Source organism: Coenobita brevimanus, chromosome 63 (genome assembly GCF_032717465.1).
Source record: "Coenobita brevimanus isolate Jiangsu-jjx chromosome 63, ASM3271746v2, whole genome shotgun sequence".
In the NCBI taxonomy this organism is placed as follows: Eukaryota; Metazoa; Arthropoda; class Malacostraca; order Decapoda; family Coenobitidae; genus Coenobita; species Coenobita brevimanus.
Window position 1 is genome coordinate 410595 of NC_137016.1, and position 71485 is coordinate 482079.

A 71485-nucleotide genomic window follows, 5' to 3' on the forward strand; every position below is an offset into this window, starting at 1 on the left:
CTACTCAAAAACCCCACTGACCCACCCACAAAGCTTCACACCCCACCCACATGCCCAACCCACTGGACAATCCCACCCCTCCCTCCCTGCCCACCCATGCACCCAACTACCTGTTCATCCATCCTGCCCACTGACATAGCAGCCGTGGCAACAGAGGGCATCACACCCCCAGGAGGCGACAACGGAGGGATAGGTAGGGCGCACAGGACGTCCGTGCGATTCGGGCATACATCCCATACGGCCATGCGCCCCTATTTCACGGAGTGCACCCAGTGCAAACATCTCAGTACGGGTGCATTACCCTCCAGTCGATCCAGCCCTCGCCAGGATCAGGGTGAAGCTAATAAACTAGCTCCAGACAGCACCCCAGTGACAGCCGGCAGCTGCACAAATAAAGCAACAGCCTGTAGCCGTGCAACAGTGATGGCCTGTAGCTGTGCACCAGCAACGGCCTGTAGCTGTGCACCAGCAACGGCCTGTAGCGGTGCACCAGCAACGGCCTGTAGCTGTGCACCAGCAACGGCCTGTAGCTGTGCACCAGCAACGGCCTGTAGCTGTGCACCAGCAATGGCCTGTAGCCGTGCACAAGCAATGGCCTGTAGCCGTGCAACAGTGATGGCCTGTAGCTGTGCACCAGCAACGACCTGTAGCTGTGCACCAGCAACAGCCTGTAGCTGTGCACCAGCAACGGCCTGTAGCCATGCACAAGCAATGGCCTGTAGCCGTAAACTCCACCCCCAGTCCCATACACACATATACCCCCCCTCCACACACACACATACCTCCCCAACACACACACACACACACACACACACACACAAACATGCACAGAGGGACAGTTGCTTTAATAATACTGTATAAACAAAATGGATCCAAGAATACTCGGAAATGTGATATTGCCATTAGCATTTCAGCGGCCCAAATAACAGATAAATGCCAAACTAACTATGCCTGCAGCCTGTATAATATAATCTGTGAGGAATGGTCTTACGTATTATGATACTGAAATGTTTATTGTTGTAAATGCATAGAGCACATATACAGTACAACATAAAGTGGTGGTGAGTCTTGGCACACATCTCGTTACAACATAAAGCGGTGGTGGGTCTTGGCACACATCTCGTTCTGTCGTTCTGCAAATAGTTACTAATTCCGCATGGTCACGTAATTCTGGATGGCCCTTGACCCACAGTGAACCCATACATTTTGGAACTAGTGTAAAATTAATGAAGTGAATTGTTAGACCGCTCAAAAACACCGTTATGATAAATAACAGTAACTGATTATAGACCGAAACCACATTAATCAAACTTCAAGCTCCAAGAGGAGCGGGGTGTATTTTTGAACCTTTGCCGGAAATTCAATATTTACCCCAACGAAGGAGGTATACACTGGCATCACAGGAATTACTGTGCTGGTGGCGATATAATCCTCCTCCTGCTTCACAACAACGACCAGCTGACAGCTCTGTCGCAAACACCCCCCTGATGCCATTCTTCGCCATCTTTACACGCCTTAATAGGTTTGTCCAAAGCTTTCAGTGCCATATACAGTTTTTATATTTCTCTATCATATTTAACAGTGCATTAATAGATGGTGTCCTTTCAGAAATTCAGAATATTTTCTCTTCTACAGTATCATGGAAACCGGAATCATTCTGTTGGAACTCAAACAGCAATATGGCACCTAGGATGCTTCTGCTTAAGGAGATACCCCTTCAGTTATACTTTAGCCAGGCATTATTGATTTTCTGGAGTGTCATCTTTACGAACTACAAATGTGGTCAGAGGGCGCCGTCAGTGTACGGAACTCTTCTCTTTTCTCAGTCGTTTATCATAGAGCAGTTAATATTATCAACATATTGTCCAATTACTAACTATATATAATTGTATTGGCTGAAGAAGGTGTGTGGCACGACCCACCACCTTGTTTTGTTGTAATAGCACTCTGTACCTTTTACAACAATAAATATTTCAGTTCAATTCAGTCCTTCCGACATCGCCATATTCTGCATAAACAACGTACAAAGGGATATTGAATAAACACATCTATAATTATTAACTTCTCCCAAACCATGCAATTGCCCACTCCAAAATTTGCAATAATGTTAATCTGAAAGTACATGAAAATAATTATACGAGAGGCTGAGAGCATTTTTTCATTCCAGTTAACTCGCTAACTTTAACACTTACATAATATTCTAGTATTAGATTTATGATAATGAAACCACATGTGTTATTTTTGTACTGCTCATGGAACTCTGTGTAAATGCATTGCACATGTGTCCACAAAATTGAAGTTCTGATTTAAATCATAGTACATACACAGTACAACATAAATATTCCTTGTCCGGCGTCATGCGTCTTTAGGAAGAAACGATACAGTAAGAAGTTCAGTCTAATTAATATATTTCACTCTCATCTTAAATGTTCACTCTCATCTTAAATGTCAGGACCAACTTGCCTAGGCCTGGGCTCCTACGCTTCTCATGGGGCAACATAGGATTGGATGATGGATGGATATATACTGTATATGTGGATGGCGTATTCAATTTGAAAGTCAGGTATTTTTTGGTGGACTGCAGTAACCAAACCCTATGAGTCTTGAGTTAAAGCATTTCAAAAACTGTATGCTGCAATTAAGAATCAGACGATCAGCATCTGGTTCCCGTAAACAGGGTACTAACTGCTCAAGGTAGCGTGTTTATTGCAGGGAACACCACTCTGTATTTCCGTCAGAGCCAAGGATGATTTTGTGGATACTGGTTGTGTAAGGTGGTGCAGAGAAACAACGTCTAAAAGGAACTGGTGTTGGTTTTCATAAAGGCACTATATAACATGTATTCTGAAGTATTTAGATATAGATGCACTAATAAACAGTATTGCAGTGGAGGAAAGAAAGCAGACCAAAGCGCTAGAAAATTTGTTTACTTGCTAAAGAGGAGTTGGTGAGTTAAGCCTGAAACATTTCCGCAAACAAGGAGTAGATGGTGATTTTAAAGATCTAGGTGTCTCAGGAAAACTTTGAAAAACAAAACAAAAATAGAAAACAAACGACAGACTCCCTCTTTGTCTCGGTAAATCTGCGCCAATAATGTCACACAATTTTAGAATAAGAGGAAGGGATAAGAGAGGAAGAAGAAAGAGAAGCCGAGATTACCCAAAGCACTGCAGCTCGCCCGGAACTGTCATAGCAAAGAAAATGTACCACCAGTGCTGCATAACCAGAGGGACAAGATGCTTTTCTCACGTACTCGTGTTGCAGTGACACAACACGAGGCTGTGCTCTGCTCCTGCACTCCCTCCCCAGCACTTCTAATTTTAGCAACAGAAAGTGCTCATATATAAAAGGTAACTACGATAACAGTACAGTTAGTGATAACTTTCGTATGTATTTCTATGTGATTGGCAAGATATATAATTATGAACAATAAATACATGCTGAAATGAGTGGAGGTACGACTATAACAGAAAAAGGTAATATTACATGGCGTTTCATATGAATTAGTGATTGTTGTAGTAATATTATGCAGTTTTAGTGATAATAAACGACTACAGTGCACAATCTTGACTGAACAACTTTACCAAACTTGTCAGGAAATGCTAAATGTGCATCCACGCCTATGAGAAAGCCCACACAAGGTCTGTCTATCTATTGCCAGACGCCTTAATCCCGTAATGGGTGGCCACAAACAAATCGCCTCCATGTCGTCCTGTCCCCCGCCATTTCACCACACAAGGTAAGACACTGTTGTATTTTCTTGTTTTCTGCGATGTATCAGAAGAAGAATGCATTGTGAGGGAGCTGAGTTTTTGGCCAACCCTTCCCCAGGCCACACGTTTATCCTGCTTAGGTTTCTCCGTAGTTAAGGGATTCAATAAATTACTCTTCTTCTCAAACGCGGGGATTCACTGACACCCGCTCGTACCCCTGGCGAATGTTGGTGAGCGCCGAATTAACGCAGGGCAGCAACAACGGCAGCTTCAGGGCCACCGTCAGGAGAGGTATCACGATCAGGAACTGTGGGGTGGGTTAGGGTAGGTTAGCATGGTTTAGATTAGGTTAGATTTGACTAGGTTCTGCTGGGTAGGGTTGGGTTAGGATAGAAAAGGTTAGATTATTCTGGATTGGGTTAGGTTACTCTGGGTTAGCATATTTTAGGTTAGGTTAGATTTGACTAGGCTGTGCTGGGTTGCGCTGGGTTAGGACAGAAAAGGTTAGATTATTCTGGATTAGGTTATATTAGATTAGGTTGGGCTGGGTTAGGTTGTATCGAGGTTTAGGTTAAGTTAGGCTGGGTTGAATTGGGTTGGATTAGATTGGTTTGGGTTGGATTAGTTTTTTTGGGGGAATGGGTCAGACTGGGATTGCTTCTGAACTCACGAAACCATTTACCATGCTGTGTGGTAAACGTACAACCCCGCGTCCCCTTTGGCCATAAGCAAAAAGGAGGGGAATAGAATAGAATAGATGGACGGATGGATGGACAAAAAGGAGGGATTTTGGCCCGGGTTCGTGCCCCCCCCCCCCCAGACTTTTTTTAAAACTCCCGGGCAAATATTCAGGGAGCTTCGAAGGGACCAGTAAAAAAGACAGGTGCGTTTGGTAGCTTGAAATACGAGGTGTGAATGAGAAAAGCAAGCTGGTGGAAGTGGTGACTGTGTTTAACGGTGCTCTAGGTACGCTGTGAAAGCATTTTATGAGACGAGGATGAAAGGGTGTGAAGTGGAGGAGTGGAAGGGCGTGAAGTGCAGGAGTGGAAGGGTGTGAAGTGCAGGAGTGGAAGGGCGTGAAATGCAGGGGTGGAAGGGTGTGAAGTGGGGGAGTGGAAGGGCGTAAAATGCTTAAGATTAGATAGGAATACACGTGAAGGAGGCCAGGACGGAGGTGCGTGGTTGGTGAGTGAACGGATGGGAACGAAGGATTATCAATGTGTGAGCTCAGATGTATATGTGTCAAGTTGCATTTTGAGAAGGTGAAAGTGGCAGTGATCGTTGTGTATGTGCCTTGAGATAACAGGGATGATGCATAAAAGAACAGGTTTGGGGATCAGCTGGATGGAATGACAGGACAGACGTGCAGAAGTTTTGAAGTGTTCCTGATGACATGAAGGAGAGAGATGACGCCAGGAAAGGAGTCAATACATTCTAATTCATATTCTAAGCACAAAACACGCAAATAATATTGATTTAGTGTGGGGAGAGTGCTTAAGGAGCCTGATTGCATGACTGTAACATAGACGCTTGGGAATGTTGTTGTTACGAGGGCGGTGAGAGGTCGAGACGGAGCCTACCTGATCGTGTGATTGTGGTGTGCAAGACTAAGGTGAGAAGGACGGGGTGGATTAAGAGGCGGAGTAGAGTGAATGGCTAAGTGAAGAAGCCGAAAGACAAAGAAGAGACAGATGTATAAAAGGTTGAATTAGTGACTGAATTGGAGATATGATGATGATGATTTGTGGTGAAGATTATGATGATGATGCTGGTGATATTGATGATGATGAGAGTGGAAGTGATAATGATGATGATGATAAGAATGATGATGGTGGTGATGTTACCGTAATGATGGTGATGCTGATGATAGTGATGATGATGGTGATAATGATGAAAATGCTTATGACGACGATGATAAAGATGATGATGATAATAGTTATGATGACGGTGATTGTGATAATGATACAGATGATGATGATAATGATAAAGATGATGATGATGATGATGATGATGATGATAATGTGACAGTGATACTGCTAAAGATGATAAAGCTAATAATAATAATAATAATAATAATAACGGTGATAACGATGCGACCTTACCTGACCTATGGAGGGCAGGTAGCAGACAAAATCGCCCTCTATCAGGTCACCCCACTCGTTAAAGATGACGTGTAGGATAGCTAGTACGAGGGTCAACCAGCCGAGGCGACTCTGAACGAAGGTAAACTCTCGCCAGGTCATTGCGGAGGAGACAGAGGGTAGGGAGGCGAGGCCCAAGATGGCAGCGAAAACCAGGGTGAATATGCCTGTGTGGGAGAGAGTTTGATGCGGTGATATGGGATTTTTTTATGCTAGGAAGAAGGAACCAAAGACCACAAGAGAAAAACAAAATACAAGAGAGAGCCAAATTCTAGATCCGATCATTTCGAGATGCCTGGACACACTGCGTTTGAAAGGCTGGAGATCATAGCTAGCAGGAAATACAGACAGAGGGAGACAGTTCCAGAGCTGACCTGTTGCATAAATGAAGGATTGTGGTGTGGTTGTGTGAGGTGTGGCAGGGTGAGGTGTGGTAGTGTGAATGTGTGTGTGTGTGTGTGTGTGTGTGTGTGTGTGTGTGTGTGTGTGTGTGTGTGTGTGTGTTTGCTATGAAATGTGCGTATGCGTAAGGCATAGTTAGTAAGTGTAAGATGTGTATTAGGCGTTACGGTATAAAGCTTCTATAAATATACAGTGCTATGAGTCCGTTCACGAGGATAGAATTTTGTGGCAGTGTAGTGTTGCTGTGTGTTGGTGTAGTGTGGCGGGTTGTGTACGGGGGCGGCAGTGTGGAAAAAAAAGAAAGTTCCACAAAGTTCCCTGACACTACACTGGTGGCTGTGGCAATGGGGGTGGGGGGTTGCAGGAAAAAGCGTTACCCGATGGCAATATTTTGACGTGATACGAAATTGAACCACACAATATGGAGTACACACCAAAAGCCTATGGGAAGGAAGGATACTGGATCGTTAAGGGAAGAATGAGGACGTATAAATGGCAAGATGCAATGCTGGCAGAGGACTGTAAGCGAACTTTTGATTATGACTGCATGAAATGAACGTTGTCAACCAAACACTACATTACAAGGAATTTTTTTTTATGTTTATCCTTACTATTGTCAGATGTTATTATTATGTTTCAAAAAGATCCTTCACATCGAAGGGCCTAACACGATCATTAGTATGGCCTCTAGCTATCTGATTCATATATATATATATATATATATATATATATCATTACTCACCACAGGCATAGAAGATCGGGTGTCTCCATCCAGATCCCTCGCCAGAGCTTAAGGCCACTACGTAGGTTGTCTGCAAATTTATAGTTTTTAGTTTTATATATATATATATATATATTTATATATATATATATATATATATATATATATATATATATATATATATATATATATATATATATATTCACAGCACAGTATCTCTGTGTTGCTGTGCATGTTTGTCCTAAATGCACTGCCACTTTTTTTTTTTTTTTTTTTTTTTTTACCTAGGAAAACAAAATTCTGTTGTGGTAAACCTCCACCTGGATCAGATCTGAGGCAGGATGGTACTCCAAAGGGCTGGCCCCAGGGAGGGGGCAGGTTTCCAAGCAACGCCAGTATGATGAACCAAAGTATTTATTTTTTATCTTGAAAATGAAATTTGCACCGCCGTAGCCCCACACTTAAGCCACTTATTGGGCAGGGTGGGGCAGTGAAGGCCGCCCCCTTGGGAAGGTGGCTCCCGGGGTCCCGGGCAACACCGGTTACCACGACTATAGTTTGTGTTTCTTACCAAAACGAAGTTTGGACTGTGGTAGACGTCCACCTGGATCACGTCTTATGTACAGTGAGACCCCACAGGAACTCCTGTACATGATGTGACCGAATATGGCACCTCATGATGGCACTCTAGTTATTTTAAAATTTTTGCGGCTGTAGATTAGAAAAATTGGGTGACCTATTTTACACCAGGTTTAAAGTCATTTTCAGGCCTACCATAATCGACATTCGAATTCGAATAAAATCAGGAATTTGTCAAGGAAATTTTAATGCTTGGGAACCACCACAGCTGCGTCCTTTGAGCTCATAGCCAGTTGTTTACTCACTGCCTTGGGGTACAAGGCCATCACATCAGCCTGTTTACTGACACAACTTCTGACCCCCAATTGTACCCTTATATGACACAACATACGCCAACTGTATCTCCTTCAGACACAACTTTTGGCCACAGCTGTACGGCCTTCTTCATCTCTTCGATACATTTCTTCACTCTTACGTATCAACATGTACCTAACAAATTCACTCATATTACCTCCTAAGTCTGGTTCGTAAGACTTCATGGGGTACTACTTGTCTTTGTAACTTCCCCCTCTCTCTCTCCGTCTATCTATCTATCTATCTAACTTACGTGGATACAAGCGTTCAGCAGCATCAGTAATCCCAGCTGCTTCCTCCCTTTCAACCACCTGTCCAGCCAATTAGGGAACTCAGAATACTTGGTTCCTCTCCACAGCTGGATGTAACCCGCCAACACACCTGAAGCAAAAGTGAATAAACAAATAAATAAATAAATAGACAGACAGATAGATAGAAAGATAGATAGATAAATGTTAAATCTTGCCATCAACAAAGGATTTTATTTTTAAGAGAGGAAAGCCAACGGAAACATAATTTAAAACTTCATACCGTCTCTTTGTTGCAAAATTCGCCTGTTTGAAAGCCAGGATGAAAGATTTAAGCCGGAAATTAATACAGAGCGAGAAGAGCGATGGCAGTGTCGGCAGGAGAGGTGGAAATGTTGGCAGAGAGGTGGGAAAGGGAATAATATACTTCCTAACTCCTAAGCTGCCTAATTATAATCTCTTTGGTGCTTAGACTAACTCACCCGGCATGTAACAGAGCGAGGAGTGTTGGCAGAAGAGGTGGAAGAGTTGGAAATAGGAGTAGCGGAGATAAAATAGCCTCTAACTCTACGAATATAGCTGCTAACGCTACGAACATAGGTGCTAAGTCTACGAACATAGCTGCTAACTCTACGAATATAGCTTCTAACTCTGCGAATATAGCTTCTAACTACGAATATAGCTGCTAACTCTACGAATATAGCTGCTAACGCTACGAATATAGCTGCTAACTCTACGAATATAGCTTCTAGCTCTACGAATATAACTTCTAACTACGAATATAGCTGCTAACTCTACTAATATAGCTGCTGACTCTACGAATATAGCTTCTAACTCTACGGATATAGCTGCTAACTTTACGAATATAGCTGCTAACTCTACGAATATAGCTGCTAACTCTACGAACAGTCTCCTTGGTTACTAGACTGGCTCACCCGGTAGGTAGCACAGCGCAAGGAGGGTGATAGCAGTCGTAGCGCATGAGATAGACACGTTTCCAGTGGGTAGCGATTCCAGCACACTCCAGTCCGGGCTCGTACTCTTGTTTTGTATACCTCTCAGCGTCGGGCAAAGTTCCCATCTGTTGACGTCACAAAAGAATTACTGTTGGATCTCATACTGTCTTTATCTCTGTCTTTAATTTGAATCTTTACCGCCGCCGTTGTCTTTATTACTTGTACTCTTATTTGCGTTTTCTTCATATAAGGGTTGTTAAGGGATAATTAAGGTTGTAAAGGGATAATTAAGGTTGTTAAGGGGTAATTATGTTTGTTAAGGGATAATTAAGGTTGTTAAGGGATACTTAAGGTTGTTAAGGGATAATTAAGGTTGTTGATGGAGTAATTAAGGTTGTTAAGGGATAATTAAGGTTGTTAAGGGATAATTAAGGTTGTTAAGGGATAATTGAGGTTGTTAAGGGATAATTGAGGTTGTTAATGGATAATTGAGGTTGTTAAGGGATAATTATGGTTGTTGATGGAGTAATTAATGTTGTTAAGGGGATAATGATGGTTGTTAAGGGATAATTAAGGTTGTTGATGGAATAATTAAGGTTGTTAAGGGGATAATGAAGGTTGTTAAGGGATAATTAAGGTTGTTAAGGTGGTAATTAAGCTTGTTAAGGGGATTATCAAGGTTGTAATTAAGGGGACAATTAAGGCTGTAGTAAAAGAGAAGGAAGTGCTATTAAGAGGAGGATAAAGGTGGAGTGAACAACTAAGGCTTTTAGTCCATCCTCAGCTGACTAAGTTCGCCTGTAGATGGCATTAAGACATCCAAAATTACATTCTCATCCTCAAAAGTCTAAATCCCTCCCAAATACGCACTGGAAAAACGTCAAGAAGAAGCTGAAGACCCAGATGGCGATGGAGACCCAGAACGCGAACCCCCACTCCGGGAAGAATCTCAAGGGAATTAACTCCACTGCCCTGGCGTTGGTTAGGCGCCCTCCGTCCACTGCGTCCAGGCCCATATCACGCACCAGAGAGCAGACCAGGGCGCGTGCTGTATCGTCGTTGCTGCAGACTGGGACCTGGTGACGAGTGGTGGGGTGCTGTGGTGAGCTGTGGTGGTGGGGTGTGGTAGGGTACAGGGTTGGTGTGGTGGTGGGGTGTGGTAGGGAACAGGGTTGATGTGGTGGTGGGGTGTGGTAGGGCACAGGGTTGGTGTGGTGCTGGGGTGTGGTGGTGTGGTCTGGTAAGGTTATATGGTTGGTTGTGCTGGGTGGTGTGGTGTGGTGGAGGAATGTGGTGATCGGATGTGGGGTGGATTGGTGGTCAGGTAGGGTAATGTGGCAGGTTGTGGTGGGTGGTGTGAGTGGGCGGAATGGTGGTGGGGTGTGGTAGTGTGGTCTGGTAGGGGTAATATGGTTAGTTGTAGTGTGTGGTGTGATTAAGATACTAAAAAAACAATAGATAGATAGATAGAGAGAGAGAGACATAGATAGGATGGAAAAAGGGCAGAAACAAGAGATGAAAATGTCAAGAAACAAGAGAGCATTAGGGATGGGAGAGAATCAGAGTCCTATGCCCATTACAACACTCCACCAGCAGCGCAGGTTTTGTGAGGACAGGGTTAGGCTAGAAGTAGATTAGATAAGATTAGACCAGCAAAAATACAGTTGAGGGGGAGTAGAAGGAGTAGCAGTAGTAGTAGAGGTAGGAGGAGGAGGAGGAGAAGGTGAGGAAGAAGCGAGGAGTAGGCCTGAAAAAAAAAAAAAATCATGTTACCTTCCTCGCGCCAGTGCTGCCCCGGGACAGTGCATAGGCTGAGAGCACATTCAAGGCCTTCACCACCTTTGCCCCGGGTACGAGAGACTGTAGACCCTCCGCCTGACTCCTGCCTTCATGCCTCTTGTCCTTGGGGTTCCTGTCAGGGGGGAAGGAGGAACAAGTGGCTGACAAAAGTGCTACAAGGTGGATAAGGGAAGAAATAGCTGACAAATGACAAGGCGGAGTGGAGAAAGGAAGGAAAATAGGCTGACAAAAAGTGAAGAAGAGTGGAGAAAGGAAAACTGGCAAGCTAGCAGAGTGGAGAGAGGAGGAAACTGCCTTTCAAATAACAGTGACGAATGAAGAAAGAAGAAACAGGCTGACAAACTACTGGGAAGCATAGGGAAACGAAAAATTGGCTGACAAACGTTGGACCAGAGTGGAGAATGGAGTAAAAATGGCGAAGGTGATGATTTCGGTGTGGAGAGGGGAAGATAATGTCACTTCTCAAATAGGGTCACCTCTCCAAACACCTGACCATCACCTATCCTACCTGCTCTGTTCACCTGTTACTGACGTCAATAAGGATCTTGCCGTTGAGGAGGTTGAGTGGCAGGGAAGAGTGGTGTTGGGGAGGGACAGCGACTATGACCACTCCGGCGCTCCACGCCTCTCCCAGCGCCTCTGCCTGCGTCATCATGGTGCCTCCACACTGCATCACACGCCCTCTGGGGGAGGAAGCGGTAAAAGAAGACACCTATACCCCTTTCACTCTAACCTGGCCTAAAGCTGCCATCTCACCCCCTTGAACACAGTAACAAGACACTGACTGTAGAGTATAATGCTAGTCACGAAGACGTGCTATGAAAAAGATGTGTAGCCCAAGTAGATGACACATATACCCCCTTCTCTGACCTGGCCTAACATACCATCTCTCCACTAACCTAACTCACCAAAATCTAATCCATCCAGTCAAATTTAACCTCTCCTAACCTAGCCTAGCCTAACTCAACACCTGTAAATGAAGTTAAACCAAATGTAACCAAATCTAACCCAGCCTTACGTAAAACAAATAAAACCTTCCCTAACCCTACCTAACCTATCCTCTATCCCCCCTCCCCTACCCCAAGCCCTCCCCCCCCTCCTATTACCCCCTCCCCTGACCCAAGCCCTCCCCCCATCCTATCACCCCCTCCCCTGACCCAAGCCCCCCCCCTCCTACCTGGTCCTATTGGGGTTGCGGCTGGCCACGATGACCCTGTAGTTCGCTTGCGAGAGGCGGGCAGTGAGAGCCAGACCGAAATCTCCAGACCCCAGGACCACGACCCGCCTGCGACCATCTCTCTCTGGGCAGGAAGGCAGAGATTAGTAACACCTCCTCATGGTAGGGGCAACTCTAGCAGCCAGATCTAGCTAATCCCAGAAACTATTGCATACCTGAGAGTGTCAATGCTTACAAATCCATACTGTCACCATTAATACAGGCCTCATTAACCCCTTCATGCTCGGAGCAACTCTAGAAATCTGTTCCAGGTAATTCCAGGTGATAATTTTCAGCTGAGAGAGAGAGAGAGAGAGAAAGAGAGAGAGAGAGAGAGTTAGTACTGCCACCGTTAGCTCTCTTAAAACTGAAACTACTATAGTATTGTATTAAGCAAATGGCAAGAGATTTTACTCAAGGATCAGTCACCTGCGGATCAGTCACTCACGGATCAGTCACCCACGGATCAGTCACCCACGGATCAGTCACCCACGGATCAGTCACTCACGGATCAGTCACCCGAGGATCAGCCACCCATGGATCAGTCACCCACGGATCAGCCACCCACGGATCAGTCACCCACGGATCAGTCACCCACGGATCAGTCACTCACCTACAACGAAGCCAGGTGGAGCAGGAGAGGGAGTGCCAGGAGGAGTGCCAGCGGAAGAAGGAGTACCATAGGGCGGGAAAGCAGTGCCAAGACTCACCCCGGACTCTGGCCTCACCTCAACGTCGACCTCTGTGTGGTCCTTCGAGTTTCGGTCTCCAGAAACCTCAAATCGGTCACTGGAAACCTCAGATCGGTCTCCGGAAACCTCAGATTGGTCTCCGGAAACCTTAAATCGGTCTTCGGAAAACTCAAGTTGGTCTCCCGGCTCATCGTAGCGACCTCCAGTGGCCTTGCGTTGGTCTGCGGAGGCTTCAGTGTCATCTCCATCAACCTCATCTTGGTCCCTGGTCTCTTCTTGGTCTCCAGGAGCCTCGGTATGGTATCTGGTGGCCTTAAATTGGTCTCTGATAGCCTCTTCCAGCCCATCAGTAAGGTCGTCGGTGATTTGGTATATTGGTCTGGCATATAACACAGGAGCATGCCTTGGGGGTGGCACTGCAAGGAAGAGCACTTAGACATGACCTGGGGTGGAATACTCGAACAAATATACGATGCAGTCCCTGTCGTACGTGTGATCTGTTTTTTGCAGGAAGAACTGGAGTCATGAAATGTTTGTACTCTTCTTCCATTGTCCTTCCATCCAAAACAAATAACATCTATGACAGTTTTCACCTCGTAACCAGTATTTTTATATATTTATTTAGTTAGTTAGTTTTTTGGCGAAAGGACGCAAAACAAGGAAAGAGTCTAATGTCACTGACCATCCTACAAAAACCAGTCTAAGATACGATAGAGAACCAATCCTAAATACCTTTGAGAATCGCATCCGTGGAAAGCTTCTTCACTCATATGCTTTTTTCTTATTAATTTTATTTTAATCTGATGCTAAGGCTAAACAATTTTATTTAGCTGGGAAAATACCTGCTTGGTTACCATTATAATTATTATTATTGTTATTATTATCATTATTGTTATTATTATTATTATTATTATTATTATTGTTGTTGTTGTTGTTTTTATTATTTATATTATTCACAGATAATCCATGTGAAGCTAACGGGTAGAAATCTAGTCTTTTAAAATGACAACAAACTTCCATAATTAACATAATCAACATAACTCTCTCAAAAGCAAGGAAATAATTACTTCATCGTACTGAGAGGGTTAAGGCCTTACCTGGGTCTTCCGGGGCAGGTGGGGGGGTCCTGGGGGTCTTGCGGGAGGCCTTGGATTCTTCTTCTTTTTTCCTGCCGGCCCCCTTGTCCATTCTTACGTAACTCTATGGTCCTGTTTGTGGGTGAGATTCCTCCGCTTGCCTGTGGAGAGAGAGGGTGATTTTAGGTGTGTGTGTGTGTGTGTGTGTGTGAGAGAGAGAGAGAGAGAGAGAGAGAGAGAGAGAGAGAGAGAGAGAGAGAGAGAGAGAGAGAGAGCACGATTCTGTGAGGGTGAGTGAATATAACCCACCACAGGCTCAAAGGTCTAAGTTATGGAGATGGGCACCGAGGATGAGCGCCTCATGACGTATGCCTCCACCTTTACCATCTCTATTTCGAAGTTACCAGATTGAAACATGTCATCATTCTGTGGTAGTAGTAGTAGTAGTAGCAGTAGTAATGGTAGTAGTAGTAGTAGTAGTGGTAGTAGTAGTAGTAGTAGCAGTAGTAATGGTAGTAGTAGTAGTAGTAGCAGTAGTAACGGTAGTATTGGTGGTAGTAAATGTAATAGTAGTGGTTGTGGTAGTAAATGTAATAGTAGTAGTAGTAGTAGCAGTAGTAATGGTAGTAGTAGTAGTAGTAGTAGTAGTAATGGTAGTAGTAGTAGTAGTAACAGTAGTAGAAGTAATTTTAGTAGTAGCGGTATAAAATGTAATAGTAGTAGTAGTAAATGTAGTAGTAATCATGGATGCAGCAGAGTAGTAATAGCAGTGGTAGCAGTTGCAATCTCAGGCTCATTTGAACGTGAACCCAGTGGTCTGCAGGCTGAAGGAAGGTTTAAATGTAACAGCAAGGAACAGCAAAGAACAGCAAGGAACAGCAAAGAACAGCAAGGAACAGCAAGGAACAGCAAAGAACAGAAAAGAACAGCAAAGAACAGCAAGGAACAGCAAAGAACAGCAAGGAACAGCAAGGAACAGCAAGGAACAGCAAAGAACAGCAAGGAACAGCAAGGAACAGCAAAGAACAGCAAAGAACAGCAAGGAACAGCAAAGAACAGCAAGGAACAGCAAAGAACAGCAAGGAACAGCAAGGAACAGCAAAGAACAGCAAGGAACAGCAAAGAACAGAAAAGAATAGCAAGGAACAGCAAAGAACAGCAAGGAACAGCAAAGAACAGCAAGGAACAGCAAGGAACAGCAAGGAACAGCAAAGAACAGCAAGGAACAGCAAAGAACAGAAAAGAACAGCAAGGAACAGCAAAGAACAGCAAGGAACAGCAAAGAACAGCAAAGAACAGCAAGGAACAGCAAGGAACAGCAAAGAACAGCAAGGAACAGCAAGGAACAGCAAGGAGCATCACCATTGGGGTAAGTAGTTTGATGTGTGTGTGTCGCTACTTGTTCCGTAATTATTTCCACGTAGCATGACCATGATAGGAAGCTTTAGGAGAAACACACTGAGGTGGTGTGGCCATGTGGAGAGGATGGAGAGTGAGAGACTGACGAGGAGAGTGTGAGTGAGGTGGAGAGGGGGAGAGAGACACGAGGTGGTTTGGCCATGTGGAGAGGGTGGAGAGTGAGAGACTGACCCAGAAGTAGTCCAGTAGTAGTAGTTCTAGTAGTATGGGGAGGCAGCTGAGGGAGGTATGGGGGTAGGGGGAGTAAGGTAGGGAAGCCGTGGGATGATGCTGACTGTCTCTTCACTTCACACCGACAGACACTCATCTTTCACCTCTTCCTCGCCACCCGACTGCCTCCACCGACAGATCAGGCAGAAATGGTGGCCACCCGACTCCCTCCACCGACAGACACTCACCTTTCTACTCCTCTTCGCCACCTGACCCACCGACAGACACTCACCTTTCAACCCTTCCTCGCCACCCGACCCACCGACAGACACTCACCTTTCAACCCTTCCTCGCCACCCGACTCCCTCCACCGACAGATCAGGCAGAAATGTGACCCGCCGACTAAAAGCACCCCACCAAACCACTACCAGCTGCTATCCCAAATCAAATTCACGCACTGAGTAATTGTCAACAGGGACCAACACAGTGCCAAACCCATTATTGTCTTTTAGAGCGAAAGTCCCAGGTAAAAAAGGATGAATTTGGGACCTAACGTGTGTGTGGTGGGGTTGTGGTGGTTGTGGTAGTTGTGGTTAGGACTGGGGTGGTGTGGTGTGATAGGTATCGGGGAACAATGGCCATCCCGAGGCGGTTATATGGAGTAACGAAATGATCGGGTTTATCGCCGTAGAGATAAGAGTCACGATTCCCGTAGGTCAAGGAGGCTCCCTAACACCTCTTCCTTAGCGATTTATTTTTAGATACGGCTAGTTAATATCCTTTTGTATGTTATCGAAGCACAGTATGGCGATATTAGAATGATTTATGTAACACGGAGGACGGTAAGGTGTAATAAGGAAATTAAGTCGCTTAGGAAAAGGTGTTAGGGAACTCTTATATTTACCTTTACCTTAATTAGTCAGTAAGGTGAGTCACTCACTTTTTAATCAACTCTCATATCTTTATTTGTGTGTGTGTGTGTGTGTGTGTGTGTGTGTGTACGAAATAATATTGACTGACTGATTCACTGATATATATATTTGTGTGTGTGTGTGCTAAACTTGCTGCTTAGCTCAGTTTACTACTGGGCTCAATTTCCTACTGAGCTTAATTATCTACTGAGCTTAATTAACTACTGAGCTTAATTTACTGCTGAGCTTAATTTACTGCTGAGCTTAATTTACTACTGAGCTTAATTTACTGCTGAGCTTAATTTACTGCTGAGCTTAATTTACTACTGAGCTTAATTTACTGCTGAGCTTAATTAACTACTGAGCTTAATTTACTGCTGAGCTTAATTTACTACTGAGCTTAATTACTGAGCATAATTGACTACTGAGCGTAATTAATTACTGAGTTTAATTAACTACTGAGCTTAATTTACTGCTGAGCTTAATTTACTAGAGGTAATGAATTCCCCTTCTTTCTACTCTCTCTCTCTCTCTCGCCACGCTTGTACTTCCTTCCTTCTCTCTCCCTTATCAGACTGTCTCTCTTATCTTCCTCACACTGGCTGTGGTAGAGAGGGAGTTGTGAGGGTATAGGAGATAAGTACATTGTCACATCCTTATCTAATGTACAGTATATTTTTAACCATAGCACTGCTCTCTCTCTCTCTCTCTCTCTCCTTATATACTGTATACTCTGCATATCTATCTGTCCATCTGTCTCTATGTATGTGTGTATATGTGTGTGGGTATAAGTGTGTGCATTTTATTTACACTTCCTGGTTGGTGTATTTCTATCGATGAGCGAGATATGAGGCGATGTATTTGTAGTGGCGTATTTTGCAGAGAGAGAGAGAGAGAGAGAGGCTACACAGCAACATTTTCACACGTGCAGTAGGTCGTATAATTCAAACCCCACGCGTGCATGTTATCAGGTACGAGCCGAGGTCACTTTGAATATCACATAACATACTCCCCACTGACGGCCATGCTCTCAGTAACGCCCTCTCTCATAACATCAACTTCCTTCCTCACCCTGCAGGTTCGATGCCACCACAGGAAGGTCCGATGTGCCATGTGACGTCATCCAGAAGTCAGGCGCCGACATTTGCCACTGCCGAACTGGTCGAGAGAGAGAGAGAGAGAGAGAGAGAGAGAGAGAGAGAGATGTATGTTGTAAGTTGCCTGTGTTGTCGTAAGGGTGCGGCCATACTTGCTTCAGGCGTGTGATCGACAGGAGGAAACGAGGCTCAGGGGTCCGTCCAGCGTTCAGACTCGGATATTGTAGCTGCTCTAACCCGGTGCTTCGTTTCATCTTGTCAATCACAGGCCTGTCATAATGGTATAATACAGAGACACGAGGTGGTTTGGCCATGTGGAGAGGATGGAGAGCGAGAGACTGACGAGGTGAGTGTATGTGAGTGAGGTGGAGGGGGGTAGAGGGAGGGGGAAGCCAAGGATGAGATGGAGGGATGAAGTATATGAGGAAAGGGGGTGTGAGCTGTGAGCAGGGCAATGAAATGACGGGGAACAGGGCGACATGGAGGCTGTTTGTTTGTGGCCACTCCTTACGGGATTAATTAGGCGTCTGGCAATAGATAGAGAGATAGACCGAGTATCTTCCTGAACTTTGACGAATGCATAGCGGAAAAGACGAACCATCTGAAACACGCATTAGTTGAGATAGGGTTTTTCTTTTAATTTCGCCAGTCGCATTTTCTTCAGACAGAACTGCATGGGAGGGTGTAATATCTTTGACTGTACCTCTTTAGATCACTTACGCTACTTCAGACGTACATCATTTATTTTCTGCGTTACTGACAGTTCTCATACGTAAATATTTAATCATCTGAATGGCTGAGTACTGTTGTTTACCATTCCTGCGATGCACGAAAGGTATATTGTATCGGCGACTCATACTGTACCGCTGTGTGAGATCATCCTAAGTGTGTGTGTGTGTGTGTGTGTGTGTGTGTGTGTGTGTGAAAGTTTAATATACTGTCTCTCTCTCTGGCAGGTAGGCGAACTGTAGCAGGTGAGGCGATGGTGCGAGGGTGAGGGTGAGGATGATGGGGGTGAGGAAGATGAGGGTGATGGGGGTGAGTGAAGATAAGGGTGATGGGGGTGAGTGAAAGTGAGGGTGATGGGGGTGAATGAAGATGAGGGTGATGTGGGTTATTGAATTTGATGGTGTTGGAGGTGAGTGAAGATGAGGGTGATGGGGGTGAGTGAAGATGAGGGTGATGGGGGTGAGTGAAGATGAGGGTGATGGGGGTGAGTGAAGATGAGGGTGATGGGGGTGAGTGAAGATGAGGGTGATGGGGGTGAGTGAAGATGAGGGTGATGGGGGTGAGTGAAGATGAGGGTGATGGGGGTGAGTGAAGATGAGGGTGGTGGGGGTTAGTGAAGATGAGGGTGGTGGGGGTGAGTGAAAGTGAGGGTGATGGGGGTGGGTGAATATGAGGGTGATGGGGGTATATCCATTAATATTTCTCTTCTCTTAGGGGTTAATGTATTGTTTATTTGTTCCTATGTTATACTGCCTTGAGAGAGAGAGAGAGAGAGAGAGAGAGAGAGAGAGAGAGAGAGAGAGTACAGATAAACACGAGAGCTACATCCGGGTTTCAAGGTCGGTCAAGGTCTAAGTGCAACCTCGTATGACCACTTATGAGTTCCGCTGGGAGGAACGAGGTCACATCTCTTTCGATTTTCCTATATGTGGTACTGTAGGCTCCATAGCACCTTTTACTCTGCGATTTGACCAGCACCTTACACCTCAGCATCCTGTTGTGTGTCACTGATGCAAAATATATCGATAAAACAAACGTGAAAGCAGCCCAGAGGAAAGAGTTCAGGTGTAAGATGTAATATGAATAATACATCGCTCAGGAACAGTTGTCACGAAGCTTCCTATACGACCCTGCAGCCGACCTGTTGCATCAGACCTTCCCAGACGCCCGCCCTCCGATCTCCATTCTGTGTACCTTTTTTACATATTTTCTTATCCAGGAAAGTCTGGGTTAGGTTAGGTTTGTTGTCATAGTATCAAGTTCGGCTCATCTGCTAACTTGCGTAAGGTTAGGATAGGTTAAGACGGGTTAGAGTAAAATAATAAAAATAATAACAATAATAATAATAATAATAATAAATGGGAAGGCGATCTTAACTCGAAGTGCACTAAGAAAATTGGCCCCCCCGCCCCCGCCCAAAACATATACGTCACAGCTCTTAAGGGACAATCTTAAGTACGCCTGTAGTGTAATTTTAAATGAGCCCTACCTGTAAATTTCTCCTCCCGCCACATTTTCCTTTATAATCTTGCAAGTAACGCTGACTGCTGCAACCCTGATATTCACTAACAAAATTAATTAGAACCAGTTTTGCTTGCTGGTAGAACGTGAGGGAAGACTGTGCTGTGTCCTCTCCTTGTTCGTCCCACCAAACAGGATCCAAGTTTCTTCAGTCATTTGATAGTAAGTTTAAGGTAGACGTGAGGTATTTGAAAGAGAGAGAGAGAGAGAGAGAGACTGTCAATTCAGTTTGACATTCTAATCTCGAGAACGGATATGGCTGGTAAACTTCTTATCTTTCGGAGCAACAACAAAGGCAGGGGGAGGGGGGTCTACCAATCACCTCCTTTAGAAAAAATATGTAGTGCTCACCCTTGTTTGAACTCCTTTAGAAAAAATATATAGTGCTCACCCTTATCTTGTTTGAAATATTGAGTGTCGTAAACCTTATCTTGCTGAAACTGATAAACCTTGTAGCCACTGTCAAACGATCGACGGCCTAGAAAGCTAACGTATCACGAATTTTCATAGAATTTGTGATGGATCATTATTTTCTGGTGCCGAGATGAATGGTTATAATTTTTTGCCTGGGGACATTATACTGCACATACTCTAACCTGACCTAAACTTGTCATCTCTCCATCTTGAATGCTGTGGTGTAATATTAGCTTAACACCAGAATATGATGCTAGTCACGAAGAAGTGCTGTGGATAGGATGTAGAGCCGATGCATTGTCATTTTCTCTCTGACAAGGAGAGTATGTTTTCACCCTTGTTTGTTTGTTAGCAGGATTATTAAAAAAACTAAGATTTAGACCAAATCTGGTGGGTAGATAAGATAGGCATAGTCCCAGGGAACAATCGATTAACTATTGGGACCCATCCGGATTAAATTACAGCTTCTGGATCCGTAAACCACTTTTTGCTAAACTCTGATCAACTAGAAGGGCACTCAGTAGAGCGCATGTCTCCGACGAGGGCAACGTAATTTCCAAACCACTCTTCATAATGGGTTGGGCTTTCTCATCACTGATTAGGATTTTGCCAAAAGTGTTTTCCGGATCCAGAATCTTTAATACGACGCTGATCGGTGCCAAAAGTAAAATGATTGTTTCCTTGGAACATGGGCTATCTACCCACCAAATTTGGCTCAAATCTCTCTTTTAGTTTTTGAGTAATCCTGCCAACAAACAAACAAACAGGAGTGAAAACATACTCTCCTTGTCGGAGTGAGAAAATCTAACCCATTATGAAGGTGGTTTGGATTTTTTTGTTTTTATGCAAGGAAGAAGGAACCAAAGGCTGAGCCCGCATTAACAGTTCCTTCCAAGAAAAAAGACAAAAACAGTACAAACGTAAGCCAAATTCAAGATCCGTTCATTACATTGCCCCTGTCGGAGAGATGCGCTCCACTGAGTGCCCCTCTAGTTCTCCAGTGATTTCCGTGATGTATGCTGGAAAAGGTCGAAAATCTGGGCCAAGTTAAGGTGAAGCAGCTATAGTAACGTACAGGAATTATTTACCTAATAAAAAATCCAAAGGAATTAGTGTAGCAAGTGTAGTAGCCAAATAGTAGTAGCAGTAGTAAAAGGAGTAGCAGTAGTAGAAATAGTGCTAGTAATGATAGTAGTAATAGTAATAGTAGAATTAGTGTTAGTACAGTAGTATTAGTAGCAGCAGTAGTAAAAGTTGTAGTAATAGTAGTAGTAGAATTAGTTTTAGTAGTATTAGTAGCAGTAGTAGGAAAAGTATACCGTAAAGAAGTAGTAGTAGTAGTAGAAGTACAAGGTGTAGTAATAGTAGTAGTAGAATTACTGTTAGTAGTATTAGTATTAGTAGCAGTAGTAGGAAAAGTATACTGTATAGCAGTAGTAGCAGCAGCAGCAGTAGTAGTAGTAGTAGCAGTAGTAGTAGTAGTAGCAGTAGTAGTAGTAGTAGCAGTTGGTGTAGCTGTTGTAGCCCCAGGTTCATCTGAAACGTGAACCTGGTGGACTGCAGACTTATTGGATGATATGTAGCTCATCGTCCTCCTTTTGGGGGATAGGGAAGTAGCTGAGGGACGTTTGTTTAGCCAGGCAGTTGAGGGACCTGGTTATATCCGTGCCACCACGTGAAGGCGTCCCTCGCCAGCCATCAGAGTGCACTTTTTTTTTTTTTTTTTTTTAATAATCACTCCAGTTTGATTATAACGAAACTCCATCCATTCATCCATCATCCAATCCTATGTCGCCCCATGAGGAGCGTAGGAACCCGGGGCTTGGCAATTTGGTCTCGACATGTAAGACGAGAGTGACCAGCCTCACTCATCCCTGAGTGGCATTACGTGAGCAATAAACCCCTACCACCCCATGGATATAAACCTACACAGGCTCAATCCGATTGGAGCGCCTTAATTACCCATTAACCACCAGGCGCCATAATTTGGTTATATGGTTACCACCCAGCGTAGTAAATGGTTTCGTGGTGTATAAAAAACCATTTAACTTGTCACTCAGTGTAGAGTTACCCATAAGGAGAAGGAAGAGGAAAGGATGAAGGAAAGAAAGAAGAGGGAGTGTAAAGTCATCCACAGGCAGAAGAAAGACGAGAGTGAAGAAAAGAAAGACAGAAGAGGGGGGATGGAGGAGAGGAAAGGGCAGACACCCAAAGCAGCACGTACACATCGAATGAAAGGATGGTGAGCACCCCTACCTTCTAACGCCCCCACCTCTATTAGCATTATAACATGGTAAGTGAGTATAAACAAGCTATCTCTTTCCAAAAGCTGAATAAAATCGTCTGGTCCTGGAAAAAATAATGTAAGTCGTCGGAGTAAAGTCAAGAGTGGTTAAGGCAGAGAAAGTTTGTAAGCTTCAAGGATGTGTGTAGTTTCCTCCATATGGCAATCCTCTTAAATGGCGACCGTCGGCAGCTATCAAAACAAACGCCAGTGTTACCAAGTTAGCGTTTTATTTTTTCATTCATTAATTTTTCATGTGTGGTAGCAATTTTCGTTTCGGTGTTCAGCCTTTTTTTTTTTTTCGTCAGGCGGCAAAAATCTACCGATATTCTAGATAACTCCAGTAAAAGATTTCAATATTTGTCAAAAATTCACAAATCTTTCTTAATTTGCCCTTGATTAATGTTTAAAGTCGCTAAATACAAGGTATTCTTTAAATTCAATAGGAAATATGCAAAAAAAATCCTAGAATATTGTTAAAACTGTGCATAAGTCTTAAGGCTACGCGTTGGAAATTGTTGCTAAGTGGATGCGATTTTTAACTCGATGATAAAATCCAGTAGTATGTTAGATATTGCCTAGGAACAAGATTAAGCAATGGTATAGAAGGAAGGTTGAGGTAGTTGGGTTCCTTACCAGTTAACAGGTGAACAGTGGGAGAGAGCTTGACTCGCGCCAGGTTAAAACCACGGTGGGACTCGCGATGGCCAACCCCATGGTGGGGAGGAGCCCCCAGTTGTCACGGCAAAACCATTATGCCCGACCATAGTTTTAAGTCTAGGAACATGAAATTTTGCATAACTGATAAGCATTTACCCCCATCACATTTTAGATAGGGTGAGACCCCCGATAACCACTCCCACGGGAGGATGGGCGCCCTCCCCCACCCTCCCTGGGGGAAGAGAACAGTGCCACAGTTTTTTCTCTAAGAACGTGAAATTTTGCACACTGGTGGATCATTCCAGAGATCGCGTTTTAAGCAGTGAGACCCCCAGAGAGACTGACGAAGAGAGTGTATGCGAGTGTGGTGGAGTGGGAGAGAGGGAGGGGGAGGCCAAGGATGAGATGGAAGGATGGATTGGAGAGGTATATAGGAGAGAGGGGTGTGAGTTGGGAGTAGGGCAATGAAGTGGCGGGGGACAGGGCGACACGGAGGCGATTTGTCTGCGGCCACCCCTTACGGGATTAAGGCGTCTCGCAAGACAGAGATAGATAGATAGACCCCCAGAAACTAACCTCTATGGAGGAGCGACTCCCGGAAGTCGTGGCCTGTTGCTTTATGTACGATCGTGGTTTGTAGCCAAGAAACACGAAATTTTGCATATGCTAGACGTTCACCCTGGCGACGCAGTTTAAGCAGGATAGGACCCCCATTGGCCACCCACCACGGGGGGACTACTCCCAATGTAAACACCACATTTTTTTACGTAGGTACACGAAATTTTGTACAGTAGCAGACCATCACCCTGAGCAGAGTTTATCGATGGTGGAACCCTCTTGGTTAGCACTGCCTCCCCCGTAGTAATAATGCTTTCTTTCCCCTTACGATATTGCAGGGGTGGTTGTGGCTATCAAAGGTGTCGTTTGTGTCTTTCATTTAACGAACTTTAATTTCTTAGGGCAAGTTTAGCATTGTAAGGGACCTGAAAGTATATTAGACCTTTGCAGGTCGTGTTCTACAGGTAGATTGGGATTCGGCAAGCCGTGCAAGCGATAGACAAAAACCAAAGCCGTCCCTTATAACTACGGGCATGTTCCACACTACTCACACCTGTAAAGGGTTCAAGTAGAACCCAAACTATTGTATCTTCTGATTATATAACTTCTCCACATTCGTTCCACATTCGAAATTGATGCTACAAGGGAAGCGCCAAAAAAACGCTAACTTAGCAACTCTGATGAAATGTTATGATCAACGCGGCCAGACGTACGATATCGTCAAGGCCCTCTTTCCTCTCCCACAGCGGACACGGTAAGGTTTGAAGCTTGCTTTCACTTCAGCTTGCGACTACAGACTTTAACATATGGTCACGTTCTAGGGGAAGACTGGGATTGAGCATAAAATTGATATCTGGCGGCACTAACAAGAGTGTTCATGATTTAGTGTCTTTAATTATAGAAATGTTCTTATACGTCATCCTGTGGGCTCGGGCAATTTCGTGCTGTGGCGAAAGTTCGAGGAATTGAAATATTGTAAAAGGTACAGAGTGCTCTAACCGCTTTAAAACGATGATGCATTTTTTTTTTTTAATTCTTGCCACACCCAGACGATTGTATTCAGTTTGGGAAGATTCCTCCGGTACTGAAATAGTGAAAACAGACCTTTCTGTTTTCCTCATAGATTTTCCCGAAGTTGAATCTGATCATAGGAATACAGTGAAATAGGCTACATTACCAGATTGAATAAATTAACGATGTGATAGACATTAATTGAAGGTTTCTGTGAATTTTTTTTTTTCCTAATTGTTTATACTTAGAACAATAACATCGGGTAAAGTGATGGTCAAGGGTGATGGTAGCTTACATTCCCATAAAACCCATTCTATCTATCTATCTATTGCCAGACACCAAAATCTTGTAAGGGATGGCCATTTGACTTATTCGATTTACAGTAAAGCCTTGCAGCAGTTAGACGATTTGTGTGTGCATACGAGGCAGTTTGATTATCAGAGCTTATACTTTTGTTCATAAAGAATGGGACGTAGCCAAAACATTCTGTGCTTTCATCATACTTGTTCAGTCGATGGTAATTACAAACAGTATAAACCACTCAAGTATAGCAGCGTATTTTTACAGGATATTTTTCCTACTTCCCACCTTAGGAAAACTCTCGTACTGCAATGGACCGGCATATACAACCTTGCTGAATTGAACTGAGTGTACAGAGTGCTTATACGACAAAAGAAGGTGGTGGGTCTTGCCACACACCTTCAGCCAGTAGTTACATACAGTTAGTGATGGACATTCGTGGGTGTGGCCACATCGTGCATATTTTACATTTGGGTGTAGCCACGCGCCCTTTGATAAAAATAAGCAATAATATTAAGAAGAAAAAAACACCAAAAAACAATATTAATAATAATAAGTAGAATGAGTGGGAGGGGGGGAGGGAGAGAATAACAGTAAAATTAATAATAATTAGAATGAGAGAGAGAGAGAGAGAGAGAGAGAGAGAGAGAAATCAACCCCTTCGACCCGTCTCATCTGCATTTTTTTTTTTGAGGGGGGGGGCATTCTGTTCAGCTTACGTCAAAATTTTCACTTTGGATTTTTCCTTCATTAAGTTATTCACGATTATACAAACTAGTGGGTGAGAGAGAGTATTCATTAATTATTTCGCTGTTGGAAGGTTTGCATAATTTGAATAACTGCCTCTCGTGGGCATGTAGGATGAAAAGATGTTGTTGTTGATGATGATGATGGTGATGAATGGAGGTGATGGTGAGGTATATTAATGGGAATCGGGGTGGTGATGATTGTGAGGTATTAGTGGAAATTACAATGGCGATGAAAATGATGATGATAATAATGATGATGATGATAATGCTGTTGATGATGATTATGAGATGTCAGCGGGAAGTAGGGTGATGATGATGAAGTAGGGTGACGATGACGATCATGATGATGGTGATAATGAAGATTGAGATAGTGGAGTTACGGTAGTGGTGATAATGCATGGTGATGATGTTGATGAGCGATGATGGTGGTGGTGATGATGATGTGATGATGATAAGATATCAGTGGGAACAACGGTGTGATGGTGATGATGACAGTGATGATTATGATAATGATTATGTTAATGATGATGATGATAGTAATGATGATGATGATCATGATGATAGTTATGATGATAGTAATGATGATGATGATTATGATAATGATGATGATGGTAATGATGATGATGACGACAATAATGATGATGCTTGTGGGATGGTAGTAGGAAGTGGGTGATGATGATGATGATGATGATGAGGTATTAGTGGGAATTGGGGTGATGATGATGATGATGAACAGGATGTCTTTGTTGATACAGAACTCATTATCATCGCTGTCAACCCGGGTGATAGCAAGCCTAGCCTCTGATACGCTATCGGATCTTTATATTCCAGCAGTCAAGCTCACAGACCAGCTTACGGTATCAGGGGCGCGTTACAGGTCTTCTTTAGCGATTTATTTTGTGCGTTATATCTCGGTAACCGCTTCTAGTACGGGCAGTTATTGAAAATCTCTCTCTCTCTCTCTCTCTCTCTCTCTCTCTCTGGATCTATTTCTCTTTGTTTGTGTATCTGTCTACCTATAGCCAGACACCTTAACCCCGTAAGAGGTGCCCACAAACATAATATGCCCTATACTCCTCAAAAACACACACACACACACACACACACACACACACACACACACACACACACACACGGCGCGCGCGCAATAACAGACTATCTCCGGCTGACCACATCAGTGAAAAGGTACGGAACATGTATACATTGCATGCAAATATGAGAATAGCATTCACATTCATAAATCTAGACATGCTGAGAATGACAATAACATTATTCATCTGACCAACCCTGGAGTATGCATCAGTAGTCTGGAATCCTCATCTCAAGAAACAGATAAGACTGGAAGAGTTCAAAGGGTCGCTACAAGATGGGTACCAAGCTTAAGGGATCTAAGTTACGAAGAAAGACTAGAAAAATTTAATCTGCCAACACTACAGGAGAGAAGGAAAAGAGGGGACATGATTATGCTATATAAATGCATCTCAGGGAATGAGAAAATAGACATAAGTGAATATATAATCTATGGAGAAGCATCAGCAAGGGGACCCTGCAAAAAAACTGAATAAAAGGAGAGGTGATAAAGACGTAAGGAAATTCATTTTCCCAAATAGGGCAGTTGATCAGTGGAATGCACTTCCGAATCAAATAGTGTGCCAAAACAATTCATAAATTTAAGGATATGTATGATAAAAATGGTTTATTACACAGGACAGTACGAGCTTGACTCATTCTTGTAAAGATACAGTTAGGTAAGAACACACACACACACACACACACACACACACACACACACACACACACACAAATCCTTCCAAAAACCACACATGTAACTTCAAATCCATCCCAAAACACACACACAAATACTCTCTCAACACACACACACACACACACACACACACACACACACACATAAATACTTCCAAAAACCACACACGTAACCTCAAATCCATCCCAAACCCCACATAAATACTCTGCACACACACACACACACACACACACACACACACACACACACACGTTTCCGGTCAGTTTTCACTAATGAAAGTGAGTTTGTGGAAGGGGAGGGAGTGACTAGAAATGTAGTGATGAGATATAAAAGTGGAAGTACAGGAAGTGTATAAATTACTGGAAACTCAAGATGTAAGGAAAGCCCCAGGACCAGATGGAATCTCTAATTGAGTACTGAGGGAATGCAGAGAACAACTGGCGGATAAGATTCACGGTTTAATTGTGTGTTCTCTGGAAGAGGGGAAAGTGCCTCAAGGATGGAAAAGGGCAAATGTGGTACCAATATATAAGGAAGGAAACAAGGAAGAACCCCTGAATTATAGACCAGTGTCCCTAACTAGCATGGTTGCAAAATTGTGCGAGAGAATCCTGAAAGATAAAATGGATGAAATATCTGGAAGAGATTAATATTTTGGCTGAAAGTCAGTTTGGATTCAGAAGTGGAAGGTCATGCATTTCCAACTTGTTGAGTTTTTACTCAAGAGCAATTGACGTGCTACAGGAGAGACGGTTGGGTGGATTGTGTGTATTTAGAATTGGAAAAGGCCTTTGACAAGGTGCCCCATAAGAGGCTATTGTGGAAACTAGAGCATACAGGAGGACTGAAGGGAAACCTCCTGGAATGGATGAGAGACTTTCTGAGAGACAGACAAATGAGGACAGTAATAAAGGACAGGATGTCTGGATGAAGAGAAGTAACAAGTGGAGTCCCTCAGGGCTCTGTTTTGGCGCCAGTAATGTTCCTGATTTACGTTAATGATATGGTAGATGGAGTGAACAGTTATGCAAGTCTGTTTGCTGATGATGCGAAGATCCTGAGGAAGGTAGAGGCAGAGGTGGACTGTAACTTGCTGCAGGAGGATCTGGATAAGATACATGATTGGAGCCAGAAGTGGGAAATGAAATTCAATGCAAAGAAATGTAAAATATTGGAAATGGGTAAAAATACCAAGAGCCATCACTGAATTATTTGATGGGTAATGAACCTGTCACAAAAGCGAGAGAAGAGAAAGATTTGGGTGTGTTGGTCCAGGATAGTTTGTTTCCAGAAAAACATATTAACAAGATAGTTAGAGAGATGTATAAACTCTTGACTAACATAAGAGTAGCATTTCATTACGTGGATGAAAAGATGATGAAAAAATTGATAATGGCTAAGAACTGCCCCACGTAAGAATATCCAGCAGTAGTGTGGTCCCCACACAAAAAGTAAGATATAAACAAGATTGAGAGAATACAAAGAACAGCAACTAAGATGGTCCCCAGTCTGGCAGATCTGTCGTACAGAGAGGCTGGAAAAGCTGGATTTGCCTACCTTAGAGGAAAGGAGAGAGAGGGGTAACATGATTGCAGTGTTCAGGACCATGGTGGGAGGAGATAAAATTGACAGAGAAGATCTGTTTTTATGGGATGAGAGAGTAACAAGAGGACATGGAATGAAACTGCAGAAGCCAAGCTGCTTGAAGGATATCAAGAAATATAGTTTTCCTTATAGATGTATAGACCTGTGGAATAACTTGGACAAAGAGATCGTCCAGTCTAAAAACTTAAACGAGTTTAAAGCAAAATTTGACTTACTGAGAAACAGAGACGGGACCCCACGAGCGTAGCTCATTTCTTGTATATCACAAATAGGTAAATACACACACACACACACACACACACACACACACACACACACACACACACACACACACACACACACACACACACACACACACACTGCCTCAGTGGTAACACTTTCACCTAGCATCTGCTAAGTCAGGGGTTCGTGCCTTGCTCGGGATGCGAAATTTACATTGACGAAGCGGGTGGGTACTCTCCTCCTTCACCAAGAGGATGGGTGTGTGCGTGTGTGAAGGTCAAAGCTTTGCCCGTAGATCGGACTATATGAGGTCTCAGCTGCCCTCTGGGAGGGTAAAATACTGATGATCACAACCATCATGTGATCCTGACCAACCCAGTGAATTACACACACACACACACACACACACACACACACACACAGACCACACAGAAAACTCCATCTGTTCTTGCAGGATGCAGGATGAAGACGCCTCGCTCAGGGAAAGACATCACAGGGCCGTGGCTGGAGTACATACTGGGAGAACACCTGGACAAGCCACCTGCCTCACTCAAGGTTGTCAACTTCACTGTAGGCCCAGGTTAGTTCTTCTAGGTCATATTTATCCACCTGAGTATGATGAGTTGTATTGTTACTGCTGCTACTACCAGCACTGTGATTACTACTACTACTAGTAGTAGTAGTACTACTACTACTACTGTCATTCGTACTGTTTTAGTATTAGTGTCTGAAAGCTGTGTCAAAGCCTAATGAGATTTTTCTAAGCAAACCAGTAATACTAAAATGAATTATAACATCGATAACCTCGCTTTATTGCTTCTAAAATCCAGTTGTTCAAAGGATTACTGACTGCAACTTAAATGTCTTTGCCTTTCAGGAGCGGGCCCGGGTGATGGATTCAACTCTGAGCTGGTGAAGGTGACTGCAGAAATGACGGAGGGAGAGGACGACAAATCAATTGTCCCTCAGCGGACCACGACCTTCAGCATGATAGCCAAGTTTGAGAGTCTCGAACCCATGAGCCGTGAGATAAACCGGAAGATGCGGACAAACCAGCGGGAATACGTGGTCTATAAGGAGCTCATGGGGAACCTTAATACGCTTCTGATCTCCAAGATTCCCGAAGAACCAAAAGTCCCCATACCGAAGTTGATCTATGGGAAGCTTTCGGCACAGGAGTATGTATTAGTTATGGAGAACATTAAGACTAAAGGATATGAAACTAATGATAAGCGTAAAGGTCTGGACTGGCCTCATCTTCTCACAGCCATTGACAGTGTTGCAAGGCTCCATGCATTGTCCTATGTGTATGACAAATCCCATGACATAAAAAAGGAACATTCATGTATTGCAACAACATCGAAAACCCTAAGCACCCTTATACCTGCCATAATGGCAATGCTACACAATCTAGTAAGTTTTCTCAAAAGTTCTAAGGAGACTGAAGCCCTGGGTCAAAAAATCGAAGATGTTAAATCATCTCTGTTGCAGAAGTGCTTAAGTATTTTAACGAGTGAGTCTCCTGTCACTTGCTTAATTCACGGAGACTTGTGGAATAACAACCTGATGTACAAACACAAGGACACTGAAGATGGGACTGTGGGTGAGATAGAAGATATGATGTTGATAGACTGGGGACAGTGTTCATTTGGCAGCCCCATCTATGACCTGCAGTACATTGTCTACACCTCCACCACTAGGCAGGTCAGACAGGCGCATTTGGATGAGCTCTTACGTCACTACCACTCCACGTTCATGAGACTCGTTACCTTAATTGATGCCCCTCCAAGTAACTGGGATTATGACCAATTTATAGTCAAGTGGAAGGAGTTTAGAGCTGTGGGGTTCCTGTTTCCGTTTGCGCTTATTCTAGGAACACTGAGCACAACTAACCCAGCCAACAAGAAGCCAGAACCCTCTGTGCTGGACAAACCCTACCTGGCCCCAGTCAAGGCCTTGGTGAATGGCATGAAAAGTGGATTGGCCAAAGTGATGGCGCCCATATTCTTCTCGTCAGTGGGAAGGTCCATGGTCGAGGGTACGTTCAAGCGAGTCATGAAGCCAGTCGTTGATGAGCTGATGTCTGGGAAGAACGAAGTGCTGAACATGAGACTTCTTGACCTGGTGTATGAAGCGGATGAGGATAGGGTGTTTGTTGCGTAACCCCTTCACCAAGTGATTCTTCCCTTGATTTGTACAAAAATTATAAGATAGGAGCAACCCTAGGCTCATCTGAATGTAAACCCAGTGGACTTCAGGCTAAGTTCTCCTGCTGACCACCATCTTTGTTTCAGAGGGTAGGGAAGTAACTGAGACTTTTATATACCCAGGTAGTTAAGCTCCCTGGCTATATCAGTGCCACCACGTGAAGGCGTACCTCTCTGCACTCATATAGTCAAGCAGCAACGTAGATTAAGTAAAGGTTATTGTAAGATCATGAAACCGATCATCACTGAGCTGAAAAAAAAAAAAAAGTACTATTAATTTTGAAATATGTGCAGTGTTCATGAAATGTGACGACGAGTTTGCTAATATGCCATATGTTAAGCAACTGAAATTAAGACGTAGACCTAGAGAGGAAAAAATCATGATGTGAATCCGTGTGGAGAGAGAGAGAGAGAGAGAGAGAGAGGAAAATAAAAATACAACAAAAAATTCATACACCACACAACTGATGTCCATGTTGTTTGTGCTGAAAAGGTTGCAACTCTCTCTCTCTCTCTCTCTCTCTCTCTCTCTCTCTGTTCCTACCTAATTGTTCTTACCTAATTGTATCTTTACAGGAATGAGTCAAGCTCATACTGTCCTGTGTTTTAAACAATTTTTATCATACATACCCTTAAATTTATTAATTGTTTTGTCACACACTGTTTCACTCACTAGTGCATTCCACTGATCATTTGCCCATGTTAAGCAGGATTTGCCAGGTAGGTAGTCGAGAAGTTTCTCACTTATTCCCGATGTTTACTGTAGGCTAGTTCTGATACGAGTCAGAGTTGCCAGTTTGCTTGCTGTTTGTGAGCGTAGTTATTTCGTAAGTTTGTACATTAATTTTTTTGCTCTTTTTCTCAGTATTTTATGTGATTGTTAAATTATGCAATTCAAGTTAAGTTTGTATGCTAAATAATTTACAGTATTATGTAAAGTAAGAAAACTCTGGCATGTTTTGGATATCTCCGAGTTGGCAACTGTTGTTCTCGCAGACTGTAGAAAACTCTAGATAGTGGGAAGCTTATATAAGGTTGGGGAAGAGACTAGAGCAAGTTCAGTCAGTTTTCAGTTCATTTTGAGTGTAGCGCACAGGCGGTTTCCAGTTGAGTTTGAGTGTAGTGCAGTGTCAGTGTAGTTTGTATATATTCAGTACTTGTGAAAACAGTGAGGTGTTAATGGCAAACAGTGAAGTGTTGTTGAAGTTTGTATATCATCGGTACTTGTGAAAATAGTGAAGTGTTGTCAAGAATTAAGTGTAATAGCAGTTAGTAAAGTTTGTGTAGCTCCAGTGCTTGTGGTAATAGTGAATTGAAGTTGGAAAGCATTCAGTGTAATTATTTGGAAAATAAAAACAGTGAACTTAAGAAACCAGTGTTTATTTACGACGCCTGAGCTGATCCTGTGTACTGTACACCTAAAGGCTGATCATAGGTAGAACAATGCACTGGGCAACGTCCTTACTATACTGGACTACTGTTGTTGAAGCCTATGGCAGTGTGGGTTGGGGATGTATTCCCTGTTTGGGAAACTGAATTTCCTTATGTCTTTATCGCTTCTCTTTTTATGTAGTTTTTTGCAGTGTCCTCTTGCTGATGCCTCCCCATAGGTTATATATTCATTTATGTCTGTTTTCTGTTTCCCTGAATGCATTTATATTGCATAATCATGTCTCTTCTTTCTTTCCTACAGTGTTGGTAGATTCAGTTTTTCTAGGCTTTCTTCGTAGCTTAGATCCATTAAACCTGGTACCCATCTTGTAGCCACCTTTTGTACTTTTTCAATCTTATCTATATGTTTTTTGAGATGATTCCAGACTACTGATGCATACTCCAGGGTTGGTCTGATGAATGATGTTATTATCTTTCTCAGTATGTCTTCATGTATATATATGTGAATGCTATTTTCATATTAGCAGGCAGTGTATAATTGTTCCGTACTTCTCATTGATGTGGTCAGCCGGAGATAGTCTGTTACTGATAATCACTCCTAGGTCCTTCTCCCTTTCTGATGTGTAGGGTTGAACATCCTTACTTATAATCCCAGTCTAGTCTTCACTTTTACCAAACTTAACTACATGACACTTGTCCACAGTAAATTCCATTTGTCATTTATTGCTCCGTTCATGAAGTTTATTTAATTCTTCATGTAGCTGTCTGCAAGAATCTGTTAGTAATTTTCCTTTGTGTTTTTGCATCATCAGCAAACATATTTAGGTTGCTTCCATTTCCAGTGTTAATGTCTATGTCATTTATATATACTAAAAACATATTTGGTGCCAGCACTGACCCCTGTGGAACTCTACTATACTGTAGGCTTTCTATTTTATGAAGGCGGTTTGGGTGGGGCCTCCTAAGACCTCACACTGCTTGCTCCGTTGCCACATCGTCGCCACACACGTGCTCCTCTCTCTCTCTCTCTCTCTATCTATCTATCTCTCTCTGTCTCTCTCTCTTTATGTATATCTGTCTATCTATAGCCAAACACCTTAATCCCGTAAGAGGTGCCCACAAACATGTGGTCCCTGTACTTTTCAAAACACACACACACACACACACACACATGCCGGCTCAGTGGTAACACTTTCGCCTAGCATCTGCTAAGACTGGGGTTTGCGTCTTTCTCGGGATGTGAGAAGTTTCATTGACGAAACGGGTGGGTACTGTCCTCCTTCAGCAAGAGGATGGGTGTGTGCATGTGTGGAAGTCAAGGCTTTGCCCTTAGATTGGACTATATGAGCTCTCAGTTCTCCTCCGGGAGGGTAAAATGCTGATGATCACAACCATCACGTGATCATGACCGACCCAGTGAATTACACACACACACACACACACACACACACACACACACACACACACACACACACAGAAAACTCCATCTGTTCTTGCAGGATGCAGGATGAAGACGCCTCGCTCAGGGAAAGACATCACAGGGCCGTGGCTGGAGTACATACTGGGAGAACACCTGGACAAGCCACCTGCCTCACTCAAAGTTGTCAACTTCACTGTGGGCCCAGGTTAGTTCTTCTAGGTCATTTTTATCCACTTGAATACGCTGAGTTGTACTGTTACTACTGCTACTACCAGCACTACTACTACTACTACTACTACTACTACTACTATCATTAGTAGGCTACCATATTAGTATTGGTGTCTCAAAGTTGTGTCAAAGCCTAATGAGATTTTCCTAAGCAAACCAGTAATACTTAAATGAATTATAAGATCCATAACCTTGCGTCATTGCTTCTAAAACTCAGTCCTGCAAAGGATTACTGACTGCAACTTAAAAGTCTTTGCCTTTCAGGAGCAGACCCGGGTGATGGATTCAACTCTGAGCTGGTGAAGGTGACTGCAGAAGTGGCTGAGGGAGAGGACGACAACTCCCCTGTCCCTCAGCAGACCACGACCTTCAGTATGGTAGCCAAGTTCCTGAGTCTTGACCCCATGAACCGTGAGATGAACCGTAAAATGCAAACGAACCAGCGGGAGTACCTGCTCTATAAAGAACTCATGGGGAACCTTAATATGCTTCTAGTCTCCAAGATTTCCGAAGAGCCAAAGGTCTCTATACCGAAGCTGATCTATGGGAAGCTCACGGCAAAGGAGTATATATTGGTGCTGGAGAACTTAAAGACTAAAGGATATGAAACTAATGATAAGCGTAAAGGTCTGGACTGGCCCCATCTTCTCGCAGCCGTTGACAGCATCGCAAGGGTCCACGCAATGTCTTATGTGTACAACAAATCCCATGACATAAAAAAGGAACATTCGTGTATTGTAACAACGTCGAAATCCCTAAGCGCCTTTGCACCTGTCATGACGGCAATGCTGCACGGATTAATAAGTTTTCTCAAAAGTTCTAAGGAGACTGAAGCCCTGGGTCAAAAAATTGCTGATGTCAAATCTACTCTGATACAAAAATGTTTCAGTTTCTTTATGAGTGAATCTCCTGTCTCTTGCTTAATCCACGGAGACTTGTGGAATAATAACCTCATGTACAAACACAAGGGCACTGAAGATGGGACTGAGGGCGAGATAGAAGAAGTGATGCTGATAGACTGGGGTGTGTGTTCTTTTGGCAGCCCCCTCTATGACCTGCACTACATCGTGTACACCTCCACCACTAGGCAGGTCAGACAGGTGCATTTGGATGAGCTCTTACGCCACTACCACGCCACGTTCGTGAGACTCGTTACCTTAACTGATGCCCCTCCAAGTAACTGGGATTATGACCAATTTATAGCCAAGTGGAAGGAGTCTAGAGCTGTGGGGTTCCTGTTTGGGTGTGCACTTACTCAAGGAACACTGAGCACTACTAACCCAATCAACAAGAAGCCAGAACCCTCTGTGCTGGACAAACCCTACCTGGCCCCAGCCAAGGCCTTGGTGAATGGCATGAAAAGTGGATTGGCCAAAGTGATGGTGCCCATAACCTTCTCCTCAGTGGGAAGGTCCATGGTCGAGGATATGTTCAAGCAGATCATGAAGCCAGTCCTTGATGAGCTGAAGTCTGGGAAGAACCAAGTACTGAACACGAGACTTCTTGACCTGGTGTATGAAGCAGATGAGGATGGGTTGTTTGTTGCGTAACCCCTTCACCAAGAGATGCCCCGCTTGTACAAAAATTATCAGGTAGCAGCAGCAACCCCAGGCTCATCTGAATGTAAACCCAGAGGACTGCAGTCTGAGTTCTGCAGACCACCACCTTCGTTTCGGAGGATAGGAAAGTAACTGAGAGACATTTATATACCCAGGTAGTTAAGCTCCCTGGCTAGATCAATGCCACCACGTGAAGGCGTCCGTCTCCGCATTCATATCGTCAGCTAGTAACATAAATTAAGTAAAAGGTTATTGTAAGATCGTGAAACCGATCGTCATTGAGCTGAAGTCCCCCAAAAAGGTACCGTTAATTTTGAAATATGTGCAGTGGTCATGAAATATGCCAATAAATTTGCTAATTTGCCAGATGTTAAGCAACTAAAATAAGAAAAGACCAGGAGAGGAAAAAAATCATGATGTGAGTCTGTGTGAAGAAAGAGAGGGGGGGGGGGAATAAATACAGCAAAAAATTCACACACCACACTACTGACGTCCATGTTGTGTCTGCTGAAAAGGTTGCAACGCTGTGTGTGTGTGTGTGTGTGTGTGTGTGTTAGCAAGGCTTTATACGAAATGTAACTTAACTATGGTTTATCAGTAATTAAATGTTTGAGTTCTTTACTACATTTCCATACCCACGTATGTCCTTCCTTTGGCTTTTGTCATATGCATTTTACTATGGCATGGCACTGAAAAGGGACGCCTTCATGCGGTGGTACCTATATAACTAGGTGGTTCTACCGTCCATTATAAAAACGTCCCTCAGTCCTCCCTAACCCGCAAAAGGAGGACGATGGACTGCAGAGGGGCAATTTAAGCCTGTAGTCCACTGGGTTCACATTTCAGATGAACATGAGGCTTATACTACTACTACTGCATACATCTTTCTATTAGCAATTAACACTGACAAAGGAGATTGGTAGGGATGGGGTAACGGGTAAGAGGGGGGAGTGTGTAGAATGGGATGGAAGCAGGGATAGAAAGGAAGACCCCTATCATTGTTTTTCTGCTCATCTCAATAACCCTCCCAGTGGGTGTGTGTGTGTTCTTACCTAATTGTATCAGTACAGGAATGAGTCAAGCTCGTACTGTCCCGTGTTTTAAGCCATTTTTATCATACTTATCCTTAAATTTATGAATTGTTTTGGCACACACTATTTCATTCAGTAGTGCATTCCACTGATCAGTTGCCCTGGTTAAGAAACGGGATTTGCCATTGAGGTAGTCGAGAAGTTTCTCATTGATTCCCGATGTTTACCGTAGGCTAGTTCTGGTACGAGTCAGAGTTGCCAGTTTGCCTGCTGTTTGTGAGCGTAGTTATTTCGTAAGTTGTACATTAATTTTTGTGGTCTTTTTCTCAATAATGTGTATGTGATTTGCTTGTTAATTATGTAAATGAATTTAAGTTTGTATGCTAAATAATGTACAGTGTTATGTAATGAAAGAAAACTCTGGCATGTTTTGGATATCTCTGGGTTGGCAACTGTTATTCTCGTAGAAAGTAGAAAACTCTAGAATATAGGAAGCTTATATAAGGATGGGGAAGAGACTAGAGCAAGTTCAGTCGGTTTTCAGTTCAGTTTGAGTGTAGTGCAGTGTCAGTGTAGTTTGTATGTTTTCGGTACTTGTGAAAGCAGAGAGATGTTGGTGGCAAACAGTGAAGTGTTATTTAAGTTTGTATATCATCGGTACTTGTGAAAATAGTGAAGTGTTGTCAAGCATTAAGTGAATTAAGTGAAATTGCAGTTAGTAAAGTTTGCATAGCTCTAGTGCTTGTGAGAATAGCGAAGTGAAGTTGGAAAGCATTCAGTGTAATTATTTGGAAAATAAAGACAGTGAACTTAAGAAGCCAGTGTTTATTTACGACGCCTGTGCTGATCCTGTGTACTGTACACCTAAAGATTGATCATTGGTAGAACAACTCACTGGGCAACGTCCTTCCTATACTGGATTACTGCTGTTGAAGCCTGTGGCAGTGGGGTGGGGATGTAATACCCTGTTTGGGAAACTGAATTTCCTTATGTCTTTAGCGCTTCTCTTTTTATGTAGTTTTTTGCAGTGTCCTCCTGCTGATGCCTCCCCATAGGTTATATATTCATTTATGTCTGTTTTCTGTTTCCTTGAGATGCATTTATATCGCATAATTATGTCTCCTATTTTCCTTCTCCCCTACAGTGTTGGCATATTCAGTATTTCTAGTCTTTCTTCGTAGCTTAGATCCCTTAAGCCTGGTACCCATCTTGTAGCTGCCTTTTATACTTTTTCAATCTTATCTATGTGTTTTTTTTATATGAGGATTCCAGACAATTTCCTGTACACCTGGAAACAATCTATCTGTCTATATCTGTTTATGTATATCTATCTATAGCCAGACACCCGTAAGAGGTGCCCACAAACATATAGGCCTGTACTTCTCAAAACACACACACACACACACACACACACACACACACACACACACACACACACACACACACACACACACACACACACACACACACACAAAACTCCATCTGTTCTTGCAGGATGAAGGATGAAGACGCCTCGCTCAGGGAAAGACATCACAGGGCCGTGGCTGGAGTACATACTGGGAGAACACCTTGACAAGCCACCTGCCTCACTCAAGGTTGTCAACTTCACTGTGGGCCCAGGTTAGTTCTTCTAGGTCATTTTTATCCACCTGAGTATGATGAGTTGTACTGTTACTACTGCTACTACCAGTACTGTGATTACTACTACTACTACTACTGCTACTACTACCGCTACTACTGTCATTAGTACTGTTTTAGTATTAGTGTCTCAAAGTTGTGTCAAAGCCTAATGAGATTTTTCTAAGCAAATCAGTAATACTTAAATGAATTATAAGATCCATAACCTTGCATCATTGCTTCTAAAACTCAGTCCTGCAAAGGATTACTGACTGCAACTTAAAAGTCTTTGCCTTTCAGGAGCCGGCCCAGGTGATGGATTCAACTCTGAGCTGGCGAAGGTGACTGCAGAAGTGGCTGAGGGAGAGGACGACAACTCCCCTGTCCCTCAGCAGACCACGACCTTCAGCATGATAGCCAAGTTCCCGAGTCTTGAACCCATGATCCACGAGATTAACCGTAAGTTTTTGACGTACGAGCGAGAGTACGTGATCTATGAGGAGCTCATAGGGAACCTTAATATGCTTCTGGTCTCCAAGATTCCCGAAGAGCCAAAGGTCCCCATACCGAAGTTGATCTATGGGAAGTTCTCGGCAAAGGAGTTTGTATTAGTTTTGGAGAACTTAAAGACTAAAGGATATGAAACTAATGATAAGCGTAAAGGTCTGGACTGGCCCCAACTTCTCACAGCCATTGACAGCGTCGCAAGGCTCCACGCATTGTCCTATGTGTATAACAAGGCCAATGACATAAAAAAGGAACATCCATGTATTCTAACTACATCGAAAATGCTAAGCACCCTTATGCCTGCCGTAATGCCAATGCTACACAATCTAGTAATTTTTCTCAAAAGTTCTAAGGAGACTGAAGCCCTGGGTCAAAAAATCGAAGATGTTAAATCATCTCTGTTGCAGAAGTGCTTAAGTATTTTAACGAGTGAGTCTCCTGTCACTTGCTTAATCCACGGAGACTTGTGGAATAACAATCTGATGTACAAACACAAGGACACTGAAGATGGGACTGCGGGTGAGATAGAAGATATGATGTTGATAGACTGGGGACAGTGTTCATTTGGCAGCCCCATCTATGACCTGCAGTACATTGTCTACACCTCCATCACTAGGCAGGTCAGACAGGCGCATTTGGATGAGCTCTTACATCACTACCACTCCACGTTCATGAGACTCGTTACCTTAATTGATGCCCCTCCAAGTAACTGGGATTATGACCAATTTATAGCCAAGTGGAAGGAGTCTAGAGCTGCGGGGTTCCTGTTTCCGTTTGCGCTTATTCTAGGAACAATGAGCACTACTAACCCAGCCAACAAGAAGCCAGAACCCTCTGTGCTGGACAAACCCTACCTGGCCCCAGTCAAGGCCTTGGTGAATGGCATGAAAAGTGGATTGGCCAAAGTGATGGCGCCCATAATCTTCTCGTCAGTGGGAAGGTCCATGGTCGAGGGTATGTTCAAGCGGATCATGAAGCCAGTCGTTGATGAGCTGAAGTCTGGGAAGAACGAAGTGCTGAACACGAGACTTCTTGACCTGGTGTATGAAGCGGATGAGGATGGGGTGTTTGTTGAGTAACCTCTTCACCCTCCCTTGATCTGTACAAAAATTATCAGATAGTAGTAGGCATTCACCATTCACACACTTGATGTTGCGCTGCTCTCTGGTGCCTGCGCTTTACTCTCTTCCTTCTTTATCTGTCTTTCCTTCATTCTTTCCTATTCCTTCTGTCCACGGGTGACTCTACACTGAGTGATAAGCCAAACAATTTCCTGTACACCTGGAAACAGTTTACCACGCTGGGTGGTAACCATATAACCAAATGATGTTGCCTGGTGGTTTCGTGGGTATTTAAAGCGCTCCAGTCGGATTGAGCCGGTGAAGGTTTATATCCAAGGAGTGGTTGGGGTTTATTGTTCTCGTAATGCCACTCAGGGAAAAGTGTGGCTGTTCACTCATCTTCCATGTCGGGACCAACTTGCTTGGCCCCGGGCTCCAACGCTCCTCATGGGACAACACTGGATCCGATTAGATGATGAATGAATGAATGAGTAGTAGTAGTAGTAGAGGACGATGTAGTTGTAGTAGAGGACGATGTAGTTGTAGCAGAAGTAGTAGCAACCCCAGGGTCATCTGATTGTAAACCCAGTGGACTGCGGGCTTAGTTCTTCTCCCGCAGACTATCACTTCCTTTCAGAGGATAGGGAAATAGCTGAGAGACGTTCATATACCCTGGTAGTTAAGCTTCCTAGCTATATATCAGTGTCACCACGTGAAGGCGTCCCTCTCCGCACTCATATCGTTAGCCAGTAATATAAATTAAGTAAAAGGCTATTGTAAATGTGCGTCCACACGTGTGCTCAAACAAGTGTTGGCAACATGTAAGCAACACAGTAACGAACACGCTGCAAACATGTTGGGAACAGCAGCGTCCAGATCATGTTGGCAACATCATGATCAAGTCTCAGCTGCCTCGTATGGATACTCTTATCCCATCGCCTCTGCTGCCAGTGTTCGAAGCTGCACTGAAACATGTTTGCATACATCTGTCCAAATACTGCTGCAAACATGTTCCCGAACATGTTGCCAGCTGTGTTGCTAACATATGTTCGACAGCAAGTGTGGACGCGCACTAAGATATGAAACCGATCGTCATTGAGCTGATGTAAAAAAAATAAATAAATAAATAAATAAAAATAATAATAATAATAATAGTAATAATAATAATTTTGAAATATGAGCAGTAGTCATAAAATATGCCAACGAATTTGCTAATTTACCATATATTAACTATAATTAAGATATAGACCAGGAGAGGAAAAAATCATGATGTGAATCCGTGTGAAGGAGGGAGAGAGAGAGAGAGAAATACAACAAATAATTCGTACACCACACAACTGACGTCCATGTTCTCTCTCCTGAAAAGGCTGCAACTCTCTCTCTCTCTCTCTCTCTCTCTCTCTCTCTCTCTGTTCTTACCTTTGTATCTTTACAGGAATGAGTCAAGCTCGTAGGATACTGTCCCGTATCTTAAACCATTTTTATCATACATATCCTTAAATTTACGAATAATTTTGGCACACACTATTTCATTCGGTAGTGCATTCCACTGATCAATTGCCCTATTTGGGAAACTGAATTTCCTTACGTCTTTATCACCTCTCCTTTTATTCAGTTTTTTGCAGTGTCCCCTTGCTGATGCTTCTCCATAGATTATATATTCATTTATGTCTATTTTCTCATTCCCTGAGATGCATTTATATAGCATAATCATGTCCCCTCTTTTCCTTCTCTCCTGTAGTGTTGGCAGATTAAATTTTTCTAGTCTTTCTTCGTAGGTTAGATCCTTTGAGCTTGGTACCCATCTTGTAGCTGCCCTTTGTACTTTTTCAGTCTTATCTACCGGTATGTGTTTTTTGAGATGAGGATTCCAGACTACTGATGCATATTCCAGGGTTGGTCTGATGAATGATGTTATTATCTTTCTTACCATGTCTTCATTTATGTATGCTGTTATTGATAATCACTCCTAGGTCCTTAATTCTCTCTGATATGTGTAGTGTGTGTGTGTGTGTGTGTGTGTGTGTGTGTGTGTGTGTGTGTGTGTGTGTGTGTGTGTGTTTAACAAAGCTTTATATGAAATGTAACATAACCATTAATAATTAAATGTTTGAGTACTTCACTACGTTTTCATATTACCCTCCTTTGTCTTTTCTTCTGCTTTTGTCCTATATGCATTTTACTACGGCATGGCGTTGAAACGGGGCGCCTTCACGCGGTGGCACTTATATAACTTGGTGGTTCCACTGTCCGGTTATACAAACGTCCCTCAGGCCCCGCGAAAGGAGGATGGTGGTCTGCAAAAGGGAAATTTAAGCCTGCAGTCCACTGGGTTCACATTTCACATGAACCTGAGGCTTATACTACTACTACTACTGCTACTACTACTACTACTACCACTACTTCTACTAGTACTACTATTACTGCTACTACTACTATTAGACTACTGCATATGGATTTCTATCAGCAAGTCACACTGAGACAGGAGAATGATAGGAATGGGGTAAAGGTCTTAGGAGGGGAGGTGGGAGTGTGTGGAATGGGATGGAAGCAGGGATCGATAGGAAGGGGGACCCCTATTCTTGCTCTCTGCACCTCTCAGTAACGCTAACGGCGTGTGTGTGTGTGTGTGTGTGTGTGTGAGTGTGTGTTTTCCAAAAAGCCCCCCCCCCCCGCTTATTCGTCTGTGTGTGTTTTTTTTCTTGTAACAACTGCAGTGTTTCAGTATTCCTTATGGTGTTAATCTGGTCCTATCGCTGAAAGTTTGTATACTCTTTTCATTCTAACTTGGCCTAAAATTGCCATCTCTCCATCATGAAGTCTGAGTTATAAGAAGACATTAGTTCTAAAATGTGATGCCAGTCATGAAGAAGTGCTATGGAGAGGGTATGTATACAGTATGTTCTAATGTCTTTATGCAACTGAGCTACGTGAAATAAGCTGCAAAAGGATGAAAATCTGGGCCAAGTTAGAGAAAAACGTACAGGATATGGCATTAAAATCACAATCGATGGCGCATTTTTTAAACGGAAGATTGATAAGCATAATTGTAATCGGTGGTTAGTAAAAATAAGGTAATTACCCCCCAAACACACACACTATCAAACGCTGCATCCACCCCTAAGGAAAATGGACTGCTGGAAAAGAGCCACTTCGCGCTCAATGGAGGCTATAACAACAGCAATAGCGATAACTGCTGCCTGGTTATACACCTTTGATTCTCAGCATCACACACACTTCATCTGTCTATCTATTTATCTATTGCCAGACACCTCAATCCCGTAAGGGGTGGCCACAAACAAAAACAAATCGCCTCCATGTCGACCTGTCCCCCACCATTTCATTGCCCTGCTCCCAGCTCACACCCCCCTCTCTCATATACCTCTCCACTCATCTACCAAGCCTTGCAGCTCCCCTTCGTCTTAACAACACAGTGTCATCTGCAAACAACAGTACAGGGAGTTTCCAAACACTGCCCTCCCTCATTAGGACTTCTCCAACATCTACTGCCCTACCTTGTATCTCTTTTATAGCCCCATCCATATACAGATTTAACAACCATGGAGACATGACACATCCCTGTTTCAGTCCAACCTTCAAACAAAAATTCACTCAGGTCGCTGTCCACACGCACTGCAGCCTTAGCTCATACGTACTCTTCACGGCATTCAGCAACTTCCCATCTATTATGTTCTTAATACTTTCCACAATCCTTGCCTATCCACCCTGTCATATGCTTTCTCCACTTTCACACACTTTCACTGGGTATAACAGCACGTTATACCTCCCAGCCCCAAGCCTTGTTTATTTGTTAATCACTTTTACATATTAAAATGGTTCTTAGTACTGGACTAGGATAATTATACAAATAATATGGAGATAAAGGGGAGTGAGAATGATTAACTACGTAAGTGAAGGGAAAGGGTGAGGTCGAGAGTCAGAGAAAGAGGTTGATGAATGGGTTAGCAGTTGGACTATTGGAGAAGTATATTAGCGAGGGAGATACGGCAACCTTTTGCCTGATGACTTGGGCGCAGTTCGTGTATGGCCATCTCTAGGTTTATTTTTTGTTAAGGTGTCAGGCTCGAGAAAGATAAACAGGTGAACAAGAAATGTAAGGGATGGGGCAATTTCTTGACGGGGAACGCCTTTGTTTATAGACGCAGAGGAGGATAGAATCAATCATAGAACTGCACAAGAAAGACGGAAGCATACAGGTGAACACAACTGTCTGCAGTATATTACAAAAATAGGTATGTTTTATGTACTGTAGATTTGGTAGAAGAGGTAAAATTGCAAACCCAACGCCATAGTATTGAATGTCAGTCGTAAGTCCTTAATTTTTTTTTACATATATGTATATATACGCAACTGCGACGTGATTCCCTCGCATCCCACATTTCCAAATAGTGACAAGTCAAAGTCAAGTGGCCACCCGTTTGGGATTGTGGCGTCTGGCAGTAGATAGATAGATAGTCAAGGGTCTCGTCTATTGATCATGGAGCAGATGATGAACTCTAGTTCGGATTTGAAATCAGATTTTGGTCCCCCCGGTTCATGATAAAAGAATGATGTAATACATTTACCGTAGGATCATGACATTAGCAGGTCGTAAGTTAAAGCAGACGTTGGGTCTGGTTAGTACTTGGATGGGTGACCGCCTGGGAACACCAGATGCTGTTGGCATCCCTACGTCTAGTGGGGTTGGTGGAGGATTAGTGCCCCTCCCTGTAAAACAATTAACTCTAAGCCCTTGGCCACCCTGTCTGGGATACATGGCGTCTGGCAATGAATGAATGAATGAAGTTAAAGCAGATCTTACCTGTGATGATTTTCCACAGTTCTGCTAGGCCCTGCTTGCCATGGTTAATGATGATGATTGAATAATGCGACTAGCATTTATGATATGGCTAATTTCTTAATATGAGGTACCATATACATAGGCCTACGTGGAAGACCAGAGGGGTAATCTTTTTTTAATCATAGTCCTTCATTTTATTTTTCTTGTAGTACATCTGTAAGTTTCTTATGGGCCAAAGACAAGTGGATAAGTTTCTTATGGGCCAAAGACAAGTGGATTTGTAAGTTTCTTATGGGCCAAAGACAAGCTGATTTGTATGTTAAGTTTCTTATGGGCCAGAGACCCCAATTGATCATAACATAGCCTCAGTTATTCTAGCCTACCTGTACCTAACCTAATTAACCGTAATGTAACCTTACCTAATTTATCCTGACCTAACAATTTTTCCAAACCTGACATTATCTACCTAACCTGATTTATCCCTGGAGAGGAGAAGTGGGGTCAAAATCCTCTCAGGCAACTGCACAAAATGTCATTTTTCGTGGTCATGCAGTCAGGTGGGCCGATACCTAACCTAACTTTAACCCTACAGAACCAAATTATTCCCAGTCTAGCCAGATTTTCCCTTATTTGACCTAACTTAACCCTAATCTGCTGCCATTACAGGAGGGTCCCTTTATACCAGTGGTTTCCAACCTGTGGGGCACGCCCCCCTAGGGGGGCACGAAGGGCTGCCTAGGGGGGCGGGAAGGCTTGATAAAGAGGGTAATTATATTTGAAAACTATGAATTATGATATGGAGAAAATATTTCAGATATGAATAAGAAATCTAGTTATATGAATATACAGTATAAACAATTTCAAAGATTAAGAATTGATATATATTGACATGTGCCAACTATGCCAGTAAAATACAGTATTTGAGGAAGGGGGATGCAGGGAACGTGTCATTCAGTGAGGGGGGGTGAGAATTAGAAAAGGTTGGAAACCACCGCTTTGTATGATAAAAATCGTATTTCTGTATTACCGGTAATTGACAGAATCGCTTCGTACTCGAAAGTGTACTTTTGTTTATTCACAAAGTGAATGGTTCCACATCCCTGAAGTATTGTATACCATCAAAGGGAAATGTTTATGCATAACTTTCAGCAGTAATATGTGGATGACACATCCTGAATTGTGAATTAGGTTAGGTTGCTGCATTTTAACATAGATGCAATAAAAGGTGGAGACAGGAGTTGGAGAACCTCCCCACCCCCACCTTATTTACTATGGATGTTGAAAAGCATTTGTGATGGATGCTTTTAAATAAGAAAGCATTTAGGATTGCTTAAGTTCAGTAATGAGTTTATTAATTTCAGTGGCCTATAGTTTGGTGCAGTTCTGAAAATTTAACCTTTATTTATTTATTTATTTATTGGCAGTTCCACACAGGTGTACAGTATTTGCCTGACCACATGATCATGTTTCACAGTCTCCACACCGTTATCCATCATCCACTGATCATATTTGATTACTTGCAGTACATCTGCACCTGATGTAATTTTATAAATGTAAGGAGGTCATAGTGGCTAGTGAAATAAACTAAAATAAGAAAAATGCAGGAGCAGGGAGAATGATTATTTACGATCCAACTCAACCCTCCTTGAGAGGTGGGTTCACAGCAGATCATGGATTCTGCTGAGTTGTGGCCAACAGATCCTACAGTCTGAATTCATTGGCCCAAGTAGAACATCATCTGACTGAGGATCTGTGGTGTGATAGCTATATGATGTGAAATGGATCTTCGCAAATAGAAGAGACTCCAAGTTTCATTTCATCATAAGGTACAGTTATTATTTTTTATTATTATTATTATTTTTTTACATTGTCTAACTGTGCCGGAGTGTCTTCTTTAATACTTTTTTGCCACAAATGTTTCCTTTGTGTGTGGTAAATGAGAGGAGGATTGTCTGTGCCAGAAATCAGGTAGCCTAATCTAACAATTTTTACATAAATTGAATAGTGGGCATTGCTCTGCCTTCCTTCCCTTCTGTGTCATAGAGAAAACCCTTTCTTTCTGATAAACTTAGAGCTTGTTAGAAGAAATCACATGCACATGCAAATTTTTTTTATTATTGACAAACTTGACAATATCCAGGATTGATAGGTCACTTATAACCCTCATCACATGCTTCAAAAATTGTCATAAACTTTAGGCTTTCCACACTTGCACTCTAGGTTTTAATACTAAGCCATGACCCTAAGTCACAGGATGCCTGAGTCCAAGAATATGATGCAGTGTTATTGTGATGTTAAAGTACCAGGTATCCAAGTTATGTCCAGAGTTTAGTACCATTTTAGCCCATCCAGTTTGATAACCTAGCTGTTTTGATGGTTTTGAATGGGAGGGTTTAGATATGACCAACACTAACTCCATGAATCGAGTGTTGTCCTTATTATTTTATGTATGCTCTTACTAGACAGATTTATTCAAGATAGGAAAAGCCTCACATTTAGTTGGTATAGGAAAGCAGTATATAACCCTTCCATTTCAAAAAGTGAATCCTAAGCAAAATAAAATGCCCAGGAAATGTCAAACTTGTAATGAATAGACATCCCCACACTCGGAGGGCTAAAGTCTTTACTGCAAGAGAGTTTGTAAATACATAGAGTCCTTCCTGCAGATTAAACACAACCACTTCCAGGATGGGTCGCAGCTCCAAGGACAAGCGTGATGTGTATTACCGGCTGGCCAAGGAGGAGGGGTGGCGAGCCAGGAGTGCCTTCAAGCTTATACAGATCAACGAAGAATTCAACATTTTTAAAGGTGAGGGGAAAAAAAGAAGAAAAGAAAAAAATGGTCAAATAAAATGAGCAGATGGTCATGCTTGTGATCAGGGTTACAAGTGTTTCATTGGTGAGTGAGTGTGTAGCCCATTACACTAGGCATGCTGTTGATTACTGTAGTTCACCTTCCATTGTGTTTTCCTTCTTTTCCTAATCTTTCAGCCCTACTTACTTTGCTCCAACCAAGGCTGCAAAAAAAGGTTGGGATGAGGGTGATGATAGACTAACATAGCATGTACAGTACCAGTAGTGGTCCAGTGGCCAGAATACCCCAGATGGAGTGACACCTTTGCAGTGCACATGGGTTCAATCCTCAGGAGGTGACTAGATTTCTTTTTTCTTACTTTTTAAATTCTGTTGATCAACCCAACTCGGTCAAGTCAAGCAGACCTATCAACTGCAAGCAAGCAACCGCCCCTGTAGGATTGTCCCATGCAGGAAGGTGAGTAGATTACCTCGAGCATGTACATCCCTGTAACTCCCAGTCCCAGATTTGCCAGTTTCAGATTTCAGGACCTAAGGCTAGACTACCACATTCCAGAATACGTAAACTGAACTGTAGAATAGCATTAAACCCTCGCATTACAATACCCCACTAGACTGGATATCAGATTTAAATGACACGTTGAAGGTCCTGGACAAACCATTGGACTCACCGTATACCATCCATTAAATGGGAAAAACCACACAAACCTACCGGACAGCTCTGGGCCCACCGAACACTTTTTTTCATTTAACATACCAGTATACTGTCCATTACATGGGCGTATGATGCAGTCCTACCGGATCCTCACCACATGCCAGGTGACTCAGACTGCAGTTACCTGCAGAGGCAGCAGTTTTTCCCACCCTCTTGGCCTAAGTTGAGAACAAGGGCATGAAATTATTATCAGAGGTAGTGTAAAATGGGTATAGTTTTCATTTTTAGTACATTACCTTACTAGAGTATGCCTTTTTACTCAGTTATTTTCCATTATGTGCTTGAAATCCCACTTCAAGGGAGGACTATCGGATTTAATGAATTATCGGCTTTATTGGATCAGGCTTCCCCTCAATTAGTTCGGTATCAAGAGGTTCTACTGTAATTTTGTTTTTGTTACTGCCAGTCAAATTTACCCAGCTTGGGAATTGCTTACAAACATTCTCCATTAACTACTTCTCTGTTATAGTTATCCCATAAGCTGAATAAACTAATCTGTTTTGAGCAAGAATATGATGAAGAGGGTACCATCATACTGAAGGAGTTAAAGGTAGATACAGTAACTACCTAATGTTGCTAGTTGCACTGACTGCATAATTTACAAACCTCCAGCTGCCTCTTAAAAGAACTTTATACTCTTGCATAAATGGTATGGCTTTCATAACAAACAGTGTTTTTAAACTTTTGTTTGCTAGAATTTCTCTTGTATGGACATAATTGACTGGTTGTAGCCTAAGGTAATACAGTATGTAGGTGTAACAGTAGCAATGAAAAGGTTACTTGAGATTGTTTTGAAGCCTGTGACTGCTAGAATTACTCACTGTTGACCAGAACCTTCTCGTGGGCTATCTAGAATACCCAAGTGCTCCAATTGCGGTGAAAGGGTTAACTAGTAAAATGGCAGGCATCTACATTTAGGGCAAAGGGAATAATGAGTGAGTGAATATGTGGTTAATTATAGTAGTTACTTCTCTTATTGTCAGGAGCTGGAAATGAACAACTGATATTTGGCTACAACTGTTGGCAAAAAGCCTGAAAATTGGTACAGTAGTAAAGTTATGATAATTAATTCTCCTTTGGGAGCATACGGACCACCTTAGTCAAGAACATTTAAATTCAAGTGGGTAATTTTTGCCCTTGATAAAATTCCTCTAGCCACCTGTAAGTTTGAACCAGATCACATAAACCACAACCCGTTCAGAGCCAAGAGTTCCACCACCAGAAGTGGCTTGTGGTAATAAGAATTATTAACACTTGAAGGGCATAGGTTTCAAGGTCAAGGTTATGCCCAGGTAGGTGGCTATTAAAGTTATATGTAACAAACCTTTATAAACCATCCTTGTACAGTAACAAAGCAGGGCCAAATATTAAGGGCCGGATCTAGCCATTATTATCATCCTCAGTACGAAAGATCTTTCTTAAATCAAATGAAATCATCATGCAGTGCCATACTAAATTATTTTCATCTTAACCTGGCCAACCTTTCATCTTTTTGCAGCATATATTACATAGGACTTTAGCAGAATAAAGATAATACAATAGCTAACCGTCTTGCATAGCATTTTTCATTACAAGCATCATAATCTAGCATTAATCTCGTGTTACAACTTAGCATTCAGGTTAAAGTGAATATGGTATTGTATGTAATCGCTGAACCACTGTCTGCAGGGGTGACGAGGGTGGTGGACCTGTGTGCAGCACCTGGAAGTTGGAGTCAAGTCTTGTCTCGGACTCTGAGGTTAGTACAGTATAGCCCTTAGTCTGTCCATATTGCTGCAGTTCATTCACTTGAGCTTGGTCCAGATTTTCAGTCTTGCAGCTTATTGCATGTTGCCCAGTGGCAGAAAAAGACGGTGCTACAATTCTCATTACTGTGTTTCCTTGGTATAGTACCGTATTTCATTGTGAACAGTGCCATATTCTGGTGTTAATTTTTTGACAGCTTGAATTCAGGATGGTGAGAAAGTAATTTTACGCCAAGTAAAGTGGAAAGAGTATAGCAGAAATTCCCTCTAGTATACTGAAGGGATTAGAGTGTATGCAGAGTATAGCTCTGTCATCATCATCATCATTGTCATCATCACCATAATAGTTATTTGTTATTTTTGGAAACTAAAACTTGATGGTTCTGCAAAGTTATAATTGCAATAAAAATTGCGAACATTGATCTTGGATATCCTCGAAGGTTATATTAGACTCCCACAATTCAAAAGGAATCTCGTAACCTGAATAAAATTATTTGTATCATTATCATCATCATCATCATCATCATCATTATCCAGTCCCACTGTGCCCCATACAAACGGGAGCATAGATAACAGGAATAAAATATATATTTAAAAAGTGAAAGGGATAATACAGAGGGGGTTAGTGAAGCAGAGGATTAGGTACCTGTGACTTATTAGTTAACCCCCTAAGTCCCATTTCCTTTCTTTTATACCAGTATTTCATTTTTTTGTTTCTGTGGACAGTTGGACAGTTACATTTACCTCAGGATAGTTTGTTTTCCTTTTTTTTTTCCGAAGTGGATAGGTATACTTTAACTAATGATTTTAACCTTTTCACTACAGGAGACAACCCTTAAACTGCTGTATCAAGTTATCTTTTGGTAATCAGAATAAGATAAAGTAATAAGACAATCAGAATAAGATAATAATACAACCTTCTCCCACCAAAAGCTACTACCTACATATATTTGCTCCTTTTTTTTTATTGCAGATGAGCTTCTTCAGTAAAATAATTTAGACCAGAATAACACTATGTAATAATAATGATAGCCATACATAATAATAAAAATAATACTTGGTGACAAGCCAAATGGTTTCCTATACACCAGGAAACCATTTACTATGCTGGGTGGTAAACATTCAACCAGACTGTGGCACCTGGTGGTTTAGTGGATAATTAAGGTGCTTCAGCAGAATTGTGCCTGTGTAGGTTTATATCCAAGGGGTGGTTGGGGTTTATTGCTCACGTAATGCCACTCAGGGATAAGTGAGTTTGGGCCCTCACATCTCAAATGTCAGGACCAACTTGCCTAGCCCTGGGCTCCTACCCTCCTCATGGGCCAACGTAGGATTGGATGATGGATGAATGAATGAATGAATTATTATTATTATTATTATTATTATTACAGTATGTTAATTGTTATTGTTGTTATGTTTATTGCCACTATACTGCAGTACTGTACTTTTTTATTATTGTAGGGGTGCAGCCAGTGATCCGTCTGCAGTGAAGATCGTAGCGGTGGATCTACAAGCTATGGCTCCTCTGCCTGGAGTGGTTCAGATTCAGGGGGACATCACCAAGACTTCCACAGCCGAGGAAATCATTAAGCATTTCCAGGGAGAGAGCGCCCAGCTGGTGGTGTGTGATGGCGCCCCTGATGGTGAGACAGACAGATAGATAGCCATGTGGTGAAATTACAGACAGGAGTGCAGTTTAATATTGAAAGTAATATAAGAGAAACAGAAGTAGGTGATTGTGGACAGTAGACTATGCAGTAGCTTGATAGAAAACTGCCAAATCCCATTTTGCCCACTTTCAAGCATCCAAGACTAGCCTATCGTTAGTTTTGTCATTGTGTCTTATCATTTATAAAGACTTCAGCATGCTTGCATGTGTTGGCCCTGGTCCAGAACATTTTAGGGTAGGACACCACCTACGGTCCTCATAGCATTTGCATGATAGAATAAACTCTGGCCATGTCTTGTACTTGAACTGTGGTGCGTAGGTCACAGCGTGCTCCAACCCGGCCACTCTACCAGTCTTGAGACTTAAAAATGAGATGCAATAGACCTTCGTTTTGCACAGGCCTGGCCCCCATTGAGCAAAATACGTTTAATGCAACAAAATCAGCCTCTACATCAATCCGTTTTGCACAGCAACCAACTTATCTTGCACTACAAAATAGCTGATTGACATTTACTTCATCCCTACTGACATTCAAATTCCCCCTTCTGTAGCACCTCAACCACAGAAAACCCCACCTCACAAAACAACTGTCACTTTGTCGTGAAGAGTATCAGGGTGAGTAAAGAGTCCACCTATTGGCATCTTACTGCTGTTATATTCTTGTTCACTCACTATTTCTCATACCTAATAATGATCAGTTTGTGTTTATGTGTGTGTGTAATGGTGGCGCATTTTTTAAGATGGCCGTGTATGACTTCAGGAAATTTTTGTGATTTCCTTCCCCCACATTAGCCAAATAATAATGGTTCTTACAGGATAATTTGCGTGAATCAGTTTGCATGGTAGTTTTCTAGAGTACGGTATGTTAACTGTGCAAAACGAAGGTCTACTGTATTAACTAGGTTGACTGTTATTGGGATGGTGGAGTGTTGGTAGCAGCCAGTTCTGGCTGTGATGGGGACCAGTAGGTTGTGTTGATGAACTGATGGTAGGAATGTGGAGCCATGAAGGGAAGCAGGTGGCTATGCCATGGGTTGTTGACTGATTATCTCCCTAAAGCTGATGAGTAGGATGGTGTACAATGGAGAGAAGTTTCAGTTGGTTGACTGTCATTTTAGTTTGGGCCATTGATGACTTTCAAGCCTTTTTCTGAAGTTTTTAGAGGTTGTTTCATTGTGCGACATTGAGCAGTGAACAAACTGGTGAGAGACAGGTCAGCATGAGAGGGTTGATGAGGTGTACAGATATGCTGGGTCATGGGCAGGAACAGGTAGGGCTGTCAGTGTGCATAGTGTGTGTAGTCTGAAGGAAGCAGCTCTGATGGTTTAATTACTATGAGTTTTCCAGTGAAGCTTGTCATCAAGGAGGATTCCCAGCAATTTGGGTGTGTGAACCACCCCAAGAGCATTGTCTTAAGTATTAGGGGTAGCTTGGTGTAGCTAAGTCAAAATGAACAGCTACAGGTTTGTTTTTAATGGTACAGTATTGTGGTAGTCCAGACCTGTAGGGTGGTGAGAATGTCTTGAAGAAGTGTGTTGTTGTTATCGACAGCAGTGGTTATGGTGTTATTGTTAATGTGCGGTACTTGTAATGTTGTTGTGTCCTGGTTGGCATCGTTGACAAAGCCAGTGAGGCATGGTGTTCGCCTCATTTGTGTGTCCCGAGGAACTCCCACACAGAAGGCTCTGAATTTGGAGGTGCCACACTTGAATTATGTTGCGTGTTGACATCAGTTTAGGAAATATGTTGGCCAGAAAATAAGCCAGTCTCTAAGCTAGATATAGAGCTTTGATGGTAATGTGTCTAGTCTGAGATAAAGACCTTGATAATGTCAGTGAAAGCTGCTGCTAATGAGCCTTTGCACTTGTCCAAATTTTTGTCTGTGAAACCAAGAAAATTGGTGAGGTAGTGAGTGTTAGATAAGGATATTTTGTTCCCGTACCAGCATATGTCAACTTTACCTGATATCAGGCTTTTTTGAGTAGCTAGGTCCAGTCTGCAACAAAATTTTTGCTACAAAGGCTTGGGGAAGGGTGTAATACGAGTAGCAGCAAGTCATAAATCATCAAGGGTGAGGGGATTTAGGAGTTGGTGTAGTTTTTCGTACCACTGGGTTGCTTTGATGTGTTTCATGTGTTGGAGTTTCGTAAGACTATTTTTTTAGACAGCTGTTATTTGTTAGTTGGCTTTGTTTCTTAATCATGTTACTGAGGAGAGAGAGAGAGTGTGTGCATGCCTGTGTGTGTTTAGGGTGGAGAGGGACTATAAAAAAAGTTTAGTTTTTGAGAATATATCATTACAAGATGCTATTAAACCTGTTTCCACTACAGTAACTGGCCTCCATGACCTCGACGAATATGTGCAAGCTCAGCTGTTGTTGGCGGCACTAAATATTACCACACATGTCCTGGCACCTGGAGGAACCTTTGTGGCCAAGATATTCCGGGGTAAAGACGTCACCTTACTCTACGCTCAGCTCAAAATATTTTTTACACAAGTTACGGTCACCAAGCCTCGATCTTCACGCAACTCTAGTATCGGTCAGTAAATTTATCTATTTACTTGCCTGTACCTGGTGGTAGATAGTGGCAACCATTTTCCACTCACCTGATGTAGTGCTGCCTACTTCTTCCTTCACCTTTTGTCGTTCTTTTTCCAAGTCAGCCATCCTCTTTTCCTACTTCCTTTGTCATTCCTTTCACTTTATATTACTCTTCTCTCCACTTCAGTGTTGTCTACACTGAGTAACTAACCTTATAGTTTCCTGTAACCCAAGAAACCATTTACAATGCGAGGTGGTAACCATATAACCAAATAATGTGGTGCCCATTTGCTGGGTGGAGATGCACGAATGCGGCATTCATCCAGGATGCAAATCTCCACACTCCTCTCCACGCCTATATATGTGTGTGTGTGTGTGTGTGTGTGTTTCAAAATAATTTTTATGGATTTACGACATATTAAATTTAATTCTTTTCCAGAATCGTTTGTGGTGTGTGAGGACTACCGCCCTCCACCGGGCTACACCCCCACCATGGTCAACCCACTACTGGACTTGAGCTACGAGGGGTCCTGGCAAGACCTCCAGGGTATCAACAGAGTTATAGTGCCCTTCATTGCATGTGGTGACCTGTCTGCCTATGACTCAGATATGACATACCCACTGCAGGTGCGTGCGTGCATGCATGTCTGTTTATGTGCATTTTCCTAGTTGTTATATCCAGGATTTGAGTTAGGCTGTTGTTGTCATGTACTGTACTCTATTTTTGAACATACGATGTTCTATGTATGCACCACCATCCCATCTTGCTGTTTTAGATAGCTATTCCTCTGTTTGGGAATGACAGTCAGCTTGGGTAATTCACGGTTACTTTAGTCTTACATGACTTAGAAATTCCGCGAATTACTGTATAAATAACATAACTTATGAGGAAAATTACTAATGAGTTTAACCTCTCGGCTGAGTTGCCCCCTACCACCATATTTACACAACTAGTCACCAGTAAACACTAACACTCTTTCAAAACAGTATGTAATGCATGTATGTAATGGGAATGAACAATATTGTAAGGTTCTTACCTGACTTCGACTGACGACAGTGCTGAAGTGGACGGGGGAGGGGTTTGTTTGTTTTATTTGTTTGTCCTTCAGTCACACTCAACCCAAGGGCCAGAGACCCCCAGACCCATATATATTCTGAATCAGGGTGACCCAAGGAGTGGTTATGGGCAGATCAAAATTCAGCTATGGGTCATTTGAGGTCACTGGTAGAGTGTTGGCTTTCTTGGCCCAGACGATGCCGGGTACCCTTGTAGCCCAATTTTTGGCATGGAGACTCACATGACCTCCAGTTCGGGTATAGGCTATGTGAGATTGACCTCCGAGGTCATTTGAGGTCACCGGTCGGAGGTCATGTGAGGTCACCGGCAATACACACTCAAATGACTGGACCCAGCAGCCCAATTTTTGACATGGAGACTCACTTGACCTCCAGTTCGGACATAGGCTGTGAGATTGACCGAGGTCATTTGAGGTCACTGGTCAGAGGTCGTTTAGGGTCACCAGTAATTCACACTCAAATGACAACCCAGCAGCCCTTTTTCTGACATGGAGACTCACATAACCTCCAGTTTGGGCATAGGCTATGTGAGGTTGACCTCCAAGGCCATTTGAGGTCACCAGTCAGAGGTCATTTGAGGTGACTGGTAATAGTAAAGAAAGTAATCCCTCCAATATCCGACTTAATAGAGCCATAGGCATGTCCGGATAATGGTCCTGTCCGGATATTGGGGCCCCAGCCTCCTGGACTTGTACTTATGGACCCTAACTCAGAAAAACACCTATACAACTCCCTCTGGACATGCATTGCACCTATTTAAGACCCAAATCACACCAATAAGGCACATAAAAGACTGAAATAAATGCAAAAGAAGCATAAAATGAGGTTTTTGAGGTAAAAATCTTCCCCCCCCCCCAAAAAAAAAAAAAAAAAAAAAAAATTGCAGTTTTCGGACCATTTTGGGAATATTGGATCCTGGGACAATTATGTCCGGTTAGTGGGGATGTCCGGATAGTGGGCATCCGGATATTAGAGGGATTACTGTACACCTAAATACTGTGCATTAGTCTGTGAAAGCTGAAATAGAAAGTTCCTGGACCAATTATGATCCCTCTTCAGAAGCATAAGAGGTACTGTACATGGTCATTCTAGAGTAGAAAGATTGAACCAGATCAAGCAGGATTAGAGTGTTTGCCTTTTTGGCCCAGCAGTGCTGGGTACCCTGCTAGTATTGCTATAATTTAGTTGTTCTTCTATTTCTCCTCTTTTGCAGTGGGCACTGTATTTGTTTTGCTTCAGTGTATTGGCAATTCTCCTCTGTCAAACAAGCACTTAGTAATTGTGTTGATAAGTCGCAACAGCTGATTTGCACATTCTTTCAGTGTCTGTCCAGCCATCGATCTGTTCCCATTGCTTTCCTCTCATCCAGATTCTCCATCAAATGTATCTCATTCATCTCAGCTACTATCTCTTGTAACTTTCTGAGTTTCCTTTTATTAATCAGGATCCTTGATTATTTCACTCCCTCCCTCTTTTCTTCTTTGTATTCATTCAGTACTCATCTGTATCTTCTCCATACTGTGCTCTTTACTCTCTTCTTTGTTTCAAGTGTCCTCCTACGTATGCTTTGAGTGCAAGCATGCTCATTCGTTCATCTGTCCCATTCCGTCCTTCATTCCATACCTCTGCATGCACCGTATCAGTACTGGTCTGTCTTCCCCCCACAGAGCCCAAGTGGCCCCAGTTACCAGTACCACAGTCCCACCCAGCCCCCAATCAGCCCAGCCTACTCCACTGCCCTTGCCATGAAGCGCCACCCTCCTGGCCCCACCACATCCACTGAAAAGAAAGACGAAGACTCTGAAAAGAAAGAGGTTGACTCCAAGGACGCAAGTGTAAGCAAAGAGGAAGACTCTGAAGATGTTGCTGCGGCAGCCCACAACTTTGACTCACTCTCGATTACTGACTCATGAAGGGACATTTCGATCTTTGGGACGTGAAGGATTTTTTTTTTTTCCCCTTTCATCATAATCAGCAACAGCAGCATCTTTGTCGTCATCTTTGCCATCATCATTGTCATCGTCATCATCGTTGTCCTCCTCATCATCATCATCTTCATTATTGTCATCATCATTGTTGTCTTCATCATCATCATTGTCATCACCAAAACCACATTTCCCAATAATACCATAAATAGAATTGGTTGGATTATAAAAGCAAAAACAGAAAATCAGTTGCTAATAGCCAGCCTGAGGGAACATCTGTATCTTTTCAGTGTGAAGGATTTTATTTGTTTTTCATGATCATCAAAACATTGTTCCAAATAATATGGCACAGTAAGATTGAAAAAAAAAAAAAAGAAAAAAAAGACTAGGGATTGATTTTTAATACCTGAGGGGACAGTCTAGCATATATTAAGTGAAAAATTTTATCTAGCTTCTGTCATCATCATCATCATTATTAAAGGTATGTTTCCCAGCAGCCTCTTTAATTTCATGACGTCCTTTGCTTTGGTCTTCTTAGCTCTCTCTGGATGATTTTATTCAATGCAGGAAGTACTTCTTGTGCTGAAGGGTTTAAAGAAGTATCTAATTCCTCCAGCCTGGAAAGTTTTAAGTCGAAGTTACAAGATCCGGACATAACATCAATGGAATAAAGAACCCCTGAGACAGTATCATAGGGGCAGTTTCTTATCTGTGGTCAGTCAGTCAGCTTGATCAGGTCTGCTTGATCTGTAGGTTGAGGTTGAGCAGCAGGAACAACAACAAATTTATGTTCTTGGTGAGGTTAATGAATAAGATTGGTAGGTTTAACAAAAGACCATCCATCCATCCATCATCCAGTCAGTACCAGTGGTGAGGCTACATTGGCTGGCATAGGTCCAGGCTGGATGGAGGGATCCGAGGGGTCATGTGCACTATGAAGGGGAGAGGTCTGAGCTGGCTGGGAACATTGATGTTGGGGCTCAGGAGAAGGGGCACAGTGGAGCAGCACTGCTGACTGCGAAGTGGGTGAGAGGACACAACAATCATGCGGTCCACCTCACTGGGTTCAGCTGCAGACTCCCCGCCAGAAGCCTCAGCAAGGTCATCCAAAATTGAAAAACAGTTGCTGACCACCATTGCATAGGTGAGGCCCTCCTGTACAGGCAAGCACATCTAACTGGGAGCAGAAGGTGGTGTCATGGGAGTAGAATTGGGAGAGGTGCACCTGGAGGGGTTGAGGGCACACAAATGGGTGTTGATGTCAAGCAGGTCCAAAGGGTCGGCTTTGGCAGCATCATAGATGGCAGGCGCCTGCTGACAAACTAATTAAGTGCAGGAGACAGCTGGGTGTGCACCACCCCAGAAAAAAGCAGTAGGGGTCATTAGAGCACAGACCACCAGAAAAGGACTTGCAGTGATGGAACCTAGTATGTCGAGGGCACCAAACTTTGTTCTTGCAGGAGATCGTGCCATGCCCAAAGGAATGGCACGTATAGTACTTCAGGATGGGAAACACATACATCTCTACAGAATAACAGGAATGGCCAAAGATAACCTGCTCCAGCAAGGGGCTGCTGAATTTGAGTCGCACCTCCAGGGCCGCCACTGCATCCTCACCTCCATGATGGTGGACTGTGAAGCAGGTGACCTCCACTAGTTTGGAGGAACAGTTGCTGTGACAATGAAGGTGGCATAAGAATTCTCCGAGACATCAGGAGCAAGAGGCCCAATTTTTCCATAATGAAAATTCGCCACTGGAAGTTGAGCGAGCCAACTAGCACTTGACGGGTCATTCCCCCAGCTGGGTGAGGGATTCAGGTAGCACAGTCACCTTGGCCACATCATCAGCAGACACAAAATCTAATAGCTGATCCCTTTTCCAAAACTCTAAGTGAACCGTCAGTGCAGAACCTGCCCAGTGGAAACCTGTTGATGGCATCCAACAACCTGGGGGGATTAAAACAGGAGTGTTGTCGGCTGACCTTGCAGTGCAGACATGGCTTTGAGTTTCACTGGTGGTACTACTGTCTCGGGAGGAAGACGGAATCCACTTTTCAGGGGCTCCACCCTCATCACTAGTGGCACAAAGTGTCCTCGCCTTCTCGCCAGGAGCTGTGTCTACCCCAGGCGGCAGAGTTGAGGTCCATCTGGATGTCCTGAGAGGCAAGACTGGTTATGAAAGACTCCATGACAGGCCTAGCACCTGGCTGACATACACTATCAAAAATGATAACAGTGCGGTATCACACTTTACACCAAATGTAGTTGGTACGATGGAACAAAGATGGCAATGGATTATGTGGCCAAAAACAAGACCATAAACAACACTGCCAACAGTAACCAGGTCTAGGCAGCATCTACCAAAGGATTCCTATGGAAATTATATCAACATCTTCCGAGTGTTATTCTGAAGAAGCAACGCTTTCTGCCTGATTTGGATGCCCTTTTGTATCGTCACTATAAGTACAAGTTTAAAGTGAATTATATTTCAATGATTGGCTTAAATTACCGTACTATTAATTCAGAGCTACTGAGCACTGCTAATTCAGACCTTCGGGATACTGTTTGCTCACCACATACACGGTGTACTAGCAACAATAGTGGTGTTTTAAGTCATGTGAGTGGGTTTAAGAAAGGATACTGAAAGTACTACAGTACAGACTGAATTCTGTATGAACGTATCTTTTTAATACACCGAATTCTAACGTGTAGTATCAGAATTACTATTTTACCATTATGGTCATTGGCCAGTGATTGTAATCTGATTTATCCAAGAACAACAGTGATTTGGTCATGCAGATACTGTATAGGTGACATATCTGATGACTGATCTGAAGGATGGGCGACGAGAAAAAGCTATATACAGTACATCATTCATTCATTGCCAGACGCCATGTATCCCAGACGGGGTGGCCAATGGCTTAGAGTTAATTGTTTTACAGGGAGGGGCACTAATCCTCCACCAACCCCACTTGACACGTAGGGATGCCAACAGCATCTGGTGTTCCCAGGCGGTCACCCATCCAAGTACTAACCAGACCCAACGTTGCTTAACTTCGCTGATCGGACGGGAAGCGGTGTACTCAACGTGGTACATGCTAGTAAGTAATGTGAATGTTAGGTTAAGTTCGGGTAGTCTGGTTTAATTTATCAGATGTCACCTGTCCAGTACCTAGCATTAAGGATAGGACACTCCAAAGTGGCACATGGAGTACAAAAGTGCGCAGCACTTGGCATCAACCACACCAGTACGAGAACTGTGGATAGCTGCGCATTCAGCCAGGGGTAAATTAGGTTCACGTGCGTCCCACTCCTCTAGGGCCACTGGACGTCCTGAGAGCCAAGCCCGGGCCTTCACTCCAACCCATAACCACTCTGAAAATTCAAGGTGGTCTGTAAATACTGCTGTGCTAGAAACTCCCATGGATGCTTCTTATGTGTTATGGGGACAGCTCAGTCTGCTGGTGTGGGCATGGGTGGAGCAGTGAGTGTAGGAAATTAAAAATGATGCAGGTTAGACACTGATAACAGAGTGGACAGAGTGAGTCAGTGGAGGTAGGAAATAAGTAACTGATGCAGGTTAGACATAAATAACGCTGCCTATGTCCACACACTGCAATAACAAGACAGCACTATAGGATGCTTCCCTATATCCACACACTGCAATAACTCAACACTATAGGATTAACTTCCCTACATCCACACTTCAATAACTCAAAATAACACTATAGGATTAACAGTTCCCTATATCCACACACTGCAATAACTCAAAATAACACTATAGGATTAACTTCCCTATATACAGCACTTACCGGCAGATTTAATCACTTGGTTATATGGATTTTTATAATATCCTGCTTATGCTTGTCTTGTATATGATTTTGAACCATTGGAACCCCTTTTTGGACCTCGCAATGGGAAATATAATATGGTTCATTTCGGAGCTGGTGTGGATGTGAGTGGAAGTGTTAAGAGAAAAGCTTTGAGGTGGTTTGGCCGTGTGGAGAGGATAGAGAGTAAGAGACTGACTAGAGGAGTGTATGTCAGTGAGGTGGAGGGGGAGATTCAGGGTGAGATGGAGGAATGGAGTGGAGAGGTATATGTGACGGGGGTGCATTGGAGAGATGGCGGCATAGGACTTTGTGACGTGGAGGCGATTTGTTTGTGGCCACTTCTTTAGGCGTCTGGCAATAGATAACTCCTTCAAGATTCACTTCATCACGACGTGGCACTCAGGATGGATGCAAGGTTAAGTTTTGCCACCACACACACACACACACACACACACACACACACACACACACACACACAGAATTTACACTTACCATCAAGTTTACGGGTCTGTGTACTTTATATTACACTTACCATCAAGTTTATGGGTCTCTGTGTACTCAGTCATGCCCCTGAAGTCCCCAGCCACATACAGATCGCCACCTAAGCCCTGACAATTGGCCCTGGCATCGTCAAAGTTCATCTTGTTTGTCTCCACGTAAATGCAGTTCTTCTCAACTAACTTCGAAAACTCTGCGTTGGTCGCCGCGGTACCTGTGAAAATAAGGTTGGTTTTATAGTGTGAAAAATTAGTCTGATCAGAGTGATAAAAAAAAAAATAACAAGACCATAAGGAGGAGTAAAATAATGCAGAAGGAGGGAGAGGGAGGGTGAGGCCGAGGATGAGATGGAGGGATGGAGTGGAGAGGTATATGAGAGAGGGGAGGGTGAGATGAGAGGAGGGCAGCGAAATGACGGAGGGCGACAAGGAGACGATTTGTTTGTGGCCACCCCTCACGAGATTAAGGCGTCTGGCAATAGATAGCTAGATAGATAGTAGCCGTCTCTGCTATCCTTACCTTATTCTTGTAGCCACACAATAGAAAATGTTTCCCGCCACCCTTTTATTGCCATTCTTAATATTTTGCCCTGTCCTATGATCTTAATTATATATGACGCAATGCTGTATGTATATTTGTATTTAAGGTCTGTGTAAAGTATTTAAGTGGCTCTCTACATTTGTAATCTGGATATACTTGTGAGGCGCCATGTAAGTAATGTTTTTGAAGTATAAGTAGATATCTTTGCTGCAATATTAGTAACGGGAGGCCCCTAAGCAGTACCCAGCCTTCTTGTTTGTGTATGAAATGGCACTTAAACCAAATCTCATTCACTTTTTTCTCTCCTGAAGATGTGAGGACACGAAAGCACTCGGGACATTTCGTGTTTTCTCTTCCTAAGGGAATATTAGTGTAACTATCGTATATATATCAATTTTACTCCAACTTGGCCCAGAGTTTCATCCTCTTGCAACTTATATCACGTAGGCCAAAGGAAAAACCCAATACTGCCGCTCTGCATTCTTTCCATAGCACTTCTTCGTAACTAGCAGCGTATTCTAGTGTTAATCAACTGTTATAACTCAGTATTGACGGTGGGGAGACCGTGATTTTAGGCCAAGTTAGAGTAAAAGATGTATAGCTCTTGGCCAGACGATGATTACATAAAGGGATTATTCTGACTCGAAAAAGTGAATCAGTAGAGAAGGCGTTATTCTGTTTTTTATCCATATGCCGTGAGAAGTGACGCATGATGTAATAAAATATGTGGTAGTGTAAAAAAAGGAACAAAAGGGATTATACACACACACACACACACACACACACACACACACACACGCACACACACAACAGTAGTATCAAGAAGGAACCAAAGACGGTGTTTTAGAATTCAAAGGTTTACACACACACACACACACACACACACACACACACACACACACACAACAGTAGTATCAAGAAGGAACTAAAGACGATGTTACTGGATTCAAGGGATTATGCACACACACACACACACACACACCGCTCACACCGCTCGCTGGTGCAGTGGTAACGCTCTCGCTTGCCAACTGGTGGACGGGAGTTCGCGCCTCGCTCAGGTTGCGAAAAGTTTCACTGACGAAGTGGGTGGTTACTGTCCCCCTTGAGCAAGGGGACGGGTGTGTGTGTGTGTGTGTGAAGGTCACAGCCTTGCCCTTAGATCGGACTATATGAGCTCTCAGCTCCCTTCCGGGAAGGTAAAAGCTGACCATCACGACCATTATGTGATCCAGACCGACCCGGTGAATTACACACACACACAGCCATGGTAGTGAAGACTTTACCTGGTACCAATACTCCTCTCACACAGGTGCTAACGGAGCAGTTGTCACTCACTTCCGTCTGTCCTTCCTCACACTCTGTTGTAGGTAAATAGCAGAGATGTGCAAACAGATAAATGTAGACAATTACAAACAAATACCGAAATTAATACACATAAGAAGATACACACAGAAGAAGAAGAAGAAGAAGAGAAAGAAGAGGAGGAGGAGGAGGAGGAAGAGGGGTGACGTACAAGTAACAGGACGAGGAGTGAGGAAGAGTAGGCGATTGAAGCAGGAAGGGAAAGAAGAAGAAGAAGATGATGTGCAATTTATGTGCATTCAAAGAAAACATGAAAACTGCATAGCCAGTCCTGCAATATGAGTGATCCATGTGCTCGCTTACCCCTATTTCTGATCGTTTTTATTTTGGGGAAGGGAGCTGATCCCCCCACCCAAGAATCACTGGAGAACCACACTTCCCAAATTCACATTAAAGATGAGAGTCCACTGCACAACATGTACTAAGATATCAAAGCCATACCTGCAAGTCATTCACAAATTATTAGAGTTTTTAATTTCGTAAGGAGGGCTGACCCCCCTAAAAACCATGGCTGAAAAGCTGTATATAGTGAAGGACCTTCGGAGTAACCTAATGTGCTCACATGGGAAGTTTTATTCAAATCTTTCTCCTATTTCTGATCTTTTTAAATTTTTGGTTGGGGGCTGACCCTCTAAGAATTATGAGGGGGAGTCATGTTTTCATTTTTTTTTTTTTTTTAATGCAAGGAAGAGGAAACCAAAAGATAAAAACCCGCAAGATTATTCACTCCAAGGTAAAATAAAAACAAGATAATTGAGAGCCAAATTCAGGATCCATTCGAAAGTCTGGACACGCTGCGTTTAAAAGATTAGAGGTCATAGGCATTAGGAAATACAGACAAAGGAACACAGTTCCAGAGTTGACCTATTGCATACATGAAGGACTGGGAATAACGGTTAATTATTGCATTAAAGAGTTGGACAGAGAAGGGATGAGGGTTTCCTGACAGACGGGTGCTACGCTCCCGCCGTAGTGATGGAGGGATACAATCAGACAATTCAGAGGAGCAGTGGCCATTGAAGTAGCGATAGAAAAGGGACAGTGCAGAGAAGAGACAGAGGTTGAAGAGAGCCAGTAAGAGGAGGAGAGTTCATGAGACGAGAAGCCTTTGACTCCCTCTTATTGAGAAGGGGAGAACATCACCCGTGTTCAAAGTCAACAACTGTGCACGGGTAAAGAAGGCACGGAGTCAGTTTAGCACACAAGCTCTTGGAAGCACATTTTACAAGAGGTAATATGATCTTCCCAAGAGAGACTTATATATTTTTTTTCAACTGTAACATGGAGGAATGAGAAGAAGAAGGAGAAGAAAGAGTGAAAGAGAAGGCATTAATTTAAAACCAACAACCATCTCTTACCTGGGCAAGGTCCCTGACTGCGTAACGTGATGGATGGATCCTCGCAACTTGCTCCTTCCAAATGACACGCATTGGGATACGTCACACCATCACTGCCACACACAGGCGCGTACATCCTGTTGCACGGCTGATTGCACTTGTCTTCCCCTGACGAAAATGCAACCAGAGTCAGAAATGGACAAATATACTGATATACTGAAACTGAATTTGCTGGAGAGAAATGATTTTATCTGCCCGCCTGTTGTCTCCCCACAGTACAGACAGTAAATGTGAAAAATATCCTTCCATTTCAACAGTTTACTGCGCTGTGAAGTAGATACAAAACTAACTCTAACTCACAAGCTCATATTTTCCCTGCAAACCATGGTCCTGAGTCTTTCATATAGTTTGTTTACGGTTCCCACTCCTTACTTGGTAGAAACTCGAATAATCTGCTGTGTGTGTGTGTGTGTGTGTGTGTGTGTGTGTGTGTGTGTGTGTGTGACAAACAGACAGAGGTACTTACCTGTACATGGCCCTGGGTACATAACCCTGATAGAAGGGTCCTTCTTGCACTCAGCTTCGCTCAACTTACACATGTTATCGTAAGTCTTGCCGTCGCTGCCACACACAGGTTGATAGAGATTCCCGCACGAGAACTCACACCCTCTTACCACTGGGAAACAGAAAAGTATCTCAGCAACATCCCCCCCTCCACCCAACACTGCAATTCACAAACACATACCTAAACACACAGCCACCACATCCATCCAAAACCTTCAGCCAAACAGCATCCTTCAAGAACCACCACCAGACATACACCACTCAGAAGCTACCTTACCCAGAGAGACACCAGTACAAGCCAGACTGCGATGCGGCCACCTCCCTTCCCAGCTACAGTACCAACGCAAAATACAACCCACAGACAGTCCACTTACCCACACAGTAGTGCAGCACCCACACCACAACACATTTACTCACCACGTGCACCACACCATCACAGGACAGACAGACCTTCAACATATTCAACAAAAGACCTCTGGGAGTGACCAGTCGAAGTCGCCGATTTCCTGTGATCCACGGGGTTCACAACGAGATGAGCCTGGTGTTGCAACAACAACAACAGGATGTTCCAGGTCTATCAGATTGATTCCGGTCAGCAGAGATTACTTCTGGGTGTAGATATGAAAGCGTGTGCCCAAACCATCTGTTTCACACCGACTGTGATAATGATGACGATGACGAAATAGATGATGATGATGACGAAGATGACGACTAAATAGGTGAGGATGAAAAAAATGATGATAATGATGATGACGACGATGATTATGATGATGATAATGATGATGATGACAATGTTGAAGGCAAGTAGCAAGGTCTTACCCGGCTCACAGTGTCCTGAGCGCTGGATCCTGACAGACGTATTCCCCTCACACGCAGCTTTCTTTAACACACACCAGTTCTTGTAGGTTCTGCCGTCGCTGCCACACACGGGCGTATACAGAGAGGGGCAGCGGAACATACACCCCCTTGACTGTACTGAAACTGGAGAGGATGTGGGTTAAAATTACTGATACATTTAGCGGTGATGTGAGAGTACCTTTTTGTAGTAGTAGTAGCAGTGGTGGTGGTGATGGTAGAAACAGTAGTAGCAGTTGCAGTAGTAGTAATAGTAGTAGTAGTAGTTCAATCATAGCCGCATACAAGAGGGGGCAGAGGAACATACACGCCATTACCTCTTCAAAAAGTGGAGAGGATCTGGGTTAAAATTTGGATTAGTTTGGCAACGTTGAGAAGAGAACTGGAATTACGTCAACAATACCGATGACGCCTTTTATATTAACTTTGCTAACATAGACGATTATAATAAGTTTCCGAGCTTGTAAAATAAAACCAGAAATTACGTTATCGAGCTGAGGAGGTTAAAAATCATGGCAAAAACAGACAGAGGGAGAGGATGAGATGTTACCCTTCCCGCAGGCCCCACGGTGCCGTAGTGTGATGGTAGGGTCGCCACACTGGGCTCTCCTCAGCTCACACTTGTTGTTGTAGGTGTTGCCGTTGCTGCCACACACTGGTTGGAAGGTTGACGGGCAGAACTTTGGACAAACACCTGGTTTTTAAGAGACGGTGGAAAGTTACCTCAGTTATTATTATTATTATTATTATTATTATTATTATTATTATTATTATAAAAGAAGAACGACAAGAAAAATAAATAATATAATGGGGGCATAGGGGCTTAGTGGTAGAGCGCCTGACTTGAGACCAAAGAGTCGTGAATTCGCTTCACGCCCGGGTAAGCTGCCTTGCCGGGAGAGGTAGCGCTCTCCAGTCACCTAGCTGGTTATAGCAGCCGTGGCTCAGTGGGTTAGAGCGCTCTGACCGAAGGGTCAGAAGTTCAAGTCCACTGAAGGGTCATTGGTAGACATCAGGAAGGGCATCCGGTCAAAAGTGCTACACGCCCCCCCAAAAAACACCTAAGTCCTCTACCCAAGGGCAACACTGTAGCCCTTATCGACATAAGGGGATATGGCGTCAAACTCGGTAAGCAAAAAGGCACCACTAAAAGCCGTAACTGTGGTAGAGGTGTCGCTCCTCACCTGCACACGGCCCGTTGTGGAATGTAAGGCTTGGTTGGCGGCACCGGGCCTTGTCGAATTCACATGTGTTTTTGTAGGTGACGCCGTCGCTGCCACACACAGGCTGGTGGATAGGTAGGCACCAGACAGGACACCGCCGCCCCCAGGGGTACATTGGTGCTGGGAAGAGTTAGAACTGTTTTAATTATTACAACGAGGAGGATAGTAATGATGATGATGGTGATGATGAAAACGATAAGGATAGTAATGATGATGATGATGATGCTCAGGATAGTAATGATGATGATGAAAAACGATAAAGATAATAATGATAATGATGATGAATAACAATAGGGATAATAATGATGATGGTGGTGATGATGATGATGATGATGATGATGATGAAAAACGATAAGGATAGTAATGGTAATGATGATGATAATGATGATGATGATGAATAACGATAATAATAATAATAATGTATACGTACAGTTTCTTCCTGTGCATTCAAAGAACACATGAAAACTGCATGCCAAGTCTTGCGATATGCGTGTCATTTTTTTCGGAATCCATGTGCTCACAAGCCCCCATTTCTGATCAGTTTTATTTTTGGGAGGGGGACTGACCCGCAAGAATCACTGAGGGGGCCACGCTCCCTAAATATCGCATTACGGATGAGAGTCCACTGTTCAACGCGTACTGAGATATCAAAGTTACACCTGCCTTCGTATCCCTGTTTCTGAGAATGTTAAATTTGGCGAAGGGAGGAGGTGGCGCCCCTAAAAATCATGGTTGGAAAATTGAATATTGTAGTAAATTATTAGGGTAACCGGTCGACATCACCTGGGAAGTTTTATTCTAATCTTTCTTCTATTTCTGAATGTTTCTATTTTGGGGAAGAGAACTAACAACCCCCGCCCTCCAAGAATCACTACAGAAGAACGGATCATGTTTCCCAGGCATGGCATTACGAATGAGACTCCATTGTACAACTTGTGCTAATATACTAAGCTATCAGAGCCATGTCTACCCTCCTTTCACTACTACTGAGAATTTTTTTATTTGGTAAGAGAGCAAACCCCCCTAAAAACAATGATGGAAAACTTTAAATGGCAGAAGACATTATCAGGGAACAGACGAATCGACCTGAGAAGTTTTGTTAAGTCCATGTGCACCCTTCCCCCAAATTCTGGTCGGTTTCATTTTTAGGAGGGGGACAGGCCCCGCAAAAATCATTAGGGGTACGCTCCCCAAATATCGCAGTACGGATGAGAGTCCATCGTACAGCATATACTAAGATACCAATTCCATATCTGCCCTCCTTTCACTGTTTGATTTTTTTTTTTTTGGGGGGGGGGGCTAGGGGGGCTGACCCTCTAAAAATTATGGTTCCAAAACTTTCCCCTGTTACCTGGTGAACTGACGTGGGAAGTTATATTCAAATCCATCAAATAGCCTAGGAGAAGTTAAAGCAACACACACACACACACACACACACACACACACACACACACACACACACACACACACACACACACACACACACACACACACACGCGCGCACACACACACACACACACACACACACACACACACGCACACACACACACAGCACGAATACTCACCTTTCCTGCACCTTCCCAGAGTGTGCAGGTACAGGCCTGGGTTGGAGCACTGGGCCTTCCTGAACCTGCACATATTAGCGTATGTCCTGCCGTCGCTCCCACACACAGGACGATAGAATAGAGGGCAGAAGGTGGGGCAGGCAGGGCGATGGGGGTGACCTGAGAAAATGGAAGACTTTTACTTCATGTTTTCGCTCTCAGTATCGTTCAACACTTCTAAATATTCTGTTTTGAAAGATTTCGAGGCAGAAGATGTGGCAGGGAGGGTGAAGGGTGTGACCTGAGAAAATTGAAGACTTTTACTTCATATTATCCCTCTCAATATCGTTCTGCACGTCCTTAAAACCCTATGATTTGAAAGATTTTGAGGCAGATGTGGCAGGGATGGTGATTTTGAGGCAGATGTGGCAGGGATGGTGAACTGTGTGACCTGAGTAAATGGAGGACTTTTGGTCCATGTTTCCGCTCGCAATATTATTCTGCACGTCCTTAAAACTCTGTGATTTGAATGATTTTGAGGCACATGTGGCAGGGATGATGATTTTGCGGCAGAAGATATGGCAGAGGTGGAGATTTTGAGGCAGGAGATGTGACAGTGATGGAGATTTTGTGGAAGGAAATGTGGCAGGGATGGTGATTTTGAGGCAGAAGATGTGGCAGGGATGGTGATTTTGCGGCAGATGATGTGGCAGGGATGGTGATGGGTGTAACATAAAAAACAAGAATTTATTTTACGTTTTCACTTGTAATATAATTTAACACATCCTAAAAACTCTGTGATTTGAGAAAGATTTGCAAGCAGGCATGACCCTATGTTGCTTTCATGTGGTGGCGCGGATATAACCAGGTGGCTCCACTGCCTGGTTATACAGACGTCACTCAACTGCTTCCCTATCCCCCAAAAGGAGGATGGTAGACCTCAGAAGGATAGATTAAGCCTGTAGGCCACCGGGTTCAAGTCTTAAAGAGCCTAGATTTGCAACTACTGCTACTACTACTACTACTACTACTACTACTATTACTTACCTGTTAGAGGTGGGTTAATGTATTCGCAGTTTAAAGCTACTTATTACTTTGTTGTGTTCATCTTTAAAACAAGGGATTAGTAGATTAAATATGGTGACGCCTTGTGTGTGTGTGTGTGTGTGTGTGTGTGTGTGTGTGTGTGTGTGCGTGTGTGTGTGTGTGTGTGTGTAAGGAGAGCCTAAGCCATAAAAGACTAATGATCCACCAAAATTAAAGGATTGAAGTCACCCGCTCTTACAACTTTTTTTAATTGACAAAAAAAAAAAAAAAAATGATGGAAGAATGAGGAGAGGAAGATCAAGAACGAGATGGAGGGAATTTTGAACAACACTTACCCTTCTCCGAGATCCCCAGCACCATCAAAACAATCAACATGGCTTCCTTTGGTACCATCTTGGCCTCGGGGAAAAATCTGGAAGGATGTGAATTATCTCGTATTTTTTCGTGGAGAGAGAGAGAGAGAGAGAGAGAGAGTTTACGTTGGATACAGAGAATTACATAACTTAAATATAAACCACTATCTTCTGTCTTTGTTTATGTTTGTGACCGCACCGCTACGTTTCATTCAAATTTCCATTCATTTAGTTTTCTGTCATTATTCCATTCATGTTTTCATTCATTCTTTTTTGCCATGTTTTTGTTCATGCTTTCATTCATTCATTTATTTATTTATTTATAATGGCACAAGGAGCGTAGGCTGATTACTATACTCGTTTCACCTTAGCTTGGCCCAGATTTTCGTCTTTTTGCAGCTTATTTCACGTAGCACAGTGGCAAAAACGGCAGTACTGTGGCTCAGCATCCTTTCCGCAGCACTTCTTCGTGACTAGCATCATATTCTGCCCTTAATTTCCCATTGTAAGCCAGCATTCGCGATGGATTGATGGCAATTTTAGTCCAAGTTAGAGTACTTAGACTGGAATAGACTACACACACACACACACACACACACACACACACACACACACTACTTATAATATTTTCGGTACAGTGACAATTTTCTCATTTATATGTATACTTCCGCTGGACGGTTCCGGACGCCTTCACGTAATGGCACTGATATGACGGGGCGGTGGAGC

General features: G+C 43.1%; 5 protein-coding genes and 1 pseudogene across 5 annotated transcripts; 4 read left to right on the forward strand and 2 right to left on the reverse strand.

Annotated features, from left to right (window-relative positions):
- Positions 1-3894: 3894 nt before the first annotated feature.
- LOC145404264 (metalloreductase STEAP4-like) lies at positions 3895-14010 on the reverse strand. The gene is made up of 11 exons (XM_080275786.1): positions 13920-14010; positions 12744-13238; positions 12092-12215; positions 11436-11597; positions 10888-11026; positions 9985-10190; positions 9094-9239; positions 8164-8291; positions 7437-7581; positions 5816-6021; positions 3895-4020 (listed from the first exon to the last, which is right to left on the reverse strand). The coding sequence occupies exons 1-11, from the start codon at positions 14008-14010 to the stop codon at positions 3895-3897; spliced, it is 1968 nt and encodes a 655-aa protein (XP_080131912.1).
- Positions 14011-19880: 5870 nt separating this feature from the next.
- LOC145404265 (uncharacterized) lies at positions 19881-31456 on the forward strand. The gene is made up of 3 exons (XM_080275787.1): positions 19881-19887; positions 29748-29873; positions 30171-31456. Exons 2-3 carry the CDS (start codon positions 29756-29758, stop codon positions 31454-31456), a joined length of 1404 nt encoding a protein of 467 aa, XP_080131913.1. The 5' UTR covers positions 19881-19887; positions 29748-29755.
- A 2890-nt stretch (positions 31457-34346) lies between these two features.
- LOC145404315 (uncharacterized) lies at positions 34347-36103 on the forward strand. Its single transcript, XM_080275835.1, has 2 exons — positions 34347-34517; positions 34805-36103. The coding sequence occupies exons 1-2, from the start codon at positions 34400-34402 to the stop codon at positions 36088-36090; spliced, it is 1404 nt and encodes a 467-aa protein (XP_080131961.1). The 5' UTR covers positions 34347-34399; the 3' UTR covers positions 36091-36103.
- A 2469-nt stretch (positions 36104-38572) lies between these two features.
- Positions 38573-40333, forward strand: LOC145404266 (uncharacterized). Its single transcript, XM_080275788.1, has 2 exons — positions 38573-38750; positions 39048-40333. The coding sequence occupies exons 1-2, from the start codon at positions 38633-38635 to the stop codon at positions 40331-40333; spliced, it is 1404 nt and encodes a 467-aa protein (XP_080131914.1). The 5' UTR covers positions 38573-38632.
- A 4182-nt stretch (positions 40334-44515) lies between these two features.
- Positions 44516-58020, forward strand: LOC145404301 (tRNA (cytidine(32)/guanosine(34)-2'-O)-methyltransferase-like). The gene is made up of 7 exons (XM_080275821.1): positions 44516-44568; positions 47804-47925; positions 50314-50383; positions 51852-52033; positions 54390-54599; positions 55041-55228; positions 57346-58020. The coding sequence occupies exons 2-7, from the start codon at positions 47805-47807 to the stop codon at positions 57589-57591; spliced, it is 1017 nt and encodes a 338-aa protein (XP_080131947.1). The 5' UTR covers positions 44516-44568; position 47804; the 3' UTR covers positions 57592-58020.
- A 2567-nt stretch (positions 58021-60587) lies between these two features.
- Positions 60588-60708, reverse strand: LOC145404559 (5S ribosomal RNA; annotated as a pseudogene).
- Positions 60709-71485: the final 10777 nt, after the last annotated feature.

Excerpts from the sequence above, each read along its gene's own strand:
- LOC145404264 (XM_080275786.1), bottom strand. The coding sequence starts at position 14,010 with ATGGACAAGGGGGCCGGCAGGAAAAAAGAAGAAGAATCCAAGGCCTCC. Across the intron at positions 11,598-12,091 it reads CGCAACCCCAATAGGACCAG|AGGGCGTGTGATGCAGTGTG; the intron begins GTAGGAGGGGGG and ends TTCCTCCCCCAG. Across the intron at positions 4,021-5,815 it reads ACCTGCCCTCCATAGGTCAG|TTCCTGATCGTGATACCTCT; the intron begins GTAAGGTCGCAT and ends CCCACCCCACAG.
- LOC145404265 (XM_080275787.1), top strand. The coding sequence starts at position 29,756 with ATGAAGACGCCTCGCTCAGGGAAAGACATCACAGGGCCGTGGCTGGAG. Across the intron at positions 29,874-30,170 it reads CAACTTCACTGTAGGCCCAG|GAGCGGGCCCGGGTGATGGA; the intron begins GTTAGTTCTTCT and ends TTTGCCTTTCAG.
- LOC145404315 (XM_080275835.1), top strand. The coding sequence starts at position 34,400 with ATGAAGACGCCTCGCTCAGGGAAAGACATCACAGGGCCGTGGCTGGAG. Across the intron at positions 34,518-34,804 it reads CAACTTCACTGTGGGCCCAG|GAGCAGACCCGGGTGATGGA; the intron begins GTTAGTTCTTCT and ends TTTGCCTTTCAG.
- LOC145404266 (XM_080275788.1), top strand. The coding sequence starts at position 38,633 with ATGAAGACGCCTCGCTCAGGGAAAGACATCACAGGGCCGTGGCTGGAG. Across the intron at positions 38,751-39,047 it reads CAACTTCACTGTGGGCCCAG|GAGCCGGCCCAGGTGATGGA; the intron begins GTTAGTTCTTCT and ends TTTGCCTTTCAG.
- LOC145404301 (XM_080275821.1), top strand. The coding sequence starts at position 47,805 with ATGGGTCGCAGCTCCAAGGACAAGCGTGATGTGTATTACCGGCTGGCC. Across the intron at positions 52,034-54,389 it reads GTGTGATGGCGCCCCTGATG|TAACTGGCCTCCATGACCTC; the intron begins GTGAGACAGACA and ends TTTCCACTACAG. Across the intron at positions 54,600-55,040 it reads TTCACGCAACTCTAGTATCG|AATCGTTTGTGGTGTGTGAG; the intron begins GTCAGTAAATTT and ends ATTCTTTTCCAG.